The sequence below is a fragment of the Lolium perenne genome, chromosome 5 (assembly GCF_019359855.2).
Source record: "Lolium perenne isolate Kyuss_39 chromosome 5, Kyuss_2.0, whole genome shotgun sequence".
Lineage (NCBI taxonomy): Eukaryota > Viridiplantae > Streptophyta > Magnoliopsida > Poales > Poaceae > Lolium > Lolium perenne.
In genome coordinates this window covers 159,675,565-159,747,653 of record NC_067248.2, presented here as the reverse complement: position 1 = coordinate 159,747,653, position 72,089 = coordinate 159,675,565, and the positions used below count along the sequence as shown (strand labels likewise).

At 42.3% G+C, this 72,089-nt stretch overlaps 3 protein-coding genes across 3 annotated transcripts in view; all 3 read left to right on the top strand.

Moving 5' to 3' along the window:
• The first annotated feature begins 29,392 nt into the window (after nucleotides 1-29,392).
• LOC127300373 (auxin transport protein BIG) lies at nucleotides 29,393-49,797 on the top strand. Its single transcript, XM_051330481.2, has 14 exons — nucleotides 29,393-29,756; nucleotides 31,639-31,745; nucleotides 31,894-32,059; nucleotides 32,165-38,169; nucleotides 38,301-38,909; nucleotides 39,014-39,194; nucleotides 40,519-40,753; nucleotides 40,861-45,408; nucleotides 45,510-45,732; nucleotides 45,828-46,226; nucleotides 46,648-46,791; nucleotides 46,923-47,948; nucleotides 48,182-48,685; nucleotides 48,838-49,797. Exons 1-14 carry the CDS (start codon nucleotides 29,555-29,557, stop codon nucleotides 49,642-49,644), a joined length of 15,156 nt encoding a protein of 5,051 aa, XP_051186441.1. The 5' UTR covers nucleotides 29,393-29,554; the 3' UTR covers nucleotides 49,645-49,797.
• Nucleotides 49,798-57,928: 8,131 nt separating this feature from the next.
• On the top strand, nucleotides 57,929-61,011 carry LOC139831638 (uncharacterized). Its single transcript, XM_071820951.1, has 2 exons — nucleotides 57,929-58,967; nucleotides 60,209-61,011. Exons 1-2 carry the CDS (start codon nucleotides 57,929-57,931, stop codon nucleotides 61,009-61,011), a joined length of 1,842 nt encoding a protein of 613 aa, XP_071677052.1.
• A 9,802-nt stretch (nucleotides 61,012-70,813) lies between these two features.
• The window catches only part of LOC127304887 (GDSL esterase/lipase At2g42990-like), a 1,669-nt gene continuing 393 nt past the window's right edge, over nucleotides 70,814-72,089 (top strand). The window contains exons 1-2 of the mRNA XM_051335449.1: nucleotides 70,814-71,231; nucleotides 71,516-72,008. Coding sequence (XP_051191409.1) covers nucleotides 70,824-71,231; nucleotides 71,516-72,008 — 901 coding nt within the window. The 5' untranslated portion in view covers nucleotides 70,814-70,823. The remainder of the gene's footprint in view (nucleotides 71,232-71,515; nucleotides 72,009-72,089) is intronic.

The window sequence follows — 72,089 nt, the reverse complement described above, 5'->3', positions numbered from 1 at the left end:
CATACTATGCATTATAGCATCTTTGCCAGTTCTTTAAACATTGTCCTTACCGGACGATGATGGTATTTCAGAATTTGGAGTTATCACGTATCAAAGCTTTTGCCTGCATAATCTTGCAGTCAAGAAAGGCAAGTTCATCGCTTGCTCATGTCATTTGATTATTTGTATCAAATTATATGCAAAGTACTATACTTATCACTCATGCATTGAAAAGCAAAGTATTATTTTACAATTATGAATATGACTATGTGGTGGGCAATGGAACCATGGTATGTGTTGATATGGTGGAGGTTCCATTGCAATGGGTTATATCACCCTAGGATTAATTACCAATGCCATCCAGTGATTCTAGCGCCGTACATATCGCGTTATCCATAAGATCTATAATGGCTCTGGGGAAGTCAGCTGTATCTTTTCCCTTCTGCACGCCAACGGATCGGAGAGCCGGTGGGGTGTTGGAGGCACTGCCGCAATAGGTTGGGAAATCCTTTTAAATCCCCATCCATTAGTGATGATAAGCTCTACGATCTATGATGGATTGTCCGGAGTACACCATAAGTAAAGCCGTATTATCGGGGGAAGTCTACTGGAGGTGTACGGTTGGACAAAAGGGTGGGTTTGCAGGGTCGCGGAGAAGGCAATGATTGGCTTGGATCTTATACTGGGCCTCACACCAAAGGATGTGTGGACGAGCCGAGGACATACTCTCGGCCGGCAACATGGTTAAGATCTCTTGTGGGGTAAAGTAACGCACCTCTGCAGAGGGTATCAAGAATTGTGACTGTCACTCCCTGTTCCGGGAAGGGAACTGCGAACGCGGCAGGAAAGGAACTCCACGAAGTTCTAGTCAACCTGTGAAGACTGACGGGCATAGTTTTCAGAATAAAATAAACCTTTTGAAGAAATGATTACAAAAACTTGCATTGGCCTATGACTTTCTGGTCTATGGCTGTAGTTAGTGCATGATACACCTATTTCCTAATATGAACTTGCTGAGTACGCTCGTACTCATTCTATCTCGTTTGAACCCCCTTCTTAGATCAAGGCACCGAAGGAGAAACTATCGTGGGACTCAAAGACAAAGAGGTCAACTGCAACAAGATGAAGAATCCAATCAAAAAAGTCCATGGAGTCAACTTCTACATCGGCTATTATGGAAACCTAGACTAGTAATAGAAGGGAACCTTTCCCTAATCCTAGCACCTAAATAGCTAGATTTCTATAGCAAGCCAATTAGCTCTTAAGCTTGAGTTTGCAACAGGTTAGACTACGAGTCATTCTTCTGGAGCTTTATTTGAAGTTTTACCTCACTGTAAAGTAGGAGGTTGTGTTGATCTTATGTAAACAGCTCTTGTGTACTTATATAGACATACCTTGGACTCGCATATGTTTCTGTTGTACCACTCTGAGAGATGTAATATGAGTGGAACGGTGTTTCACTTGTGTTATGTCAACGACTTGTGTACTACACCATGCAGTGGTACGCTGGGTCAACGCAGCTGGTATCAGAGCAAATGCTTTGACCCTAGGATTAAAACCCTTTAAAGGAGACCTATAGGTTTGGTAGTGTCTATAGGAAGGGATTTAGCTAAGCCAACTATGCTAAACCAACTATTCTTTTGACTTGAGATGGGTATTCACTTGAGAATAATCCTGACACACTTGAGTCAATCTTTCTTATCTATCTTTCTTAAGTAAAGTTAGTTAGTTATCTGGCTTCATTCCAAATAATTAGAACACCATTGGAGCTTAAGATAATTGGTGGTAGTAGACCACAGTTGGTATACAACACATGGTAGTCCAAAGAGAGGATACAACCATAAGGAAGATATCCTATTGGAAGAAGTATACCAATATAAGTATAGTTAAGTAAGAGTCATTAAAAAAATGTCAAATGACTGATGTTAAGTAAGGGAGATAAGTTATATAAGGTAGTATATGTCTATGATGAGTCAATCATAGAAGGTAAGGAAGAGTGATAGGAGTTACAGGAGTCTACTTTCAATAATAAACTAGGTACTCATATATGATTCACTTGAGAATCATGGTATGATGGAGTAGAACATCATAAGTACGACAACAAAAGGATGATAAGGAGTAGGATTTAGGGAATAGTTCGAAAGCTTAGGCCTTAAAATCCTGGAAACTGTGTCAAGAATGTTAGAACCATAGTCCTCAATTCAAAGAAGGCTTATTTAGAGCATATCACACAGAGAAATCCTAGAGTTATAGGTGGTATATTCTAAACAATCATGTGTTTAGAGTAGACATGTTAGAACTAATTGTATTATAGAAAGTAGTCCTCAATAGCACATATATATGGTATACTATTTTGTTAGTACTTCCAAAGAAAACTAGGTTAACTTCAACTATCCCAGGCCATTTTGTTTCAAGTTTGTCTCATTGCAAATGTGCAATTAAGATAAATGTTGAGACCACTAGTAGAAATTCACGTATTGTGCTAAGTATCACAACCTAAACCTATCTTATGTGGTGTTATATACTACACATCTGATCCTGATGTTTAGGGATGTCTTACCCAATTATTATATTCAGGCATATAAGGATGTGTATTATAAGCACAAAGCTGGATCTTCTTGGATTTTCTTGAATCTTTATTGATTGACTAGATCCACACATGAAGTTTAACTTTGATATGCAAATGCATGTTGCAATATCAAGCTCTTACTTGATGTTATAGATCTAGAGGGTAAAGGTATTCGTGTGAGGAAGTGACGAATCCTGAAGATTTTGAAGATAAGATGAAGGTTCACTTAAAGAAGGAAGTAAAATGGTGGGAAGCAACCACAATACTCCGAAGGAAGGACCAATCAAAACTCACTTTTATCCTTAATTAAGGAGTACTTCAACATGGAAGTATCATGGAAGTGGGAAAAATAGTAAATATGGCGCAGTAGAAGTAGAGCCATATTCATTCTGGAAGAAGGGAATGCAAGTGAAGTCACTTATAATACTATTTTCATAGTGTCAACAAGTGGTCATCTTGCAAAACAAACCCTAGAAGAAGGAAAAAAAAAAGACAAGTGAAGTCGTAGCTGGTATAATAAGACCGCAGCTGATATAGGATAATCATGAAGAGAAAGTATGTAAAGTGAGGTATATCTTAACTAAAACTATGTAAGTAGCCATAGCTGGTAGGTAGATACTGACTAGAACCATAACATAGCCACAGCTTGTATCCAATAAGCCACATCTGGTACTAGGTAGTCTGCAGCTGGTACCAGATAGCCCGCAGCTTGAACATTTCTTTACCCTAAAAGAAAGGGGGATTCCGCAGCTAGTATTTCACAGCTGGTATCTCGTAGTTGGTAAATATTTAGTCGGAGGATTCATAATGGATACCCACAACTGTGTGGATACACCGCAAAGAATTCTTCGTGAGACTTTAGAAAGGTACAAAATATAAACCAGACTTAAACCAACTACCTCACCTTGGAGTTTAATGATTAGAAGAAAGGAAGTTTGAAGATCCTTAGTAAACTCCAAGGGGGAGAGGAAAACTGAAGGAGAAGTATTAATATATAGTATTTGGAGTATGATGGACCAAGAAGAAGGTCTGAACTGAGAAAAAGTACGATCTTATTTTTATAAGGTTGTTGGGAAACTACCCATCTAAAAGTACTCTCAAGAGATTGTCAGACCAGAAGCCGAGGTTCATATCTCGAGGAAGTAAGGGTTAGACCTTAACTTGAGTGGGTAACTGATAATTACTCAGAAGCAGAAGAGCTCAAGTAAGTCTAAGTTAATGAAGTTGGATGAAGAAGATGTCGGAGGACAATCAAAGCCTAAGAAGCTCAAAGACCGAAGGGTTTGACCATACCAAAACTAATAGTTATTAAAAAGATTCCTTTCATGGAACCTAAAGAAACCAAAATGAAGATAACTAGTATTAACTAGAAGCCATGATTGGATGGACTAAATGAGTCTAATCCATTCGTAGGACTAAACTACCAGGACCATGCCTATTGTAAATATCTTACCAAGTACCATTACTTTCGTTATGGTAGTAAGGGAAAACAATACCCTACCTTAAATGAATCTTTTAGAATTAAGGTTTGAATATCGCAGCTGGTACACCATAGTGCCATATTTCATCGCAGCTGGATTATCGCAGCTGGTAGAACCAAGTTTTGAGTACCCAAATAGGAAGATGTCACCACAACCATTAGCAAAGTTATTAACATCATAAGATGTCCTAATCCAAGAATCTTTGGAGAGTAAGCCTATAAGCTTAGAGTGTTCGAAGAAATCGTAGAAAAATAAAATATCAGTACCAGACCTCAAGAGACTCTAGGAAGGATCTGGACAAGGGATATATCCAACTATATCTAGTGTGATCACCATGGAGTTGAAGGATGGTGATCTGTTCAAGACATTTCAACATTCTGAAACATGAGAGCGTTCGAACTTCGGGACGAAGTTCAGTTTAAGGGGGGAGAGGCTGTAATATCCCAGGTTTAGAAGTTACAAAATGAGAGAACACCAAAGTGTGCATTGCATCCATGCATAGAAAATCCGGGGAATTTTTCGCGCTTTCAAATAAAACTTACCACAGTAACTGAAGTTTCACTTGACTTGCTGGAACTGAAGTAGATCATCAAGTCAAGCGCTATAAACTTCACTGTGATCTTTGTTAAAACCTTGTTTTGGGTAGAGATGATTTGATCTATGGATTAGATCAAATGGAATTATATTTACAACAACACATTCTTTAAGAATCAAACCCTAACTTATTAACACTTAAAAGTTAGCAACTACCTTTGTGTGTAAATTAATTCACTTCTAAACTTATTACCAAATAAGGTAAACCATAGGGTCTAAAGTGCATAAAATCCACACATTCTTATTTAAATCATAACTTATTAAATATAAGGAATATTGATGACCCACAAGTATAGGGGGTGTATCGTAGTATTTTCGATAAGTAAGAATGTCGATCCCAACGAGGAGCAGAAGGTGTTGACAAGCAGTTTCGATGAAGGATTCCCTGTAAATGCTCACAGACAAGTATTCAGGGGGTTTTGATGTAACAGTTGAATAAAGTACGAGTAAGTAAAGTGCGAGAGTAACAATTGCAGCGAGTGGCCCAATCCTTTTTAGCACAAAGGACAAGCCGGGTTGTTTACTTATAATTACCAAACGTTCTCGAGGACACACGGGATTTTAGTCTAGTGCTTTCGCTACATACGGCTAAATAATCTTCATTGTTATGATAAGTGTTGTGTGGGTGAACCTATGCTAATGTACCGCCCTTCCTAGGACTAATACATACTTGTGATTATACCCCTTGCAAGCATCCGCAACTACAAGAAAGTAATTAAGAATAAATCTAACCACAGCCTTAAACTCTGAGATCCTGCTATCCCTCCTGCATCGATATACCAACGGGGGTTTAGGTTTCTGTCACTCCGGCAACCCCGCAATCGGCAAACGAGTACAAGATGCATTCCCCTAGGCCCATAAAGGTGAAGTGTCGTGTAGTCGACGTTCACACGACACCACTAGAAGAATAACACCACAACTTAAATATCATACCATTGATTATTACTCAACCATAGTTCACTACTAATGCTAGACTTCACCCATGTCCTCAAGAACTAAACGAACTACTCACAAGACATCATATGGAACATGATCAGAGGTGATATGATGATGAATAACAATCTGAACATAAACTTGGTTCAATGGTTTCACTCAATAGCATCAACAACAAGTAGAAATCGATACCGGGAGAGTTTCCCCTATCAAACAATCAAGATCAAACCCAAATTTCTACGGCGGTGACGGTGTCCAACGGTGGAGACGGCGGTGATGATGGTGGAGATGATGATGATGGTAATGGAGATGATGTCCAGCTCGATGACGGTGACGATGGCGTCGATTTCCCCCTCCGGGAGGGAATTTCCCCGGCGGATTCCTGCCCGCCGGAGAGCTCTTTTCTCTCTGGTGTTCTCCGCCCCGCAGAGGCGGTTGTGGCTCTTCGCGAGGTACCCTCTGTGGCTTAGGTCTTCGGGACGAAGGGTTTCGCGAAGAAAAGGAGGCGAAAGGGGCTGTGGGGCCCCCACACCACAAGGTGGCGCGGCCAGGCCATGGGCCACGCCGCCGTGGTCCGGCCCCACCTTGGGCCTTCTCAGCTCCTCCTTCTGGCTTCCTTCGTCATCTTGAAAAATAGGATTTTTGGTATAATTTCCTTCCACAGTTGATCTTCCAAAATATTGCGTTCTGACGGTGCTTTTTCCAGCAGAATCCTGGCTCCGGTGCTTGATCCTCCAATAATGATGAAACATGCAAAATAGATGAAATAACATAAGTATTGAACCCAAATATGAAATATATCAATGAATAACAGCAAATTATGATATAAAATAGTGATGCAAATTGGACGTATCAACTCCCCCCAAGCTTAGACTTCGCTTGTCCCCAAGCGAAACTGAACTCAGTAAACAGGACCACATGTTTATGGAGTGAAGAGTCGATAAATAAAATACGGACAAGAAGCATCATATTCATTCACACAAGGCATTCTAGTAAACAACTTCCTCATATAACTCAACTTGAAACCAGTATAAGGTAATCACAAATAAAGGTGCATAAGAAATCATAGTTGGTGATGGCAAACTTCGTTCTTGGTCAGAGAACAATTAACAGGTTATATTTATCTATTGAGCAGCGCTCTCATGTTAAAGTTTATATGGCACAACTTGCATACTCAATCATAATAGTCTCCTCGTAATCATTGATAACTTGCAAAGTTATATTCATTCAGATAAAACTTGTACTAAACAAAGAAGAATAAAAGACATGATGAAGCAAATCACAATATAATGGTTTGATCACAACTACTCAAATGCTTGCTTGAGATGGAGGGAAATAGGTTTACTGACTCAACATAAAGTAAAAGACAGGCCCTTCGCAGAGGGAAGCAGGGATTAAATCATGTGCTAGAGCTTTTTCAGTTTTGAAATCATATAGAGATAATAAAAGTAACATTTTGAGAGGTGTTTGTTGTTGTCAACGACTGGTAGTGGGTACTCTAACCCCCTTGCCAGACAACCTCCAAAGAGCGGCTCCCATATTATTTTCATTTTATGTGGCACTCCTTCCAATCTTTCTTTCACAAACCATGGCTAACTGAATCCTCGGGTGCCTGCCAACAATCTCATACCATGAAGGAGTGCCTTTTTATTTTAGTTTTATTATGATGATGACACTCCCCCCAACCTTTGCTTACACAAGCCATGGCTAACCGAATCCTTCGGGTGCCGTCCATCAATCACATACCATGGAGGAGTGTCTATTTAGTTTAATTAATTTGGGACTGGGAATCCCATTGCCAGCTCTTTTTGCAAAATTATTGGATAAGCGGATGAAGCCACTAGTCCATTGGTGAAAGTTGCCCAACAAGATTGAAAGATAAAACACCACATACTTCCTCATGAGCTATAAAACATTGACACAAATAAGAGATAATAAGTTTTGAATTGTTTAAAGGTAGCACACGAAGTATTTACTTGGAATGGCAGAAAATACCATGTAGTAGGTAGGTATGGTGGACACAAATGACATAGGTTTGGGCTAAGATTTGGATGCACGAGAAGTATTCCCTCTCAGTACAGGTTTTTGGCTAGCAAGGTTAATTAGCAAGCATAAGAGTTGAAGGAAACAAACAAATATACATGTGATAGAAACAATCATGCATCTTCCTTGTAAGCACAAACAATTTTAACTTCAGAATAATAAGCTATGAGCTAACAAGAAAGAAAGACAATGAAACAACTACATGTATTTCTCTTTTCTACTTAAACCTCAAAGTGTTGTTGCTATTGACCAATGCTAAGTTTGCCAAAACCAAATAGATTTATTCAATGCTCCCAAAGTGATACCAATACTAACAACAAGGTAAATCATATAATAGAGATTGCAAACTAAAACAAGACGTGCAATATGTAAATGATAAGACTTCTCATTAATATTCCATAATGATAACTCACACCAAGGGATACATAGATAACCAACTAAAGGAGAGATACTTCCAAACTGCAACCCATCTTATATGATAACTTCCCTACTCATGATATGACACTACTTGACAATAAAAAGTAAAAGGTAGTGATAATGTGATACCGCGGCACTCCCCCAAGCTTGGAACAAACCAAGGGGATGCCAATACCGATGATGAGTTACTCCTGCGGCGATGGTGGTGATGAACTCCCGTCATCAAACTTCCAAGGAAGAGGCTCTCCATCAAGAAACGACATCTTGGTCTCGGGAATCCTGAAACTAGCAGCACGGCTTATGTATTTAAACTTGTTTTCATACTCACGATTCGATTACGAACGTCATAGAGTTGTGCTTGGAGCTTGTTGGTAGTGTCGTGAAGTGAGAGGATGTCGCCCCAAAGCTTTGCAGTTTCCTTCTCATGTTCAGCAATGAGTTCAGACACAATCCCGTGGAAGATATCCACCTCACGCTCAGCCATCTTCTTGTATTTGAAAACCTCTTGTTCTAGCTTCTCCATCCTGTCTTCCAAGCTTCCTTCTCCTTTAGGACCCTGAACATCCTTGATCTGCAGTTCTCCTTCAACGAGCAGCAACTCCTTGGGGTGCATCCTCAGCTCCTCCATGTACAAGTTGCCAACATCCTTTCCGACGAAGACATGATGACTCTAGATTCGAAGCAAATCCTGGCAGAAACAGCTCGAAACAAAACACGTCGAGAAAACGATATACGGGCCTCCAGGGGTCCGGGGGATTATATAGCAAAAAAAATCACGACAAAAGGAAAGTACCAGATCGAACCAGAGTCGGAAAGGGGCGACGAGGCGGCCAGACCATAGGTCGGCGCGGGCCCCAGTCGAGCCGCGCCGGCCTGTGGTGGCACGCCTCGTGTGTCTTTTCCACTCCGTTTCGATCTCGTAATTTTTCATATTTTCCAAAAACAGCAAAAATATTGTTCGGAAAGTAAATTGCGTACTTTTCATTACCGATCTTGTTACCTATTCAAAGTCGAGTTCTGGCGGACTGTCAATTTGCCCTTTGATGAAAGCCTCCGGTGTTTCCACTTGAATAATATCAACATCAACATTATAGGAATCACCCGAGATATAATGCTTGAGGCTTTGTCCATTCACCACTTGCGTAGCATTGCCTTGGAGAGAGCTAATTTTGATTGCTCCTGAACGATACACCTCCTCGACAACATATGGTCCTTCCCATTTCGAGAGTAATTTCCCTGCAAAGAATCTGAGACGAGACCGATACAATAGGACTTTATCCCCAATATTAAATTCTCTTTTGATAATCCTTCTATCATGCCATTTTTTAAGTTTCTCTTTAAAGAGTTTAGCATTTTCATAAGCTTCACTTCTCCATTCATCTAGAGAACTCAATTGCAACAACCTCTTATTACCGGCAAGTTTAGGATCTTTATTTAATTCTCTAACAGCCCAATAAGCTTTGTGCTCTAGTTCTAAAGGTAAATGACAAGCTTTCCCATAAACCATTTTATAAGGTGACATTCCCATGGGATTTTTATAAGCAGTTCTATAAGCCCATAGTGCATCCTTCAATTTACTAGTCCAATTCTTTCTAGTTTTATTAACAGTCTTTTGCAAGATAGATTTAATCTCTCTATTTGATAATTCTACTTGCCCACTAGTTTGAGGATGATAAGCGGAAGCAATTCTATGATTAATACCATACCTAGCAAGAGTTTTTCTAAAACCTCCATGAATAAAATGAGAACCTCCATCAGTCATAATATATCTAGGCACTCCAAATCTAGGAAAAATAATGTCTAAAAGCATTCTTAAAGAGGTCTCACCATCAGCACTTTTTGTAGTTATGGCTTCCACCCATTTAGTAACATAATCAACAGCAACAAGTATATGAGTGTTACCTTCTGAAGACGGAAAAGGTCCCATGAAGTCAAATCCCCAACAATCAAATGGTTCAATAACAAGAGTATAATTCATAGGCATTTCGTTACGTCTGGAGATATTACCAACCCTTTGGCATTCATCACAAGATAAAATAAACTTTCTCGCATCCTTGAAGAGAGTTGGCCAATAAAAACCTGATTGTAGAACCTTTTGCGCGGTTCTTTCTCCGGCGTGATGTCCTCCATAAGCACTACCAAGGCATTTACTCAATATCTCCTGTTGTTCATATTCGGGAACACATCTTCGCATAATACCATCCACTCCTTCTTTATATAAGTGTGGGTCATCCCAGAAATAATGCCTCAAGTCATAAAAGAATTTCCTCCTTTGCTGAGCTGAAAAGGTTGGAGGCAAGTACTTGGAAACAATAAAGTTAGCATAATCAGCATACCAAGGACAGTCTCGCGAGCTCACCTTTATTACAGCCAATTGTTCATTTGGAAAACTATCATTAACAGGAACAGGATCATAAGCAATATTTTCCAATCTAGACAAATTATCAGCAACAGGATTATCAGCACCTTTCCTATCTACAATATGTAAATCAAATTCTTGCAAAAGAAGTACCCATCTAATAAGCCTCGGCTTAGCATCTTTCTTTGTCATAAGGTATCTAATTGCAAGATGATCAGTATGAATCGTAACTTTTGAATCAACAATATAAAATCTAAATTTATCACAAGCAAAGACTACAGCTAATAATTCTTTTTCAGTTGTAGCATAATTTCTTTGAGCAGCATCAAGAGTTTTACTAGCATAATGAATAACATTCAGTTTTTTATCTACTCGCTGTCCAAGAACAGCGCCTACAGCAAAATCACTAGCATCACACATAATTTCAAAAGGCAAATTCCAATCAGGAGGTTCAACTACAGGAGCAGTTGTTAAGACTTTCTTTAGAGTTTCAAAAGCTTCCTTACAATCATCATCAAAAACAAAAGGTACGTCTTTTTGAAGAAGATTAGTAAGAGGCTTTGAAATCTTGGAGAAATCTTTAATAAATCTCCTATAAAACCCAGCATGACCAAGAACACTACAAATACCTTTAACATCCCTCGGATAGGGCATCTTCTCAATTGCTTCAACTTTAGCTCTATCAACTTCAATACCTCTCTCGGAAATTTTATGTCCCAATACAATTCCTTCATTAACCATAAAGTGGCATTTCTCCCAATTAAGAACAAGGTTAGTTTCTTCACATCTCTGCAAAACTTTATCAAGGTTTCGCAAGCAACTATCAAAAGAATTCCCATAGACGGAAAAATCATCCATGAATACCTCTACAATACTCTCGCAAAAACCATGAAAAATAGCAGACATGCATCTTTGAAAAGTAGCAGGAGCATTACATAAACCAAAAGGCATACGTCTATAAGCATAAGTTCCATAGGGACAAGTAAAAGTGGTTTTCTCTTGATCTTTAGTTTTAACAGCAATTTGTGAAAACCCAGAATAACCATCAAGAAAGCAAAAATGAGTATTTTTAGACAATCTTTCTAGCATTTGATCAATAAATGGTAAAGGGTAATGATCTTTCTTAGTAACTTTATTAACTTTTCGAAAATCAATGCACATTCTATACCCTACAACTACTCTTTGAGGGATGAGCTCATCATTATCATTAGGCACAACAGTCATTCCTCCTTTCTTGGGAACACAATGCATAGGACTAACCCGTCTACTATCAGCAATAGGATATATAATACCAGCTTCAAGAAGTTTTAATACCTCATTCCTTACCACCTCCTTCATCTTCGGAATTAGACGACGCTGATGTTCAACAACAGGCTTTGCATCATCTTCCATATTAATAGCATGTTGGCAAATAGAAGGAGAAATCCCCTTCAAATCATCAAGAGTGTAGCCAATAGCGCCTCGGTGTTTCTTCAATATTTCCAATAGCCTTTCTTCTTCAAACTCTGTAAGCTTAGAACTAATAATAACAGGATATATTTTCTTATCATCAATATGAGCATATTTAAGATTATCAGGCAATGGTTTTAAATCAAAGACAGGATCTTCCTTTGGTGGCGGTGTTGTACCCAGATCTTCCACCGGTAAATCATGCTTAAGAATAGGTTGGCGAAGAAAAATTTCCTCAAGCTCATCTCTTTCTTTCCTAAAAACTTCACTCTCGCTATCCTCCAAATGTTGCTGCGAAGGATTATTAGGAACAAGAACAATAGATGCACACTGCTCCATTCTAAAATCATTACTAGGCAAATCAGCTTTATAAGGATTTTTGGTAAATTTAGAGAAGTTAAACTCATAAGATTCACCAGCAAATTTAGTCAAAATTTTCTCTTTATTGCAATCTATAATAGCTCCACAAGTATTTAGAAAAGGTCTACCAAAAATGATAGGACAATAATCACTAGCAGCAGAACCAAGTACCAAAAAGTCAGCAGGATATTTAATCTTACCACATAGAACTTCCACATCTCGAACAATACCAATTGGAGAAATAGTTTCTCTATTAGCTAGCTGAATAACCACATCAATATCTTCAAGTTCACAAGAATCAATTTCGTGCATAATCTCCGTGTAAAGCTCATAAGGAATAGCACTAACACTTGCACCAATATCACATAATCCATAATAGCAATGATCACCAATTCTAACAGATAGCATAGGAACACTAACTTGTTTGGGTTTATTAGGATGTGAAACAATATTAGAAGCATCTTCACAGAAAATAATATGACCTTCCTCCAAATTTTCAGTCACAAGATCTTTAACTATTGCAACAGCAGGTTCAACTTTTATTTGTTCTCCAGGTTCTATAGGTTTCTTTTCACTTTTATGAACCGCACTATTTATAACAGAGTACTCCTTCATTTTAGCAGGGAAAGGGGTTTTTTCAATATAAGCTTCAGGAATAACATGATCAGCAGTTTCAACTGCAACGCATTTATTAATAGATGAATCAATTTTATCTTTATACGGTTCATGATACTTATCAAAATTCTTCTTAGGCAATTCATAATGAGAGGCAAAAGCTTTATAAAGATTTGCAGCAACTTGAGAATCAAGACCATATGTAGCACTCATATTACGAAATTTATCAGTATCCATAAAAGCTTCAATGCATTTATAATCATAAATTATACCTGATTCTCTATCCTTGTCGTTCTCCCAACCTTCAGTATTTTCTTGGATCCGATCAAGAAGGTCCCTTTTAAACTCTTGTTTGTTGCGTGTAAATGATCCAGAACAAGAAGTATCTAGCAAGGTCTTGTCTTGAAAAGAAAGTCTTGCGTAGAAATTATCAATAATAACATTACCAGGAAGCTCATGAATGGGGCATTTGAGCATTAAAGACTTCAATCTCCCCCAAGCTTGGGCAATACTCTCTCCATCATGAGGCCAAAAATTATATATGCGATTCCGATCCTTGTGAATTTCACTTGGAGGATAGAACTTAGAATAAAACCGGGGCACAATATCATTCCATTCAAGAGAATCCCCATTATCCAGTAATTTATACCAATGCGCCGCCTTACCAGACAGCGATATAGAGAATAGTTTCTTCCTCACTTCATCCATGGCAATACCTGCACATTTGAATAACCCGCATAATTCATGCAAGAACAATAAATGATCTCCAGGGTGGACAGTTCCATCCCCTTCATAGCGGTTATCCATAACACGTTCAATAATTTTCATAGGTATTTTATATGGTATCACTTCCTCACCTGGCGCCTCATCCACTACCGTTGCAGTAGTAGTAGATTTCCCAAATGGAAATGGAAGAGAAGATCTCTCCATAATGACTTATAGCAGCAGGCAGAAATAAAATCAGCACAAACAGTAAAGGTTTTCCTTACCAATTCCACTTACCAATAGCGCTTCACTCCCCGGCAACGGCGCCAGAAAATAGTCTTGATGACCCACAAGTATACGGGGTGTATCGTAGTATTTTCGATAAGTAAGAATGTCGATCCCAACGAGGAGCAGAAGGTGTTGACAAGCAGTTTTGATGAAGGATTCCCTGTAAATGCTCACAGACAAGTATTCAGGGGGTTTTGATGTAACAGTTGAATAAAGTACGAGTAAGTAAAGTGCGAGAGTAACAATTGCAGCGAGTGGCCCAATCCTTTTTAGCACAAAGGACAAGCCGGGTTGTTTACTTATAATTACCAAACGTTCTCGAGGACACACGGGATTTTAGTCTAGTGCTTTCGCTACATACGGCTAAATAATCTTCATTGTTATGATAAGTGTTGTGTGGGTGAACCTATGCTAATGTACCGCCCTTCCTAGGACTAATACATACTTGTGATTATACCCCTTGCAAGCATCCGCAACTACAAGAAAGTAATTAAGAATAAATCTAACCACAGCCTTAAACTCTGAGATCCTGCTATCCCTCCTGCATCGATATACCAACGGGGGTTTAGGTTTCTGTCACTCCGGCAACCCCGCAATCGGCAAACGAGTACAAGATGCATTCCCCTAGGCCCATAAAGGTGAAGTGTCGTGTAGTCGACGTTCACACGACACCACTAGAAGAATAACACCACAACTTAAATATCATACCATTGAATATTACTCAACCATAGTTCACTACTAACAGTTAGACTTCACCCATGTCCTCAAGAACTAAACGAACTACTCACAAGACATCATATGGAACATGATCAGAGGTGATATGATGATGAATAACAATCTGAACATAAACTTGGTTCAATGGTTTCACTCAATAGCATCAACAACAAGTAGAAATCGATACCGGGAGAGTTTCCCCTATCAAACAATCAAGATCAAACCCAAATTGCTACGGCGGTGACGGTGTCCAGCGGTGGAGACGGCGGTGATGATGGTGGAGATGATGATGATGGTAATGGAGATGATGTCCAGCTTGATGACGGTGACGATGGCGTCGATTTCCCCCTCCGGGAGGGAATTTCCCCGGCGGATTCCTGCCCGCCGGAGAGCTCTTTTCTCTCTGGTGTTCTCCGCCCCGCAGAGGCGGCTGTGACTCTTCGCGAGGTACCCTCTGTGGCTTAGGTCTTCGGGACGAAGGGTTTCGCGAAGAAAAGGAGGCGAAAGGGGCTGTGGGGCCCCCACACCACAAGGTGGCGCGGCCAGGCCATGGGCCGCGCCGGCCTGTGGTCTGGCCCCACCTTGGGCCTTCTCAGCTCCTCCTTCTGGCTTCCTTCGTCATCTTGAAAAATAGGATTTTTGGTATAATTTCCTTCCACAGTTGATCTTCCGAAATATTGCGTTCTGACGGTGCTTTTTCCAGCAGAATCCTGGCTCCGGTACTTGATCCTCCAATAATGATGAAACATGCAAAATAGATGAAATAACATAAGTATTGAACCCAAATATGAAATATATCAATGAATAATAGCAAATTATGATATAAAATAGTGATGCAAATTGGACGTATCAAATATCATAAAACTAAATCCATTTACATTACAAATTATAGTCCACACTATTTGAATAAAACTAACTATGAGTATTTTGAAACTCATATGATCATGCCTTGGTGAAATCAAACCCAACTATCCAAATTTGAGGAATAACTTTCAACCTTGAACTTTTGATCAATATTATAATATAAATCCAATCCAATATGATATAGTGACTCATCCACAATAATAAAACCATCCACAAGATATTTAGTAACAAATGCCACTTGGCTATCCAAAAATAAATCATACGAGAGGATAATCTCTATGCCACATGGGATGAAAATATCTATATGACTTGCTTTCCAAGCTATGCCACCTCATGCTCAAAGGATTGCTATGGATAAGGGCATGACAACCAAGCACCTTAGTCATCTAAACCAAAACAAGAGTCACCATCTATGTGTCATGATACTAGAGCTTGCCCAAGCCTATAAATAGAGCCACACCCTTCATCCATTTGATCATCAAGTACCATGATACATGGGAACAAACACATAGAGCCACTCCATGTGATTTAGTTAGGATCAAGATGAAGAAGCTAGGAGGTGGAGGCATACCACAAGATGCAGGTTTATCAGATTTCATGAAGAACAAGCTACAGAAGATACCAAGGTAGAATTCCTAGGAAAACCATATATTTATAGGATCATATCATCATATCCTAAGTAGGACCTTAGGATATTACAAGACATTTAGAAGTGAGAGAGAATTCTAACCATAGCCATGTCTATCCTAGAGAATACTTGGGTAGTATTACATCTTACTTGTTTAAACCAACCTTAAATCTTGTAGATGAGAGCCATGTTCTATTAGTAAAACATAACCAAAGCTTATGCTCATATTCTAATCCTAGTTGTGTATCACATTGGTGATCACTACTTAAACCCTAAACTACATTTGAATTCCAACCCATGGATTAATTTGGATTATAACTAGAACCCTACCATACCTCATGCCTATTTATACTTCAATTTAGTGAAGCTTATGCAAAACCCTAAACCTTTCAAGTAGAATTCACACCACATAGAATATTATGTCCTAACTTGTGTATCATGGATCACAAGTATAAACCAATCCATATACACTTATAGACTAAATGCCATTTGGTGAGTAGAGTGAAACAAACATTCAATTCTATTTGGCTTTCCAAGTACTTGCTTTGGGAACCAAATGAAATAGTATTTTTATAAAACAGAATCACCACAAGAGCAATTGAATAACTATGAGGATTATAGGATTCATCCTAAATAATTTAAGTCAAAGCTTGATTGATGATTATAGAGGTTATATCACCACTCTTCTTAAACTCTAAGAACCATCATTCACATAAAATCATGAACCAATCCCATTTCCTTTACCATTTGTTAAACCCTAGCCATAATTAAATAATATGTGAGTAATCACTATGGTTAAGCACTAGAAAAATAGAATATGTTCATCATGCACATGTTCTAAATTTCAAATCAATTAAAACATGTTTAATTCCTTAATTAACAAAGCAATTGAGATAAACCCTAAAATCATATCTATTAGAAAATTTGAATTGTGTCTCATAAGAACCCCAAATCAATTATAAAGTGGTTGTTTATAAACAAAACAATACAGTAGGTAGCATTATCAAATTGTTTTGATATTCAAATATTTTATAACCTGTAAAACAAAACAGAATTCAAATTTGAATTCAAACAACAAAATAGAAAACAGAAAAGAAAACAGAAATTTGAAAAAGAAAAAGAGAGGGAAACCTACCTGGCTTACCTGGACCGCAGCAGCCCAAAGCCAACCCAGCAGCAGCCCATGTCAAAGCCCAGGAGCAGTCCAGCCCACGTCCAAATACCGTTTCGCTTGCTTTAAGAATCGTGCGTGGAGAAATAACGTCACCGTCGTCGTCTCCGAGCTCGACAGCGCGGCGGAGCCAGTAGGCCACGACCTCGTCGTCGATAAGCATGCCCCGGACGTCGCCAGACACTCAGAACCACGCCCAACCTCTCTCGCGTCCGAGCTTATCCGCGGACGAGGAGATCCTTGCCAGCTAGAAGTTTCCAGAGACCGCCACCTCTCCAACCATGGCCGTCGCCGTGTCGAGGCCACAGGGCTTCCCTTGGCCTATAAATAGGTGGAGGGCATCGCCGTGCACACCTTGTTCGCCTCCGCCACTCCATTTCTTCTCAGACAGCCTCTATGTCACACATTCATCCTCATCTGTTCACCGGAGTCGAAGACGAAGCCGATGAAGGAGGCCACCCCAGCCTCCGGCGCGTGGTCCAGGAGGAGCGCCTGGACTCAAGGAGCATCTTGGAGGAGCCCAGCATCCAGGGGAGCCGTGTGGAGGATCAATTTCCTTGTTCCCTTCTGCAGCACATCGTCGGGAGATCTCCAATCGCCGCCGTCTCCGTCAACCATCGCCGGAGCCGACCACACCTTGAGCTTCAGGGTGAGCATACGCGTCTATAGCACATACTCTCGCTTCCTGGCATCGCCTGTAGCCCTAGTTCGCATGTTGGCCGGAGTAGCACCGCCGCAGCACCCATCGCCGGCGATGCTCCGGTGATCCCCTCGCTAAACAATCATCACCATTCGATTCGCCTCGTTGTACTCGTTCAGTAGAGCCTAGTCGCGCATCTCGGGAGGCCGTAAATCGGCGGCGCCACTAGCTACTGACCGCCGGCGTTTAACCGCCGGTGAGGTCAAGGGTCCTGGTCAACTTTGACCGGTCCTCGCTTGCGTGGCAGCCGACGTGGAGACAAGCCCCACCAGTCAGTGTCTAGGGCTAGATCTGTCCCGGTACATTTAGTGTTTGTTGTTTAATTAAAAAACCAGTAAATTGCTGAAACTTTGTAAAACCATATAAAATCCATTTCAACTCAGAAAAATATGAATAATATATCAAAATGCTCACAAAAATAAACTCTATTCAAATAAAATATAAAACAAAAATGTGTGTCAAAATAAAAATCCATTTATTTTTAACTTCTTTAATTATGCCTTTTCATTTATTTAAAATGCAAATTGAATTCAATAAATAATTAAATTCCAAAAATTAAATTTTAACTATTCAGTAACTAAATAAAATGATAAGATTAATTTTCTTTATCATAGTTGCATTAACTTAATTATTAGTGGTAATTCATAAACCCTAATTTGAAAATTCTAAGTTACTATTTTCTTAAATAATAATAAATCAAGAAAATATTAAAACCAATCTTAATTTAGTAACTTAAATATTGTGAACTTAAATAATTTTAATTTGCAAGTTATTATTTTTAAAACCTAGTAATAATTGTTAAACCCTTATCTCTGAATTAAACCTAATTAGGAGTTACCCTAATTATTAATTCTTGTGGAAGTTAATAAAATGCCAAACCATTAATAATTATGCTTCAAAGTAATTAGTTACCACACCTATATTTCCAATCATCATTTTAGGAGATGTACCATAATTTAGAAACCCTAGTTTTAATTTAAGTAAGACATTGATCTCATTATTTCATGTATTCATCCATAGTAGTTGCAAACCTAAAACCCTAGGGATTTAATCCATGTGATCATTACACTTTAGTAGTAACTCTAAAACCCTAGTTGCTTATCACATGTGATCATGTGAATATCACCTTACCTAGAGAACCTTATTATATGACCAACAAATACAAGTCATGATCCACCAACATAGAACCAATTCACATGAGATTATCATTTCATGTTCCTATTCTTAATTAAAACCTATATGATTCACTAGTATCACCTAAGTATAAACCCTAACTAGTTAATTGAATTAGTACCACTAACCAGTAACCACTATCCTATATACCATACCATTAAGGTCAACCTCAATCATCAAACCCTAGTAGCTAATTTATAGAACCATCTGGATAACCATCCTTTGATATGATATCATAATCAACCATAGTAATAAACCTGCCCATACTTGTTGTATATAGAACCAATTCAACTTAAGCACCCAACTAGTTCCTATTAGTGGAACTAAATGAATTCAATAGTAAACCCTAGAAAGCCATAGCTCCTATGTATAGTAGTTCATATTCTTATTTAACCTGTTCTTCAAAAGTTATTCTTTTGAAGTACAAATGTCAATCAAACCTTAGAAGCCTAATCCTTCTTTGAAATACTAAATATTTCTTAAACAACATGTTCTTCAAAAGTTATTCTTTTGAAGTATAGTATAAGTAATCATCAACCATGATCTATAGAACTTAAAATTGACAATTGTTCTTTACATATTATTCCATCACTATTCTTTATGTGTATGATTGTTATGATGTCTTATATCACTTGGTTATACTACTAATATAACCAAACGCTAATAAGAACCTTGTTTGAGAACCATTGTAAAAGTGCAACCAACCCTAAAGAAATCTTTACAACTCATACATCCTAAGTCATCGAGGTTAGGTTACGCTCGGGACGATTGCATCTCATACTATGCATTATAGCATCTTTGCCAGTTCTTTAAACATTGTCCTTACCGGACGATGATGATATTTCAGAATTTGGAGTTATCACGTATCGAAGCTTTTGCGTGCATAATCTTGCAGTCAAGAAAGGCAAGTTCATCGCTTGCTCATGTCATTTGATTATTTGTATCAAATTATATGCAAAGTACTATACTTATCACTCATGCATTGAAAAGCAAAGTATTATTTTACAATTATGAATATGACTATGTGGTGGGCAATGGAACCATGGTATGTGTTGATATGGTGGAGGTTCCATTGCAATGGGTTATATCACCCTAGGATTAATTACCAATGCCGTCCAGTGATTCTAGCGCCGTACATATCGCGTTATCCATAAGATCTATAATGGCTCTGGGGAAGTCAGCTGTATCTTTTCCCTTCTGCACGCCAACGGATCGGAGAGCTGGTGGGGTGTTGGAGGCACTGCCGCAATAGGTTGGGAAATCCTTTTAAATCCCCATCCATTAGTGATGATAAGCTCTACGATCTATGATGGATTGTCCGGAGTACACCATGAGTAAAGCCGTATTATCGGGGGAAGTCTACTGGAGGTGTACGGTTGGACAAAAGGGTGTGTTTGCAGGGTCGCGGAGAAGGCAGTGATTGGCTTGGATCTTATACTGGGCCTCACACCAAAGGAAGTGTGGACGAGCCGAGGACATACTCTCGGCCGGCAACATGGTTAAGATCTCTTGTGGGGTAAAGTAACGCACCTCTGTAGAGGGTATCAAGAATTGTGGATCGTCACTCCTGTTCGGGAAGGGAACTGCGAACGCGGCAGGAAAGGAACTCCACGAAGTTCTAGTCAACCTGTGAAGACTGACGGGCATAGTTTTCAGAATAAAATAAACCTTTTGAAGAAATGATTACAAAAACTTGCATTGGCCTATGACTTTCTGGTCTATGGCTGTAGTTAGTGCATGATACACCTATTTCCTAATATGAACTTGCTGAGTACGCTCGTACTCATTCTATCTCGTTTGAACCCCCTTCTTAGATCAAGGCACCGAAGGAGAAACTATCGTGGGACTCAAAGACAAAGAGGTCAACTGCAACAAGATGAAGAATCCAATCAAAGAAGTCAATGGAGTCAACTTCTACATCGGCTATTATGGAAACCTAGACTAGTAATAGAAGGGATCCTTTCTCTAATCCTAGCACCTAAATAGCTAGATTTCTATAGCAAGCCAATTAGCTCTTAAGCTTGAGTTTGCAACAGGTTAGACTACGAGTCGTTCTTCTGGAGCTTTATTTGAAGTTTTACCTCACTGTAAAGTAGGAGGTTGTGTTGATCTTATGTAAACAGCTCTTGTGTACTTCTATAGACATACCTTGGACTCGCATATGTTTCTGTTGTACCACTCTGAGAGATGTAATATGAGTGGAACGGTGTTTCACTTGTGTTATGTCAACGACTTGTGTACTACACCATGCAGTGGTACGCTGGGTCACCGCATCTCAAATCATTCAACTCATGGTAAATCGCCCTTACTTCAGACAAGACAAACATGCATAGCAACTCACATGATATTCAACAAAGAGTAGTTGATGGCGTCCCCAGGAACATGGTTATCGCTCAACAAGCAACTTAATAAGAGATAAAATGCATAAGTACACATTCAATACCACAATAGTTTTTAGGCTATTTGTCCCATGAGCTATATATTGCAAAGATAGAGAATGGAAATTTTAAAGGTAGCACGCAATTTACTTTGGAATGGCGGAGAAATACCATGTAGTAGGTAGGTATGGTGGACACAAGTGGCATAGTGTTTGGCTCAAGGATTTTGGATGCATGAGAAGTATTCCCTCTCGATACAAGGCTTAGGCTAGCAAGGCTATTTGAAACAAACACAAGTATGAAGTGGTACAGAAAAACTCACATAAAAGACATATTGTAAGCATTATAAGACTTTACACCGTCTTCCTTGTTGTTCGACCCTTACTAGAAAATATCTAGACTTTAGAGAGACCAATCATGCAAACCAAATTTTAGCAAGCTTCATGTATTTCTTCAATAATAGGTGCAAAGTATATGATGCAAGAGCTTAAACATGAGCACAACAATTGCCAAGTATCACATTATTCAAGACATTCTACCAATTACTACATGTAGCATTTCCCGTTTCCAACCATATAACAATTTAACGAAGTAGATTCAACCTTCGCCATGAACATTATGAGTAAAGCCTAAGGACATATTTGTCCATATGCAACAGCGGAGCGTGTCTCTCTCCCACACAATGAATGCTAGGATCTATTTTATTGAAACAAAACAAAACAAAAACAAACAGACGCTCCAAGCAAAGTACATAAGATGTGATGGAATAAAAATATAGTTTCACTAGAGGAACCTGATAATGTTGTTGATGAAGAAGGGGATGCCTTGGGCATCCACAAGCTTAGACGCTTGAGTCTTCTTGAAATATGCAGGGGTGAACCACCGGGGCATCCCCAAGCTTAGAGCTTTCACTCTCCTTGATCATATTGTATCATCCTCCTCTCTTGATCCTTGAAAACTTTCTCCACACCAAACTTAAAACAACTCATTAGAGGGTTAGTGCACAATCAAAATTCACATGTTCAGAGGTGACATAATCATTCTTAACACTTCTGGACATTGCACAAAGCTACTAAAAGTTAATGGAACAAAGAAATCCATCAAGCATAGCAAAACAGGCAATACGAAATAAAAGGCAGAATCTGTCAAAACAGAACAGTCCGTAAAGACGAATTTCTAAGAGGCACCAGACTTGCTCAAATGAAAATGCTCAAATTGAATTAAAGTTGCGTACATATATGAGGATCACTCACGTAAATTGGCAGAATTTTCTGAGTTACCTACAGAGAATTAGGCCCAGATTCGTGGCAGCAAGAAATCTGTTTCTGCGCAGTAATCCAAATCTAGTATGAACCTTACTATCAAAGACTTTACTTGGCACAATAATGCAACAAAATTAAGATAAGGAGAGGTTGCTACAGTAGTAACAACTTCCAAGACTCAAATATAAAACAAAGGTACAGTAGTAAAATCATGGGTTGTCTCCCATAAGCGCTTTTCTTTAACGCCTTTCAGCTAGGCGCAGAAAGTGTGTATCAAGTGTTATCAAGAGATGATGCATCTACAGCGGGGTTTGGAGTTTTCTCAACCATGCATTGTATTTTATTTATGTAAGTTTCAGAGGCTCCCTTTTCATTAGTCTTAGGCTTGCTACTCTCATCAAACAAATTTTCAGGGACAAGCCAAGCATAATTATCATCTAGAGCTTCATGTATTCCTAGGAGCTTGCAAGGTATTGGTGCTTTAATCTCCTCACCATCATTAACATTATTAGTATACCTTATTCTATCCATGTCCATATTTTCAAGTGTTCTTTTAAAATCGGTGAACATACCAAGCCTCTTATGCTTAATGAAAACTTTTCTAACTTCTTTAGCTATATCTTTAAATTCTCTATCAAGGACTTTTAAGACAAAATCCCTCTTTTCTCCCCTCTCCATATCAGAAAGTGTAAGAAACATGTGTTGTATCATGGGATTGAGACTAATAAATCTAGTTTCCAACATGTGTACTAAACAGGCAGAGGCACTTTCATAGGTAGGGGCAGCTTTTAATAGTGGTATATCTTCAAAATCTTCATCCATGCTAACATGGGTGAAAAATTCTTCTATATTATCTCTTCCAATGATAGACCCTTCTCCCACATGTATATCTTTTAAAGTAAAATTAGGAGGAAACATGATGAAATAAGTAAAAGTAAATACAATAAATGCAAGTAACTAATTTTTTGTGTGTTTTTAATATGGAGAACAAGACAGTAAATAAAGTAAAACTAGCAACTAATTTTTGTGTGTTTTGTTTTAGTGCAGCAAACAAAGTACTAAATAAAAGTAAAGCAAGACAAAAACAAAGTAAAGAGATTGGAGGTGGAGACTCCCCTTGCAGCGTGTCTTGATCTCCCCGGCAACGGCGCCAGAAAGCGGTCTTGATACGCGTACAACACGCGTCCGTTGGGAACCCCAAGAGGAAGGTGTGATGCGTACATCAGCAAGTTTTCCCTCAGTAAGAAACCAAGGTTTATCGAACCAGTAGGAGCCAAGAAGCACGTTGAAGGTTGATGGCGGCGGAGTGTAGTGCGGCGCAACACCAGGGATTCCGGCGCCAACGTGGAACCTGCACAACACAACCAAGATACTTTGTCCCAACGTAACAGTGAGGTTGTTAATCTCACCGGCTTGCTGTAACAAAGGATTAGATGTATAGTGTGGATGATGATTGTTGTAGAAAACAGTAGAACGAGTATTGCAGTTGATTGTATTCGATGTAAAGAATGGACCGGGGTCCACAGTTCACTAGTGGTGTCTCTCCGATAAGAATAAGCATGTTGGGTGAACAAATTACAATTGGGAAATTGACAAATAAAGAGGGCATGACCATGCACATACATGTTATGATGAGTATTGTGAGATTTAATTGGGCATTACGACAAAGTACATAGACCGCTATCCAGCATGCATCTATGCCTAAAAAGTCCACCTTCAGGTTATCATCCGAACCCCCTCCAGTATTAAGTTGCAAACAACAGACAATTGCATTAAGTATGGTGCGTAATGTAATCAACGAATATATCCTTAGACATAGCATTGATGTTTTATCCCTAGTGGCAACAGCACATCCACAACCTTAGAGGTTTTTGTCACTCCCCCAGATTTAATGGAGACATGAACCCACTATCGAGCATAAATACTCCCTCTTGGAGTTACAAGCAAAAACTTGGCCAGAGCCTCTACTAGCAACGGAGAGCATGCAAGATCATAAACAACACATAGATGATATTGATAATCAACATAACATAGCATTCACTTATTCATCAGATCCGAACAAACACAACATGTAGCATTACAGATAGATGATCTTGATCATGTTAGGCAGCTCACAAGATCCAACAATGATAGCACAATTAGGAGAAGACAACCATCTAGGTACTGCTATGGACCCATAGTCCAGGGGTGAACTACTCACTCATCACTCCGGAGACGACCATGGCGGTGAAGAGTCCTCCGGGAGATGATTATCCTCTCCGGCAGGGTGCCGGAGGCGATCTCCTGAATCCCCCGAGATGGGATTGGCGGCGGCGGCGTCTCTGGAAGGTTTTCCGTATCGTGGCTCTCGGTACTGGAGTTATTCTCGACGAAGGCTTAAGTAGGCGGAAGGGTAGGTCAGGGGGCGCCACGAGGGGCCCACACCACAGGCCGGCGCGGCCAGGGCTTGGGCCGCGCCGCCCTGGTGTGGCGTCGCCTCATCGCCCCACTTCGTTTCCTCTCCGGACTTCTGGAAGCTTCGTGGAAAAATAAGATCCTGGGCGTTGATTTCTTCCAATTCCGAGAATATTTCCTTACTAGGATTTCTGAAACCAAAAACAGCAGAAAACAGCAACTGGCTCTTCGGCATCTTGTTAATAGGTTAGTGCCGGAAAATGCATAAATATGACATAAAGTATGTATAAAACATGTAGATATCATCAATAAAGTAGCATGGAACATAAGAAATTATCGTTACGTTGGAGACGTATCAGCGGCTCTGGAAGGTTTCTCGTATCGTGGCTTATTCGTATCGAAGATTTAGGTCAGGAAGGCTTAAATAGGCGAAGAGTCGGAGTCGGAAGGGCCACGGTGGAGCCACACACCAGGGGGCGCGCCCCCCCCTTGGCCGCGTCGCCACCATGTGTGGGGCCTCCAGGGCTCCCCTCTGATCCCTCTCTGGTGCTCTGGAAGTTTCTTTGAAATATAAGATCGTGGGCGTTGATTTCGTCCATTCCGAGAATATTTCCTTACTAGGATTTCTGAAACAAAAAACAACAGAAAACAGGAACTGGCACTTCGGCATCTCGTCAATAGGTTAGTTCCGGAAAATGCATAATAATGACATAAAGTGTGTATAAAACATGTAGGTATTGTCATAAAACAAGCATGGAACATAAGAAATTATAGATACGTTGGAGACGTATCAATGCTCATGTTGTTGATATTTCTACAAATAAACCTTTGGAAGAGTTAATAATTTTCTTATTATGGTTAATAATAACTTTGTCCCCGTTGAATTTGTTGTTTTGTATATTGAATGCAATGCTTCTTGGGAAGATAATTTCTTAGAACTGTTGGTGCTGCTATTGATATGATAGATGAAATTATTAAATATCAATTCGCACTCAAGAAAGATATGTAGCACTTCCTACGGAAAAGAAAGAAGGCACCTTTTGATTTTATTATTAGAACAAGTTATAATCTCGATGCTTCTTCACTTGATAATACTTGATGCTAGCTCTTTTTCTGCGCCTAGCTGAAAGACGTTTAAGAAAAGCACTCTTGGGAGATAATCCATGTTTATTTCTGTAATTTTTCTTTTATTGAGTTTTGGAAGTTATTACCTCTGTAATAACCTCTCCTTATCATTTTTGTTTCATTTTTGTACCAAGAATAGCCTCTAATAGGAAGAAAGTAAGATTTGAGGAAGTTGATGTCCTACTGTCACCATACAAGTTTGTATTTCCAGCCAGAGCGAAATTTTGAGCTGCAAATTTTTGTGCATATGCCCCCGGTTATTATCTAACTTTCGTTAGTGTAACACTTTTCAATTTGAGTAACAGAAGATTTTTTAAAAAATCGATATTTACCCACTGTTCTATATTGACAGATTTCTGCCACTATTTGCATTTGCCTCTTAATCTATTTATTTTTTAGTTTTTTTTTGAGCAAAGAGTTTTTTGAAGAAGTTGCTACAGTAGATAATGCTTTAATATATGTTTGATATGTTAGAACTGAACCCAAGTGGATTTGTTATTCTGATTGCACTAATGCTGCTAATAAGAATTGTGTGAAATTTTGTATGAAGGAAGTTTTCAAGTGTAGGGAGAGAAGAATGATGTAATGAGATAAAGAATTGAAAAATCTCAAGCTTGTGGATGCCCATTTCACCCGAAGAAATATCCAAGAGGTACAAGCGTCAAAACTTGGGGATGCCCAAGGCATCCCTTCTTCATCAACAAAGCATCAGGTCATCTTTGTATGCGCTATATTTTTATTGATTTATGCACTATGTGTTGTTCTTGAAGCGTCTTTATTTTTATTTTTATTTTTCTTTAGTTTTATCCGCTGTAGCATATGGTTGGATCCCGGCATATTTGTTTTGGAGAATGACACACTACGTTTTAATTGCATAGAACGCTCTAGTTTTCGCTCTTATTGTTCTGTGAGTGTTCTAGTTTGGTAGTACTTTGTTTAGCTCTTGGTTTTCTATTTTTATTTTGTTCAGAGCTTATTGATACGTTGCAAACATATCTATAATTTTTGATGATCTATACTTGTTTTACACCGGTTGCTATATGCACTTTTATGCATTTTCCGGAACTGTGTAGACTTTGAAGAGTCGATCAGCGGAACCCAATGTTTTTGGTTCTAACTGAAACTACATGCATCATTTTTTCAACAGGGTACCACTGCCATGCTTTGCTTTTAAGTGAACTTTCAGTTAGCATGCACAAACATTGATTGTTGTTAATTTATGAGGATACTATTTGACAAATGAGAGAAGAAAGATTATGTGTGTGTCTATTGCCCAACATGAAGGGCATAGATTATGTGGTAAAACTTTAAGATATATGTTGTCTTCTTAGATTTTACAGGAATCATCTCAAGTCTTATTGGGGTAGCAAAATGATTGAAAATGCTTGCAACGCAGGTTAGGATGTGTCAACGAAATGTAGGCGGCGAGACAAAGCTCGCCTATTCGTCTAGTGAGTAACTCAACCTTTCCAATTTGACCTATGATTATGAAACAATCAACAAAAATCGCCGTTGCTTCATTTCACATTTGTTCGTTTCTTGAACAGCACTCAATTACTCCTATAGAATCTAATTCAGCCTCCATGCTAGTGCACCCCATTAAGTTTTCCAACTCCAAACCATCTCTCATAGCATATGATTCAGCCATTGTACTTGATAAAACACGGGGCAAATATCTTGAAGAAGCAGCAAAGAATACACCATGATCATCTCTTAGTATGGCCCCTGTCGCCCCCGTTTGGTCTTGAATATTGAAAGCAACATCCACATTCGGTTTGAATTTATGCCCACTAGGTTTTGCCTAGACCTTCTTAACTCCTGCATTCGAATTGTTTGCTACCTTTGAGTTTGCCGCAATTCCTTTAATAGACATCACACAGTGTTGCACTGAGGGAATTGATCAATTCACCCTAGGTAATCCTCCGACGAGTCCACCAAATATACCACACACCGATGGTTATGACTTCTTGTAGATTGATAGAAGTGTAGCCTTGGTTTTGATTTCAGCAGCTCCTCCAAAACAGTTGACCCAGACCGATCAATGTGCATGGCCGCTGCAATCGTGTTCTCCACGCCAAGAGCCCTCCAAATAGCAACTGCACCTTGGCATTGGAAAATCACATGTAGAACTGTCTCAGGATGTATGTGACATAAAGGGCACTCCTCACTATCAGCTAGAATAGATTTCAGAGGGAGAATACCATGCGTGGCTCTGCAGAAAAATATTTTACCTTTGCAAGGGCATTCAATTTTCACATAATTTTCCAAATAGGGTTATCTACCGATGTGCCTTGGATCAATGATCTCAAAGTTCGGCCATGGTGTTTCCACTCTATATGATAAGCTAATCGAACGGTGAACCTCCCATTTCTATTTGTATTCCATGAGATAAAGTCATCAAAGCTGTTGATGTTTAAAGGAATTTGCATAATCCGCTATGCATCCACTCGATTAAATATACTGGTAATTAACTCCTCATCCCACCTCCCCGTCGTGGGATCAATTAAATCACCGACATTGGAAATAATACATTGCCCACGGGGTGTAATAACCTTTCGATTTGCACTCCGTGGAAGGTGTCTGGCCAAATATTCAACAAGTTTCTTGTGCCTATTCTCCAGACATAACCCCTCTTAAAAGTTTGGATGCCAGCAACAATGCTCTACCACGTGAATGAACAACCCGATTTAGGCCCAACTGATAGAATATTTTTCAATCTACTTGGCCCGCAGAACTTGAGCACAAAGAGATTCTGGGTTCTGAGATCAATCTCCACACTTGCTTTTGAAAGCATCGCATGATTGAAAGGATGCAAACCCCTAAACCCCATACCTCCATCATTTTTTTAGGGAAACAAAGTTTTCACCAAGCATACCAATGCATCTTCTTCCATTGATCATCATCTCCCCACCAAAACCGTGCAATAATAAGTAGCACGGTAGATAAGATAGTTGTTTTTCTTTCCATCCTTTTATTCTTTGTATATAGATTCTCTGAATAAAGTGGAAACCTGAACCGACTTAATCAGGAGCAATCACTAACCAACCACACAGCTAAGCAGTAGTCTAGTCTAGAAGGAATCCTCTTCCTGCTTACTCCCGAAGAAACCAAACAGCAAAACCCCAGCCAGCCCCACCTGCGGGCGTGTAAAATAAAAAGCCACTCGCACCATTGCATTGCATTGCATCGTCTTCTTCCTTTCCCCATGCCCATCTCCCCCACTCTCCCCTCCCCTCCCCTCTTTCTCTCTCCACACGCAGTGCCAAAACCCTCGCCGCCTCTAGCCGATCGATCCGCCCCCGCGCCGCGCCCGTCTCTCTAGGGCTCCGCCGCCGATCGGAGATCCCTCGGAGATGGCGGCGGAGATCTCGGCGCTCCTCGACCTCCTCCGCCCCGCCCCCGACCCGGCCCGCCGCCTCCGCGCCCCCGCCGCCCAGCCGGGCCTCCAGGCGCTCGCGGCCGCCCTCGCCGCCGTCCCGCCGCCCGAGCCCGCCCGAGCCGGCGCCGTCCTCGCCGCCGCCCGCGCCGTCGTCTCCGCCGTCCTCGCCTCCTCCGGTGAGCGACCTCCCCCGATCCCATCCGTTCTGGCTTGCTTCGCTCCTGTCCAGGGTTTTGGATTCGCTTACTGCTCCACTAGTAGGTTCGGTTCGCGTGATCTCGCACGCACTGGTGAAGCTCCGCGGGCGCGAGATGCGCTGCGGCTGCAGCTGCTTCCTGCCACTGCGTTAGTTCGCGAATTGCGGTCCGTAATCTGCCCATCTAGGATTCACCTCGTTAGAGGAACGGTTGGATGGCTTAGCAGCCCTGTTTTGGATCGGTCTAGTAGTAAAACCATCGCGAGCGCCTTACCTGATCCGATCGGGTCTAGAGCGTCCATCATTCATTGCTCCGCGCAGCGCAGCTAGAGAACTACTATTCCGCTTTAGTTTGCTGTTTTACCTTCTCCTTTTGGCATGATCGTAGGGCGCGAGTCTGGATTTTCTGCCTAGTGGTTTGGTCCCTGTTGCTGTTTCCTTCCAGCTACAGCTTCTATTTATGTTGCCTTGTATTGTGTTGTGAAAGTATATGTTCTTATACTTTTAGCTTGGGTACTATTTGTGCTGCGAGGCCATGAATGCTTACAACTGTGGGCGCTTCACTAATCAATTGCTACCATGAACTGATTCCCGTGAGCTAATTGCAGCCGCTTTATAGGCATGCATGTGCCTTGTTCGTATAACGAATCTATAGCCTAGGCCCTAGTGCGTTAGTATAAAACCCGCTCTTCGTTATTTGCAATCGTTCTGGCCGCCAATGTTGGTTCTCAGAGCAAACTGGTTCTGATCCTGACCGAACGATAGGATGATTGCCATTTGGCAGTCAGCACAAATAAAGCTAGATGTTGACTGTTTCACTGATTTGGTAGACATAGATGCTGTTATTTGCCCCCTGCCCCTTCCTTTTCAAACAAGGTATTTGTGGATAACAAGAAAATTCGCAAGCTTATGTAAGAATCATCTATATCCTCCTGCAGTTGCCTGTGGTATAAATCCTGAATGTCTACTTCCTAAACTAGCAGGTTATTATGTAACCTTAGGTTAACAGTTGTAATTTCCTTTGTTAGGTCTGTCAACACTACTTCTGGTACCAGATTACCATATTTATAATTTTATATGTTGTTGCTTCCATGAATGTGCAAATTTTTGCTGGTGATTTCAGAGTCACACTGGACTACCCATTCATCCATCTCATCTGATTAGAACTTTTGAAATGTGAAGTAATCCCTGTAGTGTTGATCTCTTAATTTTGTCATCCCTGCAGTGTTGAACTCTTATTTTACCTGCTTTTTGATGCACCTTTTTAGTTTCTGCTTTGTGATAGTCTCTTGTTTACTATGTATCTTTTTCTTCTCCTTCCTTTGTTCAGTTTACTATTATTCAGTTAAAGAGTTGGGTGCATATTATATATCTGTTCCTCTCATATGCATGAAAGTGCATTGATACATTTCATCAACTTGTTTTGAGCATCTAGTGCCAGCCCTACTGATCCGATGTTCTGCAGTGAGTAGTAGTATGCTGTTGCTTCTGATGTTACTCTGTGGCTATCCTTTCTTCTCCTATATTCTATGTAGCATTGACTTGTTCTCAGACTAGGCTCTAGGCTGATGCATGATGAGAGTCAGTTCAGCAGATCCCAGTGTGGCAGTGACATCATGGCTGCCTACTGGAAGTACTTTAGCTTCAACCCATTTTTGATGCCCGTAGGGAATAAATAAGATCAAAAAAATTCTTGCAGTTTATGCACTATTGGAATTGAGTGTTGCTTTTAAAGTAATAGATTTGACTGTTTCCTGTGATTTTTCCTAATTAGCAACATGACTAGCGCATGTCTTTGAGAAAGGTACATGTATAGCAATTTGATATGTTTCTCACTTTTTTTTTTGTGATTTGGTTATCAGTGGAGCAAGTGGAGTCGATGGTTGTGGAGATTGTTGAGAGGTCTTTGGAATTCTGTCTCCTGTATCTCGAAAAATCATCATATGAATGCGATGACTTTGGCTTACTGGTAAGTTCTTTTGGCCACAGTGTTCACCTTTCTGTGACCCTATAAATTTGAGATGTTACCAGTATGCTGTTTCCATCACCTTAGTTGAGTCAGTGTTTCGACAAATGTGGGTTTCATTCTTTGTTAATTATGTTCTGCATCTTTTCAGAATGAAGTTGCCTTTTTCATGGAATCTGTGCTGCTTAGCGGGACTGCCAGCAAGGCTTACTCGTTAGAGCCCGGCATTATAAATGACATTATTGAGCAGTGGTCATGTGTCCCAATCGAACCTGAGCGCTTGAGCCCGCAGGAGAAATATTTCTGTTATTTAAAAGGTAAGCTCTTTCAGGCTGCGTCCGTTCAAATGAGATTCAAGGTTTTATGCACTGTTGGTGCTTTATTTGCTGATGTTTGTTTATTCTTTGATGATTACTGACCAGGTTTCAACTGCTCGAATAGTGGAGATGATCTGCAACGGTTTCGTTGGACCTTATCACCAGAGTGTTTGCAGCAAAATTATGTTATTCCAGAGAACACTGAATTATTACATGCAGCATCTCCAAGTGCTATGGTGTCAATAGCACGTCATTTTGCAGTTGTCCATCTACATTGCATACCTCGCCTTCTTACATTGGTTCAGAAACTCTGTCAATCTCCGGCTTTGGAAGTTTTAGAAGACATCAATTTTAACATGAGGTTGTCTTTTACTCAAAGAATTTTGAAGTTAGCCCATGGTCTCGCCGTGGAATTTCCTTGTGACGTTTCTGATACGATGGTGTTATGCTCAGTAGCAAGGTGTGCTGATAGTCTGCCAGTCTTGTTTGGACTGAAGTTCAAGTTCTCTAACCATGACAGAGTGTTTTCTGGGGATGGAGTTGGAATTATGTTGCTGCAAATACTTGAAGAATTCCTACAACTGATTCAAACTGTCTTCTGCAATAGTGATATTTGTTGTACTGTACAAGTATGCATACTTGCTTCCCTTTTGGACATATTTAGCACAAAGACGTGGAGCTATGAAAAGTCAGCTGTGTGCTTAATGCCCCCATTAGCTTACTCTCCTCAGATTGTGCAATATGTGCTAAAGCTTCTTAAAAGCACCAAACGATGGACTAGTCGTGTTGACAGGGACATACCTGGCAATGTTGCTCTTGATTATTCATGCAGTCCTGGTATAGATGGGTTGTCTTGTCGAGCTCGTTCTGCGGTAGTGCCATTGCTGAAGAAATACACATGTGAGGAGTATCTACAGTATATCTTCCCTTCAGAAGAGCAATGGTTGGATGATTTGGTGCATCTCATATTTTTCCTTCATGAAGAAGGAGTAAAGTCAATGGCTGCACTTGAGAAGCCACAGTTGACTTGCACAAAACAAGCTGTTGTTTCAGAGTTGGAGTCTGTGGCTAGTCACGAGGAAGAAGCACTATTCGGGAATCTCTTTGCTGAAGCCCGTTCTACCGGAATAGCTGATAGTGTCGAACAGCCAACTTCTCTAGGGAGTGTTTCTTCAAGCAGCCAGCATGGGCCTATTCAGTTAGCTGCTGATTTAATATGCTTCATGAAAACGTGCATCTTCTCTCCTGAATGGTGTAGTGCTACATATATGGATGCCTGCAGGAAGTTTCACACAAATCATTTGGAACAATTTATGTCAATACTTAACTGCCAGGCTTGTGTCTCTGATGAAAACGGTGCTGAAAACACATCATCTTACCATATGGAGACTAACCTACTGCACATCAACATGGCCTGTTTTGAACTTCTGCAAACGTTTCTTGTTTCTGAGGAGTGTCCTGCTTCTCTAAGAGAAGACCTCGTGGAGAAAGTGCTTAATGCTGAGAATGGTAAATACACTTACAACCATTATACACTTGCTCTGGTTGCCCGTGCCATTATTTCTGGGACAAACTCAGCTTATAATCTGGGAAGAAAAGTTTTTGTTCAGTACTTTGATTATCTTTTGGAGAAGGCAAATGACAAGTCATCCAGCCCACTGAATTTCAACGATTTCTGTGAAGCTCTTCCCTGTGCTTTTCATCTGGAAATTCTTTTGGTGGCATTCCATTCAACCAGCGGGTCAGAGAAATCTGATTTGACCAAGATTGTGCTTTCTTCCCTAGAAAAAATGAGACATTCTCCACCCAGAAAAACTGCACCCGAACTCACAAGATGGGCTTTAGTCTTTTCAAGACTTCTGCTTGTCCTGCGACATATTTTGTTGTATCCACTGACACGTCCATCATGGTTGTTTACGAGGTTAAGATCCAGGATGCGGGATATCCAAGTGAAGGAAGAGCAGCTACGTTCCATGAATGATTGCTTGCCATCCTTTGCAACTGTTATTGTGGAGGGCATGCTTGCTGATACTGTCAAGGAATATGCTACAACTAGTAGCTTGCTCTTGCAATTGCTTGATGTGACTCCAGCTCATGCCGAGTTCTACTCTGATAAGTCTGCTCTTGGAACTTTAGGCTTGAACGTGGCAGATTTGAGCGTAACAATTTCAGAAATACTTGGTTGTTGGAGGGATATGAAACCCGAAGTGGCTGAGGATCTCATTGTTGAAAGATATGTATTTCTGATTTGCTGGAGCACTTTTGCTGGTATAGGCTATCATGGCAGTGATGCTCTTCTCCGGAATGATGGTCTGTCCAACCCCGACTTTGCAAATGTCGACTTATTCCTCTCATTTGCTTTGAGTGCAAGAGATGATGCTTCACCTCTTGTGGGTGCCAAGCTGCCTGCTGTAGCTTTTGGATTCCTGAAGTCATTGCATTCTGAGATTCTTCTTGCTTCAAACAAGCTGGAAACTTGGGATTTTTCCAGGAAAGGAGCATGGCTTTCTCTTATTCTCTCTCTCATCAATACTGGTGAAAAAACTGATGTGGACTCACATGAGCAATCTCTTCTTGGGAAGAGTTTTGCTAAATACATAAGTGAAAACAGTGGACATTGTTTAAGTGTTTTATCATCTCTCTTGGAGACCTATCTTCTTACTTTTAGGGAAGCATATCTCTCACTTGTCGATAGAGGAAGGCATTCCAAGGATCATTGCCATCCTTCCTTGCTGCTTAAGCATTCTGCATTCGACAAATCCAAGCATCATATCCTTCTTGAGAAAGTTGGTTCAAACATGGAAATGCTGGACCGTTTATGTGATCTTCCGGCAAGGATAGATGGAGTTGCTATAAAACTAGGTGAAGTGCAGAAAAATTGTTTCCCCTTGAAGTGCTTGTTACATGGATTTCCATCGGAGTACGCTTCTAGCAACAGTGCTCTTCTTTCTTGTATTCTCGTGATACACGAGATCATACACACCTTTGATGGATACATAAAGATCATGCAACCAGGAGATAGAGATCAAGTTGATGTGGATGTTATTTCAAAACTACTTAGCATGGTGATGGCTGTAAGATCGGATCGAATATTCAGATCCATTTATGGACAGTGTGATGCTATATTTATGAGTCTAATCAACCACAGGGATGATCTTGCTGGATACACTGACCTGTTCACCCTGAAGCAGTTAGAAGGGTTCCTGGCTGACGTCAATTCAAAAGAAAGCATTGACCATGAGACGGAAGAAATTCTTGTTTCTACAATTGTTGATCTAGTGGAGGACATTCGAGCTAAATCAGATGTATTCAAATTCTTCCTTGGTGATGCAGAGGGTGCACCTGAAGGAGCAAGCAGTCTTTTTGCTCCCGAGCATGCTGAAATGTCTGTCTTTATTGATATGTTGGACAGATTCCAGTCTGAGCAGGTTAATTTGAAGATCATTCGCTTGTTCACTGATATTTTACGTGCTGGTCTTTGTCCCACTCTCAAGGTGAAGTTGCAAAATAGATTTGTTGGAATGGAGGTGTCCTGCTTTTCTTCCTGGTTAGATTTCAGAATATTGGGCCATTCTTTGAAAACTGAAAGCACCAATGGTATTGTAGTAGGCTCGACAGCCCTAAGAGAATCAGCTGTGGATTTTCTTATGTGCCTTATCTGCCCTTCATCTGAAACATTAGCCAAAGAACTTCAGCATCACCTCTTTGGCGCAATGCTACTTTTACTTGATAGAGCATTTTTGTCATGTGATCTCCAGACTGCCAAAGCATATTTCCATTTTCTTGTTCAGCTGTCGAGTGAGGAATCACATTTCAAGCAGCTGTTTGAAAAGACTCTGGTGCTGATGGAGACAATGGTCGGTAATGAAGGTTTGCTTCATGCTTTGAAGTTTCTTTTTATGTTTGTGGAGTCGGTGTTTGGCGATGCTGGACTAAACAGGACTGCCCTTAAGAGGCTTTCATCTAAAAATTCTGTCAACAGTTGTGGCTCGGGGTCTCTCATACCAAAACAATTGAAGAATTCAGATGACCCTTTTCTTCACACCAATCAAGAAAATAATTCTGCTATTGATTGTGATGCTAGTTCTGGTGAGGAAGATGAAGATGATGGAACATCTGATGGGGAATTGGGGAGCATGGATAGAGATGATGAAGAGGATGGAAACAGTGAAAGGGCACTAGCATCCAAAGTGTGCACATTTACATCCAGTGGTAGCAATTTTATGGAACAACATTGGTACTTCTGCTATACTTGTGATTTGACTGTTTCCAAGGGTTGCTGTTCTGTATGTGCCAAGGTGTGCCATCGGGGGCATCGCGTTGTTTATTCTCGCTCAAGCCGTTTCTTCTGTGACTGCGGAGCTGGCGGTGTGAGAGGAAGCAATTGCCAGTGCTTGAAACCTCGGAAATTTACTGGAACATCCAGTGTACCACCACCTGCTGCTTGCAGCTTCCAACCCATGTTGCCTTATCACGATGATCTGGAACAGGTTGCAGATAGTGGCTCTGATTTTGAAGATGACATCTCAACTGATGCTGATAATTCGCTGAAGTTATCTGTGCCAAAAGGCTTCAGTGATGGGCTCCCTGTATTTCTGAATAATCTTGATATTGAAGTTCGAATGCTTGAACTCTGCAAGAAGTTGCTTCCAACGATACTTAGCCAAAGAGAGTTAAATCTTCTGAAAGATAGGAAAGTTGTGTTAGGAGGTGATATGCTGGTGTCACATGCTTCGGATGTTTTCCAACTAAAGAAAGTTTTCAAAAGTGGATCACTGGACCTGAAGATAAAGGCGGATTATCCGAATTCAAGGGAGCTTAAGTCACATCTTGCCAGTGGTTCTCTCACTAAATCGTTGCTGACTGTCAGCATTCGAGGCAAGGTTGCTGTTGGAGAAGGGGATAAAGTTGCTATATTTGATGTGGGACAAATTATTGGACAGCCAACTGCAGCCCTTGTTACAGCAGACAAAACAAATGTGAAGCCACTCTCCAGAAACATAGTTCGGTTTGAAATTGTTCATCTGATTTTCAATCCATCACTGGACCATTACCTCGCTGTTGCTGGATATGGCGATTGCCAAGTACTGACATTAAATAGCCGTGGTGAAGTAACAGATCGCCTAGCCATAGAACTTGCTCTGCAAGGAGCTTACATTCGCCGTGTGGAATGGGTTCCAGGTTCTCAGGTACAACTCATGGTAGTAACGAACATGTTTGTGAAAATCTATGATCTCTCACAGGACAATATAAGCCCATTGCATTATTTTACTGTGGCTGATGATATTATTGTTGATGCCACCCTCGTCCCCTCCTCAATGGGCAAATTGGTGCTTCTTGTTCTTTCTGAAGGGGGCCTACTGTATAGGCTCAATGTTTTATTGGCGGGTGATGTTGGTGCCAAAACATTGACTGACACAATCTTGGTTAAAGATGCAGTATCTATGCATAAGGGACTATCGTTGTACTTCTCATCAACCTACAGGCTTATATTTGTGTCTCATCAAGACGGCACTACTTTCATGGGTCGCTTAGATACTGATTCTTCATCAGTTACTGAGTTATCATATATATGCGAGGAAGATCAAGATGGTAAATCCAAGCCGGCTGGACTTTACCGCTGGAGAGAGCTAATAACTGGCAGTGGGACTCTTACCTGTCTATCAAAATTTAAATCAAATGCTCCTCTCGCTGTGTCTTTGGGTCCTCATAAGCTGTTTGCACAGAACATGAAATATGGTACTGGTTCAAATACTCCAATGGTGGGTGTAGCGGCATATAAGCCTTTGTCCAAAGATAAAACACATTGTCTTCTTCTATATGATGATGGAAGCCTCCATATTTACTCACGTGCACCTAGTGGAGGTGATAGTTCAACGAACCTTACTGCAGAACAAACGAAGAAGCTGGGCAGCAGTATCCTCAGCAGTAGGGCTTACGCTGGCACCAAACCAGAATTTTCTCTTGATTTTTTTGAGAAGACAACTTGCATCACGTCTGATATGAAATTTAGTAGTGATACAACAAAAAGTAGTGATTCTGAAAGCATCAAGCAGAGACTGACCTCAGATGATGGGTATCTAGAGAGTGTGACATCCGCTGGCTTCAAGGTAGGAAGTGCTGACCTGTTGATCATATTGTTGACTAATGTGAATTATTTTACCTATGAGGGTGATATTGTTTATATTGTTCTGCTCCCCTTTGATAGACGTAGTTACTTATCTGCACTCTTTGGCTGTAGGTGTCTATTTCAAATCCAAATCCTGATATTGTCATGGTTGGTTGTCGAATCCATGTGGGTAACACATCTGCTAGCAATATCCCTTCGGAAATCACGATGTTCCACAGAGTTATCAAGCTAGATGAAGGCATGAGATCATGGTATGATGTTCCATTTACTACCGCTGAATCACTTCTGGCTGATGAAGAATTCACAATTACAGTTGGCCGAACATTCGATGGTTCATCTATGCCTAGGGTAGACTCTATCGAAGTTTATGGTCGTGCCAAAGATGAGTTTGGGTGGAAAGAGAAAATGGATGCTGTACTTGATATGGAAGCACATGTCATGGGTGGTACTGCTGGTGGAAAAATAGGGAAGAGACCCCAAACGTTGCAAACTGCTCCTATCCAGGAGCAGATTTTGGCAGATGCTCTCAGGATCCTCTCACGGATATATCTGCTCTGCCAACCGAGCTGTTGTACTGACACAATTGATGCAGACCTTAATAATCTAAAATGCAGAGCTTTGTTGGAAACCATCTTTCAAAGTGACAGGGAGCCTCTTCTACATTCTGCTGCATGTCGTGTCCTTCAGGCTGTTTTTCCAAAGAAGGAAATATACTATCATGTAAGTTTCAAGTATCTTTGTGCAATATACTTCTAATATTTATGGCCTGGTGTTCCCTTTTGCTCTACTGTTACTGTTCTAATTTATTCTTAATCGTTGCACAGGTTAAGGACACTATGCGCCTTCTAGGAGTAATAAAGTCACTTCCAGCAATTACATCAAGAATAGGAGTCGGAGGTTCTGCATCTAGCTGGGTGATGAAAGAATTTATTGCCCAGATCCATACTGTGTCTAAAGTTGCTTTGCACAGGAAACTAAACTTGGCCTCTTTTCTTGAGAATCATGGTAGGAATTCTACCTCAGCAATAATTTTATCGAGGACTCCCTTATCTGATAGTTCTGATTTCTTATTATTCCAACTAGTACACAATACACAAAAATCACATTTTGTTTTTATCTGTTCCAGTCAACCTTTTGGCTGCATAACCATTTTATGACCCATAATGATCATATAACACATGAAATATTGTTGTTGGTATATTTGCCATAAAAAGATACTTCTGTCATATTATACTTAATTTTGCTACTATATAGCAATAAAGTTACCAAAGTTGCATATTGAAAATTGCACCAAATAAGGAAATGCATTCTTACTGTAAGGATTAGATTATTGTGTAAGACGATGAATATGGTGGAGTTCAGCGGTTGTTCTATTAAGCCTTGTGGGCGGCTTCATGGCTTGGAGGGCAAGAGGCCTCTTGTAGAGATAAGTCTATCGATTACTACTGAACTACCAAATGTAGAGTTCTGCCAATATATCACATAGCCAATTTTAGCTTATTGAGGAATTATATCAAGTCCATTTTTCTATTATGGCTCGGAATGCTTATTGCATTGAGGCCCAAATGAGCAATTTGTAGAGTACAAGAACACAAATCCTAGACTGAAGTGCATTGCCAATTTTTTCCTTCACCTATTGTAGATTCAGAAATTACATCTGCAAAAGACCAGTTTGTCTTTTGTTTGTGAAATCAATTGGGTAGTGCTGATTCCGAAACTATGTATGCAAAGCACCAGTTTTCTTTTTGTTGTGCTATTGTTGTGGAATCAAGTTGGGGAAACAGTTCTTACACTTATGAAATATTGTTTTTATTGGCTACATATATCCAAAATTATATAATACTTAAACAGAAAATGCAATGGCAAATACTTCCATGGGAAGTTCACTGCTAGGAGTAAGAAAAGGTGGAGTAACATTTGTTCTTTAGCTAACTGGCCTATATGTTCATGTGGGTGGGTAATGCATGCACATAAATATGTTGGCAAGGCATTGATTTTTCAATGTGGCAACACATCTTTCTTTGTCTTGACTCTTCTGTTGTCTTCACTTCTGTTCTGGGAATAAGATGTGCTGTGCTAAACGCCATTAAGGACTGTTTTTTGTTGACTAATATGAATAGGCATGCAGTTGAATCATGTGTAGTTGCAATGATATTTCAGCAGTTACTGTTGCTGCCGCTGTCTTCAATTGGAACTTAAAACGATAGCATGGTATTAGGAACGTGAATCGTATACTAAATTAAACTATTTCCTTCCTGCAAAAAGACTATGACCTGTAAATTGGCATGTTTCCTTGTGGAGAATAATAGCATATCTTTGTATTTTACAGGTACAGAATTAGTGGATGGACTTATGCAAGTTTTTTGGGACATTTTGGATTTGGAGAGGCCAGATACTCAAATGATAAATAATCTTGTCATACCTTGTGTGGAATTTATTTATAGCTACGCTGAGTGCTTGGCATTGTGTGCAAATGAAAAATCTGGTGCTTCAGTGGCGCCTGCAGTTGCTCTATTGAAGAAGCTACTATTTGCACCATATGAAGCTGTTCAGACTTCTAGCAGGTGATCTTTCTGTATTTGCTGTACATTGATATTCCCCATTTTTTTTGGTGGCTATCAGCTCTCGCTGTTCTTTCTATGCTTAGTTTAAATTTTGTTACTTGTTTCAGTTTGGCTATTTCATCACGATTTCTGCAAGTCCCTTTCCCAAAGCAGACAATGATAGCTAATGATGATGGCTCTGATAATAATGCAAAAACAAGTGCTTCAACAATGAATCCCACTAGTGGAAATGCTCAGGTTATGATTGAGGAAGATCCTGCCACATCGTCAGTGCAGTACTGTTGTGATGGTTGTTCCACTGTTCCAATACTTAGGCAAAGGTGGCACTGCAACATTTGTCCAGACTTTGACCTGTGTGAAACCTGCTATGAGATACTTGATGCAGATCGTCTACCTGCACCACATTCAAAAGATCATCCCATGTCAGCAATAACAATTGAACTTGATACATTTGGAGGTGAGGGCAATGACATCCATTTTCCTATCGATGAGCCAGCAGATACCAGTGTTCTTCATCCTCCTCCTGACGATAGAAGTGTCAAAACCTCACAGTCACCGATTCATGTACTGGATGCAAGTGGATCTGCAGATTTCCCTGGGTCCATGGCAGACCAAAGAACAGTTTCAATTTCTGCATCCAAACGTGCTATTAACTCCCTGCTCCTGAGTTGTCTAATTGAAGAGCTCAGAGGCTGGATTGGGACAACTGCTGGCACTCGAGCTATACCTATAATGCAGTTGTTCTACAGACTTTCATCTGCAGTTGGTGGACCTTTCATGGATAGCTCAAAGCCAGAACATTTTGATTTGGAAAAATTTGTTAAGTGGCTATTGGATGAAATCAATACAAGTAAACCATTTCCCGCGAAAGCACGTTGTTCTTTTGGAGAAGTCTCGATCCTTATTTTCATGTTTTTCACACTTATGTTCCGTAACTGGCATCAACCTGGGAGTGATAGCTCACATGCGAAGTCAGGTGGAACTTCTGATTTGACTGAGAAAGGTCCTGTTCAGGTTCCAGTATCAACGACAAGTCTTCCATCTCCCAGTGATGACCAGGATAAAAATGAGTTTGCTTCTCAGTTGATTCGTGCTTGTTCCGCCCTCAGGCAACAGTCGTTTCTGAATTATTTAATGGATATACTGCAGCAGCTTGTTCATATTTTCAAGTCATCTTCCACAAATGGAGAAGGTGGTTCTTCTGGTTCAGGTTGTGGATCCCTATTGACAGTGCGGAGAGAGCTACCAGCTGGAAATTTCTCTCCCTTTTTTTCTGATTCATATGCCAAATCTCACCCGACCGATCTGTTTGTGGACTACAACAAATTGTTGTTGGAGAATACTTTCCGGCTAGTATATAGCATGGTTAGACCGGAAAAGGATAAGTCAGCTGAAAAGGATAGAAGTTACAAGGTTCCCAACACTAAGGATCTTAAGTTGGATGGATTTCAGGATGTTCTTTGCAGCTATATTAGCAATCCTCATACTACATTTGTTCGTAGATATGCAAGGAGGCTATTCCTTCATTTGTGTGGCAGCAAGACTCACTATTACAGTGTTCGGGATTCGTGGCAGTATTCCCATGAAGTTAAGAAACTTCATAAAATCGTAAACAAGTCTGGAGGTTTCCGAAATCCTGTGCCTTATGAGAGAAGTGTTAAGCTCATAAAATGTTTATCTACTCTTTGTGATGTGGCTGCAGCAAGGCCCAGAAATTGGCAGAAGTTCTGTTTGAAGCGCATGGATCTTCTTCCTTTTCTGATGGATAATTTTTACTATTTCAGTGAAGAGTGCATTATCCAGACTCTCAAGCTTCTGAATTTAGCCTTTTATTCAGGAAAAGATGTCAATCATAACGTGCAAAAAACAGAGAGTGGGGATCTTGGAGTTCCTACAAGAACAGGTTCACAATCTTCAGATTCAAAAAAGAAGCGGAAAGGTGATGATGGTTCGGAAGGCGCTTCGGAAAAATCCTGCATGGACATGGAGCAGGCTGTGGAAGGGTTCAATGGTAAGGAAGGGGATGTGTTGAAGCGCTTTGTTGATACATTCTTGCTAGAGTGGAACTCAGGAAGTGTCCGCCAGGAGGCTAAATGTGTTCTGTTTGGACTGTGGTACCATGCAAAGAATCCGTTCAGGGAAACAATGTTAAAGGTTCTACTGCAGAAGGTGCAATATCTTCCCATGTATGGCCAGAACATCATTGAGTACACTGACCTCATGACCTGTTTACTGGGAAAAGCAAATGATTCTACTGCAAAGCAGAACGACACTGAACTTCTGAATAAGTGTTTAACATCTGATGTAATAAGCTGTATTTTTGACACACTCCATTCGCAGAATGAGCTACTAGCAAATCATCCAAATTCCCGTATATACAATACGCTGAGTTGCTTAGTGGAGTTTGATGGCTATTATTTGGAGAGTGAGCCTTGTGTAACCTGTAGCTGTCCAGATGTTCCATATTCAAGAATGAAGCTTGAAAGCCTCAAGTCCGAGACCAAATTTACTGACAACAGGATAATAGTAAAATGTACTGGAAGCTTTACTATACAGTCAGTTACAATGAATGTTTATGATGCTCGAAAGTCAAAGTCAGTGAAAGTACTGAACCTGTATTACAACAACAGGCCTGTAACAGATTTGTCTGAACTGAAGAACAATTGGTCTTTGTGGAAGCGTGCCAAAAGCTGCCATCTTACTTTTAATCAGACGGAATTGAAGGTTGAATTCCCCATCCCAATTACAGCATGCAATTTTATGATTGAGCTTGATTCATTTTATGAAAATCTTCAAGCTTCCTCCCTGGAGTCACTGCAGTGCCCACGGTGTAGCAGGTCTGTCACTGATAAGCATGGAATCTGTAGCAACTGCCATGAAAATGCATATCAGTGTAGACAATGCAGAAATATTAACTACGAAAACCTTGACTCTTTTCTTTGCAATGAGTGTGGATACAGCAAATATGGCCGTTTTGAATTCCATTTCATGGCAAAGCCAAGTTTCTCGTTTGATAACATGGAAAACGATGATGATATGAGAAAAGGATTGGCAGCAATTGAGTCAGAGTCAGAAAATGCTCATAGGCGATATCAGCAACTAATGGGATTTAAGAAGCCTCTCATCAAACTTGTATCCAGTATAGGTGAACAGGAGATAGATTCACAACAGAAAGATGCTGTCCAGCAGATGATGGTGTCCTTGCCTGGGCCCACTTGCAAGGTAAATCGCAAGATTGCACTTCTTGGTGTTCTGTATGGTGAAAAATGCAAAGCGGCTTTTGACTCAGTCAGCAAAAGTGTTCAGACACTACAAGGACTGCGCCGTGTTCTAATGGCATATCTGCACCAGAAAAATTCTAATGATGCTAATGCATTGCCAGCCTTTTCAATACCAAGGTCTCCGAGTAGCTGCTATGGGTGTAGTACTACATTTGTTACACAATGCCTAGAGCTATTACAAGTGCTATCCAAACACACAAACTGCAGGAAGCAACTTGTCGGTGCTGGCATTTTATCAGAGTTATTTGAGAACAACATTCATCAGGGCCCTAGAACTTCACGCACTCTTGCGAGGGCTGTGCTATCTTTATTCTCTGAAGGTGATGCAGATGCAGTCCAGGAACTGGACAAGTTAATTCACAAGAAGGTGATGTATTGTCTTGAGCACCATCGCTCCATGGATATTGCACAATCAACGCGAGAAGAGTTACAGCTCCTTTCGGAGACATGTGCCCTTGTAGATGAGTTTTGGGAGGCAAGGCTACGTGTCGCATTTCAGCTGTTGTTCTCTTCTATTAAAGTTGGAGCAAAGCATCCTGCCATTTCAGAGCATATTATTCTTCCTTGTCTAAGGATAATTTCTCAGGCTTGCACACCTCCAAAATCTGAAGCTGGCGACAAGGAGCTAGTTGCGGGTAAATCCAACTTGATGTTGCAATCAAAGAATGATGATACAATAGGTCACTCGCCAAGTAATGTAACCACTTCCAAGGTTCAGTCTGATGCATCCGTAAAAAGTTCTGATGGAAGTCGAAGAGGTCAGGATTTGCCACTTCTGAGCTATTCAGAATGGGAGAGTGGTGCGTCATATCTGGATTTCGTGAGGAGGCAATACAAGGTATCACAGGCTGCTAAAGGAGTACAGAAAACACGTCATGATCCGCAGAAACCTGATTACCTTGTTCTAAAATATGGACTCAGATGGAAGCGTCGTGCATGTCGGAAATCATCTAAAAGTGACTTCTCAAAATTTGCCTTGGGCTCCTGGGTTTCTGACTTGATTTTAAGTTCCTGTTCTCAATCAATAAGATCTGAAATATGCACTCTTATAAGCCTGCTATGCCCATCGAACTCTTCCAGACAGTTCCAGTTATTGAACTTGCTCATGTCATTACTTCCACGGACACTGTCAGCTGGTGAGAGTGCAGCGGAGTACTTCGAGTTACTGGGGACGATGATTGATTCAGAGACTTCACGTCTTTTCTTAACTGTTCGTGGTTGTTTAACCACGTTGTGTTCTTTGATAACAAAAGAAGTGTACAATGTTGAATCACAGGAGAGAAGCCTTAGTATTGACATATCACAAGGATTCATTCTTCATAAGCTTGTTGAGCTCCTAAATAAATTTCTTGAAATTCCTAATATTAGAGCAAGGTAAATCTCATCAAATCCCAAATCCACCACCTTCTCTGTTAGCTTACATGTGACCCATGCAATTGTTTCTAATATGTCTTCACATTTTCTCCATGTTCCAGATTTATGACTGATAAGTTACTATCGGAGGTGCTGGAGGCATTTTTGGTTATCCGTGGGCTAGTTGTGCAAAAGACAAAGTTAATCAATGACTGCAATCGGCTTTTGAAAGACCTTCTTGATAGTTTGCTCATAGAGAGTACTGCAAACAAACGCCAATTTATTCGTGCTTGCATCACTGGATTGCAGAAGCATGTGAAGGAGAAAAAGAGACGGACATCTCTGGTACAAGCACAAACTTATTTTGGTATGGATATTGTGCTTACATCTTATCAACACTAACAACAAAATGCATCTTTCTGTGATTTACTCTCTTACAGTTTATTCTGGAGCAACTCTGCGATTTGATTTGCCCAGTGAAACCGGAGCCTGTTTACCTTTTGATTCTGAACAAGGCACATACTCAAGAAGAGTTTATCAGGGGTTCTATGACAAAAAATCCATACTCCAGTGTGGAGATTGGTCCACTTATGAGAGATGTGAAGAACAAAATATGTCAGCAACTTGATATGATTGGACTTATAGAAGATGACTATGGTATGGAGTTACTGGTTTCTGGGAATATAATCTCACTTGACCTTAGCATCTCCCAAGTCTATGAGCAAGTGTGGAAAAAACACCATGGCCAAACTCAGCATTCTTTGTCCAATACCAGTACACTCTCTGCTGCTTCATCTGTCAGAGATTGCCCACCAATGACAGTAACCTACAGACTGCAGGTATGTGTGAGGGTTTGGCTTCCCTTTTCTTGCCTTAATTTTTTATTCACATGTAGAACCTTGCTAGCTGTAGCGGTTTCTTTTGTATCTTAATGCTTGTTTCTACTCGTTGTTCCTTGGCCACAAAGAAGTTAGTATGGACCTTTAACCTCACATTGTTTAATCATGTCCTCTGTAAAGCACTAAGTATTCAAAACTTTTAACTATTTTTTCTGACAATTACATAGTATTCCTAGTATATCCCATAATAGCTATTGTTGGAAGGACACTGCTGTACATGAAGGAGTCTGAGTATAGTCTAATTTGATTCGAAGCTTGTCAAGCATTGTGCTTGATTTTCTGCCTCCTGCTGTGTTTATGTATGTCCAGATTTATTCACATAGTTCATTGTTGTGTTAATAGATTTTTTTTTTCTGATCAGGGTTTAGATGGTGAAGCTACTGAGCCTATGATTAAAGAGCTAGAAGAGGAAAGGGAGGAATCACAAGATCCCGAAATTGAGTTTGCCATAGCAGGTGCTGTCAGGGAATGTGGAGGACTTGAAATTATACTAAGCATGATCCAGGTATGTTTTGTCAACACATCGTGTTGGTTTTCTTGTCCCTTAATCAGTGGAGTGTCCAAATTCATATGTTTATTTGACTGTTGTGCTCCAATCCGATTCTTGGTATTGAATCTCAGTTTCCTTTTTATCAGAGTCTACGTGATGACGAGTTAAGATCTAACCAGGAAGAGTTGGCTTCAGTTCTTAACCTTCTCAAGTATTGTTGCAAAATCCGTGAAAACAGATGTGCTTTACTACGTCTGGGTGCCCTTGGTTTGCTACTTGATACAGCCAGGCGTGCATTCTCAGTAGATGCAATGGAACCAGCTGAGGGCATTCTGTTAATTGTAGAAAGTCTTACACTGGAAGCTAATGAGAGTGATATAAGTATTTCGCAAAGTGTATTTACAACTAGTATTGAGGAGACTGGTGCTTGTGAGCAGGCCAAGAAAATTGTTGTCATGTTTTTGGAGAGGCTATGCCATCCCTTAGGTACCAAAAAGTCCAACAAGCAACAAAGGAATGAGGAGATGGTGGCCAGAATCTTGCCTTACTTGACCTACGGGGAGCCAGCAGCTATGGAAGTTCTTGTTGAACATTTTGAACCCTACCTTAGAGATTGGGGTGAGTTTGACCGGTTGCAAAAGCAACACGAGGAGAATCGAAAAGATGATGATTTAAGCCAAAAGGCATCAATGCAGAGGTCTGCTGTTGAAAACTTTGTTAGAGTCTCAGAGTCACTCAAGACAAGTTCCTGCGGTGAGAGGCTGAAGGAGATTATTCTAGAGAAGGGCATAACAAAAGCTGCTCTAGGGCATCTGAGGGAAAAGTTTGCTTCTGCAGGGCAGACTGGCTCTAGAACTAGTGCAGAATGGACAGCTGGATTAAAGCTACCATCTATTCCATTCATCCTGTCAATGTTGAAAGGGCTTGCGAAGGGACATTTACCTACACAGAAGTGTGTCGATGAAGAAGGCATTTTACCACTTCTCCATGCTTTAGAAGGGGTGCCTGGTGAAAACGAGATTGGCGCAAGAGCGGAAAATCTTTTGGACACCCTAGCCAACAAAGAAAATAATGGTGATGGCTACCTTGGAGAGAAGATTCAAGAACTGCGGCATGCTACAAGGGATGAGATGCGCCGCCTTGCTCTTAAGAGAAGAGAAATGCTACTTCAGGTAACTGCCACAGATATAGTTTCATCAGCTGTTATGTTTCTACTGATAGTTTTGATCCTGCTTTAAAAACCAATAATTTCTTCTGCAAAACTGACATCAGAACTTTCATGTGCAAAATCGTGTTGAATCCTCAACTCATTTTTTCAGGATATTGTTTATAGCTTTGTATTTTGACCTTGGGATATACATGTGTGCCATAAATTAACTAACATTTTGCTGCCTTCTTTCTCTAGGGGCTAGGAATGCGACAAGAGTTCGGTTCAGATGGTGGTAGACGCATAGTTGTCTCTCAGCCTATTATTGAAGGTTTTGATGATGTGGAAGAAGAGGAGGAAGGGCTAGCATGTATGGTTTGTAGAGAAGGGTATACTTTAAGGCCAACAGACATGCTAGGAGTCTATGCTTTCAGTAAACGGGTGAACCTGGGTGCAACAAGTTCTGGCAGTGGCCGTGGGGACTGTGTCTTCACTACTGTTAGCCACTTCAACATCATACACTACCAATGTCATCAGGAAGCCAAACGAGCTGATGCTGCACTGAAGACTCCTAAAAAGGAATGGGACGGGGCTACCCTGAGAAATAATGAGACATTGTGTAATTGTATATTTCCACTGAGAGGCCCATCTGTTCCACTTGGGCAGTACAACCGGAGCGTTGATCAATACTGGGACCAATTGAATTCTCAAGGACGAGCAGATGGAAGTCGTCTACGGTTGTTGACATACGACATTGTTCTGGTATGTGACTCTTGTCGTTTTGATCTCCTTGTTGTACAAATAGGAAATGCATTTTAGAGTTTGCACTATGACCGTGTTATGTATGAATGAATGTATTATTTTACATCTGACACATGACTAATCGTACTAAATGGTTCTGTTATTTTTGCTAGATGTTGGCCAGGTTTGCCACAGGCGCTTCTTTCAGCACTGACTGCAAAGGTGGGGGGAAGGAGAGCAATTCACGGTTTCTTCCTTTCATGATCCAGATGGCTTCTCATCTTGTAGATGGAAGCGCTAATCAGCAGCGTCATGCGATGGCCAAGGCTGTCTCTACTTACCTGTCCAGTTCTCCATCAGCTCCAGAGTCTCCCAGTCGGGTTTCAGCTCCTCTCTCTGGAGCTCGTGGTAGTACAGGGTCGTCAGAAGAGACGGTACAGTTTATGATGGTTAATTCTCTGCTCTCCGAGTCATATGAGAGCTGGACGCAGCACCGCCCTGCTTTCCTGCAGAGGGGAATCTACCATGCTTACCTGCAACACAAGCACGGGCGATCCACCCTCAAGCTGCCGGCTGACTCATCTTCCTCCGCAGTCCGGTCAGATGAAGGTTCATCCGCTGATCCAGACGATGGCAAGAAGCTCTTTGCCATTGTCCAGTCAATGCTGGTATACACTGGCTTGATTGAGCAGCTGCAGCAGTTCTTCAAGAAGGGCAAAAAATTATCTGGGACTAGCAAGTCGAGCGAGAAAGATGAATCTAGCAGTAAGTGGGAGGCCACAATGAAAGAAAGGATGAGCAACATGAAGGAGATGGTGGGGCTGTCGAAGGATCTGCTATCGTGGCTAGAAGACATGACCTCATCTGAAGATTTGCAGGAGGCCTTTGATGTCATGGGGGCGCTGCAGGATGTATTCTCCGGTGGTTACACGAAATGCGACGATTTTGTCCGGGCAGCCATACAGTCTGGAAGGAGCTGAGAGGGGTTTGTGTTCATATAGAGCCACGATCCTTGTTTGTTTTGTACGAGTAGGCTCTACTTTTGTGTAGCAGCTGTTAACAGTATGGCACTTGTAGATCAACTTGTTAATGTTGTATAATATTACGGCCTGCATTGACGGCGTATGTCCTCATTGCGCTTTGCTGCTGCTGTCATCTTTCCCGATTGCAGCATTTCGAACCCCTACGGATGGTGTTCGTTTGGTCTAGAGCACGAGTGTGTGGGTCTCCGTCGTCAAGCGCTTTTTGAAGTGTCTCAGAGTAAGAATTGCGTGAGCGCATATTATAACCACCACCGAAGAAGGTTAATGTTGTAAGCCACGATCCTATTTTGTCTTGTACGAATAGGCTGTACTTTTGTGTAGCAGATGTAGATGGACCTAGCATGCTTTTCTGCGCTATCTTTTTTGCCGTTGTCGTTTTGTTTTTTCGTGCGACCTGTACGTCTCTGTCTTTATGCGAGCTCTTTGTTGAGCAGTTGAATGGGATTTTCTTTTGTTGAGTGGTGCGGATGGTCGATGTGTCTGCTGCGGCGATATCATGTAAAGAACCATCTTAGTTCAATAAAAATAAGGATAAAAGCAAATGACGAAAATTTTGACCTCTCTACAAAAGACAAACCAGCAAAACCTCCAACAGCCTTGGAGGAGCCAGGCGAGGTCGATGCATTCCGAGTGCATTTTCCATCGATCGGAGGCATCCGATGTTCCTGCATTAGCATCGGAAGACACAAACTGCACATCACCATAAATGGCCGATCTTGCAATGTGGGCGAGCTGCAACGTTGTTGTGGCCCTGTTAGATTCTTGTCGTGGCCATCGCCACAATCACGACCTCCACATCCTTGCTCATCATAGCAACCTTGGCCGCCTTGGTAGCCCTTGCCGCCTTGATTTCCGCGTTCGTGTTGCTGCTTGCTAAAGTAGTTGGTTGAGGAATTGGTGACCAGACCGGCATAGCTGTCCAACCTAGATCTGATTCGAATATCGGTAGAGTACGTGCTGCCGATGCTCATAACCCAGGAGTAGAGCGTAGATGCATTAGGTCCGTCTTGACATTATGGGCCTCGACCACACCTCGTAGTCCTACCCAAGACCAACACGATATAGGACATCACTTCCTTGCACTTCAAAGGCTAGCCAATTGCAGGAATGGTATCAACAGAGGTCTTTATCATCTTGAAGTATTTAGCGTTGGTCATCAACCTCCTCTCCGGCGACACCATCTGCCATCAAATTTGATTAACACACGCGCAAGTGGGACGCGAACAGGCGCTTGAGAGTTCTCCATGCTTCAGCCGCCGAGATGCCAATGCTGATGTGAGGAAGGATGCTCACCCTCTCGATGGCAGGATGCCACCGAGTATTGTCTGGTCTTTGTGGTACCCAATGGGCTACTCTGGGGTGGTCATCTCGGTTGTGGTCCGATTGCCGACAACACCGGTGTTGCATGGAACCTTTTACGACAGCGTTGCTTCATCTCCAGAGGAGATGGTTAGGATAGAGTGGATGCGCAGGTACGCGAGAACTTGGGACTTCCACAACACGTGGTTTTCGCGATAGAGGATGTAATATCCTAGGATTGGGGTTACAAAAATAGAGGAAACATATGTGTGCATTGCATTCATGCATAGAAAATCCGGGAAATTTTCGCGCTTTCAAGTAAAACATGTCACAGTAACTAAAGTTTCACTTGACCTTGATGGAATTGAAGTAGATCATCAAGCCAAGTGCTATAAACCTCAATGTGACCTTTGCTAAAACATTTTTTTTGGTAGAGATGATTTGATCTAAGGGGTTAGATCAAATGGAACTAAAAACAACACAATAACACTTTAAACAAGGATCATTTGCTTGATCTTATTAAAAGACCATAAAATGGTATTCCTTGCCATAAAATATGAACATCTATTCAATTGGAGATCATGTAACAATAAAATGGAGAAACTATTCTTAACTTATATTTTTCATGCATTATACAAATAAATATTCCTACCATGAACCTCATGGTATTTCTTGAACCAAACTTTTGAATTTAACACCAACACAAGCTTATCATTAAACCCTATAGAAGGGAGAGGTTTATACCCATCAAAGAGATAAGAAACAAACTCTAAATTATTAACAATTAAAAGTTGAGCAACTACCTTGAGGTATAATTGAATTCACTTTAAAACTTATTACCAAATATGGTAAAACACAAGGACTAAGTGCATAAAAGCCACACATTCTGAAATCATAACTTATTAAATATGTGGAATATCACAAAACTAAATTCGTTTACATCACAAATTATAGTTCAAACTATTTGAATAAAATAAAATATGAGTATTTTGAAGTTCATATGATCATGCCTTGGTGAAATCAAACATCATCATTCAAAATTGGGGTATAATTCTTATTCTTGACATTTTGATCCCAATTATAATATAAATACAATCACATATGATATAGTGACTCACCCATAAGCATAAAATCATTCACAAGACATTTAGTAACAAAAGCCACTTGGCTATCCAAAAATAAATCACATGAGAGGATAATACCCATGCCACATAGGATGAAAATATCTACATAGCTTGCATCCTAAGCTATGCCACCTCATGTTTAAAGGATTGCTATGGATGAGAGCATGACAACCAAGCACCTTACTCACCAAATCAAAACAAGAGTCACCCACCTATGTGTCATGATACTAGAGCTTGCTCAAGCCTATAAAAGGGAGCCTCACACTTCATCCATTTCATCATATTGCACCATGATGCAAGAAAATCAACACATTGAGCCACTCCATAAAATAGTTAGGATCAAGATGAAGCAGCTAGGAGGTGGAGGCATGCCACAAGATGCAGGTTTATCAGAATTCCTGAAGAACAAGCTACAAAAGATAGCAAGGTAGAAATCTTAGGAAGACCACATATTTAGATAATCACATCATCATTCCTTGAGTAGAACCCTAGATTATAATCCAAGTCCTTGTGGAGTGAGAGGGGTAATTGGTATAACCATATCCAAATATTTCTAGTAATACCTTAGGAAGCTAAACCTTTGATCATTATAAATTGAGTAATGATCATAAACCCTAAGAACTTGAGGTAGAACTCATTAAGAACAAGTTGATCATGTCTAATCATGACTATGCTTTGGAGATATATATTTACCAATTGAACTTTAGTTGGTTAAGCAGATATAATCCAGTACATAAAATCATAGGGGAACTACTAGCAACCATAAAACCATTTCCAATATATTAATTGGAGAAAACACTGAATATTAACAAACCTTGTATAGTTCATCCCCTATATCAATTTAAATGATCCTTAATTAAACCATCCTATGAGTGGTGAGGAGAGCAACCCTAGACGAAGTAATATGGTGTTAAATCACATTTAAAACCTATACCCATATCTCAAACTAACTTGTGAATTACTTGATGATCACAAGTAAAACCCTAAACCATGTCTCAATTATTGTTTGTGTATCACTTGGGTGATCACAATTAAAACCTAGACCATAATTGAGATTCAAACCATGTGCCATTAGGTGAATAGAATTAGAACCCTAGAATTATTCACTAGCTAAATCTTATGCTTCAATTATTGAACATAAGAGGCACCTAGTGCAAAACCCTATAATAAAACCCATGTGTGGTGATCAACCACTAATCCTTATAAATAAGATCAAAGCATGATGAGAACAATATCTACTTTAGATATTTTCAAATATAATAAAAGTGCTAACCTTGAAATAGGGTTATAATCAAACCTACAAGATCTTAATAAATAAGTGTTCACATAAAATCATATGCAAGAGATTAAATTCTAAATTAAGAGATCAAGCCCTAATGCTAACTTCTAAAACACTTAGAGTAGAAATTATCTACTCTAATAATTCAAACCAGATTTGATTCCACAAGAAAAAAGGAAATTAAGATGAGTGCATCAAATCATGCTTAATGAAAATTTGCAATAAAGCTCACATATATTACATGTTTATTCAAGAATAATTCAGAAATACAATGATCTTTTATTTAGTCCTAATGAAATTCAAATTATCAAATACCTGCAAAATAGAAAAGAATTCAAATCTGAATTAATACCAAAATTCAAAATAGAGAAGAAAAACAGAAATAGAGAAATAGAAAAGGGACTTACCTGGACCTCACCTGGCCGAGCAGTAGCACCAGCCCAACACAACCCAGCCTGGCCCAAAGTACCCCTTCGTTGAAATATCAACGAGAGGAGGGTCTTCCTCATCCTCTCCAGCACGCATGGTGGACAGCATGACGATGTGCTCTCCTTCTCCTCAGTGCTGGCGGGTCCTCCTAGTCCGAAGGCGTGACGAGGTGCATTCTGGCACCGTAGAAAGCTCCGCAACGAACCCTGGCCCCAAGTTCTTTTCCCTCTGCTCGATTTCCCCAATTTCCGAAATGATAGCACGCTCAGACGTTGTCCATCACCGTCGATTGGGGAAGATCCAGACCTCGCCATGACCACCATTAGCACCGCATGGTCGACATGCTCACTGTGCGAGAGGAATAAACCCCGAGCGACCCATAGTGCCGCCATCGAGCTCGTCTTCTCCGACGATGGGAGCAGGCGATTCCAGCGAACCAGACCTCCCCTTGCCTCGCCATCACGCACGTCGTGATCCTGGTGAGCTTCTGAGTCCCATAGCATGCCTAGATCGCTCGATTGCGCCTCGTAGCATCGCCGCGTCGATGACCTTTGTCCGCCGCCGCAGCACCACGCCGCCGGCCATGCTTCGATGACCATTAGGGAGCGGCGCCAACACCACTAGTATCACCTCGTTGTCCTTGTTCCAATGAGCATACACACAACCTCGTGGGAACCCGGGAACGACGGCATCATCCACGATTGACCGCCGATGATGCACATGGTTGCCACGTCGGCACCACGTGGCAGCCAACGTGGCCACTGCCCCATCTGTCTGTGTCTGTGAGTAGCACAGGACCGGGTGTGTCTAGTAGTTTTCGTTTTAATTTAAATCCCACAATTGCTGAAACTTTGAATGAATTTAGAAAATTCATCTTAACTCAGAAAAATGAAAATAAGATATCAAAATTCTTATAAAAGTGAAATCTATTCAATAAAAATATAATATGAAATTTTGATCTTCAATAAAAATTTAAGTATTTAATACTTATTATTTAAGCATTTTATTTTTATTCTTAATTGAATTAAAACTTCAATAATTAGGAAAACTTTCCAAATTAAATAAAAAACCAATAAGTAAACAAAGAAAACATTAAAACTAATTTTATTTATTTGTTATTTTGTTAAATCCTTATTACAAGGATTTAAACCCTAATTAATAATTGTCTTAATTATTAATTATTCAAAAATAATAAAATGCCAAATCCTATATTAATTTTTAATTCGAAATTATTCATAACTTCAACTCCATAATCAAATTGTTACCTTAAGAGTTGCATCACAAATACAAAACCCTAATTCCATGTTGAATGAAGATTATAACCTCATCATTCCATGTGAAATCCTAAAACCCTAATGCCATTAGGAACCCTAACTTCATTAATTCATATGAACCCTAACTTGATTATAACCTAAAACCTAGGTTATACCATGTGATCATCCTACTTTCTTTTAAATCATAAAACGATAATAGCAACTAAATACTTGCCACATCCACATAGAATATAAGAACCCTATCACTAATAATTTAGCATTCTATGTATGCATACCCATCAAACCTAGATGATCAAGTAGGATCAACTATGTCTAAACCCTAGTTACTATTACTAAAACCATCATCCTTAGTTATCCTTATCTAGCATCACATCATTGTGATGAACTCCAGTAGCAACTATACCAAACATTGTGCATTACCTAACCATATTCCACTAAATCCTACAAGTACTTCATAATGATGAACTATCCTATTTAGGAACCATCTATTCCTTACTCAGTGGATCCAATAGAAAACCCTAGACAAACTCAACTCTAATTGAGAAATCCTTACTCCAGAAGCTACTTAGAACCATAGTAAACCATAGAACCCCACAACCATAATTATCATACTTGTTCTTTATTAAAGGACATGTTCTTCAAAAGTTATTCTTTTGAAGTAGATGATAAATAATCATTAACCATGCCATATAGTACTAAAACCAACAACTGTTCATTACATGTTAGGATTATACCAAATGCTATTGTTGTGTGCTAGTAATATTATTGTTGTTATATATTACACTACTTATTTATGATACCAAGTAACCAAACCCTAATAAGAAACTTGTTTCTGGAATCACTCTAAAAGTGTAACACATCTTGAACCAATCACACCAACTCACTAATCCTAAATCATCGGGGTTAGGTCACGCTTAGAGCGATTGCATCTCATACTTATGCATTATTGCATCCTTGCCAATCTTTTAAACATCGTCCTTACCGGATGATGATGCTATTTCAGAATTTGGAGTTATTGCGTATCGAAGACCTTGCATGTATAATCTTGCAGTCAAGAAAGGCAAGTTCACCGCTTCCTCATGTCAATTTGAGTATTTTTACCAAATTACTTGCAAAGTACTATGCTTATCACTCTTGCATGAAAAGAAAATATATTAATTTCATAACTATGAATATGACTATGTGGTGGCCAATGGAACCATGGTATGAGTATGGTGGAGGTTCCATTGCAATGGGTTTGTGTCCATCTAGGATTAAACAACAAATGTCGTCCAATGATTCTTGTGCCGTAAGACTCGTGTTAACCATAAGATCTGGAGTGGGACGGAGTAGTCAATTGTGTTTCTTCCTCTCGTACATCAACAGATGCGCTTACCGTAGCAGTTGTGTCTTGCGAGAACAACCGGTGGGTGGGGATCCCATTATAATTCCCCACGGTAATGCGGTCTATGATGGGTTGCAACGGCCGACGAAGGTATCAAGGTTGTGACCTGATAGTTGTCGAGGTCAGAAGGTATCCAAGTGATACAGAGGGTGGGTGTGCGTGGTCGCGAAGGAATACAATTTGGCTAGGACCTTATACCGGGCCTCACACCAAGGAAGTGTGGACGAAAACTAGACTCGGTTGGCAACAAGGTTAAGATCTCTTATGGGTAAAGTAACACACCTCTGCAGAGTGTATCAAATCGTGACCTGTCACTCCCTGTTCCGGGTTATGGAACTGCGAACACGGCCGGAAAGGAACTCCATGAAGTTCTAGTAAACCGGTGAAGGCTGACAGACATAGTTCTTTAGAATAAAAGCAACATTTTGAAGAAATGATTACAAAAACCTGCATTGCCTTGGACTTTCTGGTCCATGGTTGTAGCTAGTGCATTAAACACCTCTTTCCTATAATGAACTTGTTGAGTACGCTCGTACTCATCCCACCTTAAATTCCCTGCTTAGATATGGTGGCATCGAAGGAGGATCGACAGTGCAACTCGAAGGACAAGAAGTCAACAAATACTTCAAGGGACAGGACCCTGTCAGAAGAGTCAATTATCACATACAACAAGGAGAAAACCAATATTAGCAACAGAAGGGAACTATCTCCCTAATCCTAACTCCTATTTAGCTAGAACCCAGTCATAGCCTCTATAGCTAGTGAAATCCTCTATAAATAGAGTTCGTGATAAGATTAGACTACGAGTAGTTCTTCTGGAGTTAATTTGCAGTTTGACCTCGTTGTAAAGTAAGAGGTTATGTTGATCTTCTGTAAAGAGTCAGAGTTGTAATTCTATAGATATACCTTGGACCCGCATATGTTTCTGGTGTACCACTCTGAGCGATGTAACACTAGTGGAACCGGTGTTTCATTGGTGTTATGTCAGACTTGCATACTACACCATGCAGTGGTATGCTGGGTCACGGTGACGACGATAGCGGTCGGCGGCAGTGCAGAGAGGGATGAAGAAAATGCCATGGTGGGCAAGGGGCAAGGTCCAGGATTGGATATAGATCGAGAAGTGAGTCACACGTGTTACATGTAAAAACAGGAGAGATAGGGTCACGTTATGATTCCTCTTTGTTAGCGTATATGGTTGTTAGGCTAGATTAGATAGCCGACAATTTAGATCCTACTTGAATGTATCTATATGTACTTCCATCTGTACTTATCTGTACCTTGGTTGTACATATCTGAACTTGTACCGCAAGGCTACTAGCCTATATAATGAGAACGATGATGAGCCAGGAGGCCATCTCGGCTTTCCTATCTTCTTCTTCCCTTTTACATGGTATCAGAGCCATTACGGCAAATGTCTTCTTCCTCCGCCATGGCGCCGCCATCCATCGCTGCGTCCGTGACCGTCAAGCTGAGCGCCACCAACTTCGTGATGTGGCAGGCGCAGATCCTCACCCACCTGCGCGGGCACTGCCTGCTCGGCCACATCGATGGCTCCCTCGACTCGCCATCGGAGACCATCTTCACCAACACTGATGTTGGGCGATCTGAGGTCGTAAACCCAGATTACGCCACCTGGTACGTTCGCGATCAGGTTGTGCTTGGCGGCTTCTTCTCCACGGTGATGGAGGAGGTCCCCGCACACATCATGAACGTGCCCACGGTGCGCGCTGCTTGGGTGATCCTGGAGCGCATGTTTGCCTCCAGGTCACGCGCACAGGTCATCCAGATCCGTTCGCAGCTGACTGCGGTGAAGCCCCTGGCGGACACGCTTGCTGCGATCGGGCAGCCACTTCGTGAGGAGGAGATCATCTCCTACATCCTCGCCGGCCTCGGGCTGAACTACGACTCCCTCGTCACTTCGCTGAGCGTCAAGGACGATCTCACCCTCGACGAGGTATACTCCCACCTGCTTGCTTATGAGCATCGTCATGATATCCAGGACTCGGACTACGGGATCGGCAGCGGCTCGTCGGTGAACTTCACCCACCGCAACAATCCGGGCCGCGGTGGCGGCCAAGGTGGTGGACGGGGTGGCCAATCTGGTCACCCAGCTGGAGGCCGCGGCAACGGAGATGGAGGCCGTGGCCATGGACAAGGACGCGGCGGTGGTGGTCGAGGCCGGACAAACCAAGGGCGTGGCAACGGGAACTGTGCACCTCGCCCCGTCTGTCAGATCTGCAACAAGATCAGCCACATCGCTCTGCGCTGCTACAACCGCTTCGACCACACTTACGGCGGAGATGAGGAGCACCACTCCGCCAACCATGTTGCGTCAACCTCGTACCAAGTCGATCCAAACTGGTACACCGACTCCGGGGCTACCGACCACATCACTGGCGATCTCGACCGCCTCCACATGAGGGAGGCCTACCACGGCAACGATCGCGTGCAAGTCGGCAACGGAGCAGGTTTGCGCATCTCCCATACTGGTTATAGTACAATTAACACTGCTGCTAAGAGTCATGTCCTTAAAAATGTCCTCCACGTTCCCAACATCTCTAAAAATCTTCTTTCTGTTCATAAGCTTGCTAGAGATAATGGTGTTTTCCTTGAGTTTCATCCGTATTATTTTCTTATCAAGGATCTGGTGTCGAGGAAAACGCTGCTCCACGGCAGGTGTAGAGGAGGTCTCTATTCCATCGAGTCATCAACAATAAACGCCCTCAAGTGTGTCATGTTCACCTCACGGATCAGCAAGGAGCAATGGCATCGGCGTCTAGGACATCCGTCTTCCCAAGTAGTTTCATCGATTTTGAGATTAAACAAACTCCCGTTTTGTAATAATTTTGAGCATGCAAATGTTTGAATGTGTGTCAACTTGGCAAAAGTCATCAGCTGCCATATTCAATTTCTCGGCATACTTCTATTGCTCCACTTGAACTCATTTACACTGATGTTTGGGGTCCTGCCATATCTTCTGTTGGTGGTTTTAAATACTATGTGAGTTTTATCGATGATTTCACTAAATTCACTTGGATCTATCTCCTTCATGCCAAATCCGAGGTTGAGGATATATTTCTCAAATTTCAGAAACATGTTGAGCTCCTCCTTAACCATAAAATCAAAGGGGTTCAATCTGACCGGGGAGGAGAATATCATCGGCTCCATAAGTACTTTGATTCCACAGGAATTACACACACAATCTCTTGTCCTCACACACACCAACAAAATGGATCCGCCTAGAGAAAACATAGGCACATAGTCGAAACTGGGCTTGCCCTCTTGGCCCAAGCTTCAATGCCCGTGAAATTTTGGGATGAGGCGTTTTGTACTGCTACCTACCTCATCAATCGCCTACCAACACATGTGCAAAACCCAACTACTCCATGCTCAAATCCTTTCGTTGTGCAAGTTGGCCCCTTCTTCATCCATATAATACCCGCAAGCTATCTTTTAGATCCAAAGAATGCGTTTTCATCGGCTATAGCAACCATCACAAAGGCTACAAGTGTCTTGATGTTGATACCGGACGTGTTTATATTTCACATGACATGGTTTTCGACGAAAGTGTTTTCCCTTTCTCTCGGCTTGCCTCAACACAGCATACACCTCAGTACACCTATGAGTCTCTTCTTGATCTTGGCAGCACTGTTTTTTTGTACTAATGATCAGCGCGATGCGCAACCTTCTGGTGTCTTTCCTCCTGCAGGTTCTTGTCAAGCGGCTGATCGACGTGATCACAATGATCACGACAGCATGGCCCATGCTAGGCCTCACTGCACGGATGGGCCACCTGAATCAGAATCCGCCCATACTGATCATGGCACCTCCGATGATGTGCCTGGCAGCTCCTCGCCTGGCAGCCCCTCTGATTCGCCTCCTGCATCGCCGTCATCCACCGCCAGCGTGTCTCCTCCGGTTTCCTCGCGGATTGTTCAGGTTCCTCCTGCACCGGATCATGCACATCACATGCACACAAGGTTGCGTGCTGGAAAGACGGTGCCCAAGCAGCGCACTGATGGTACAGTCTCGTATACTGTCGTTCGTTTTGTCGAAACTGAACCTAGGTCGCTCTCAGAAGCGCTGCAGCAGCCTCGCTGGAAAGAAGCCATGGACAGAGAATTTGCTGCACTCAAGCAAAACCAGACATGGCGCCTGGTTCCTCCTCGACGTGGCCTCAATGTGATTGATAGCCGGTGGGTCTACAAGATCAAACGTAAACCTGATGGATCTGTTGATCGGTTCAAAGCTCGTCTCGTCGCCAAAGGTTTTAAACAGCGTCACGGCATCGACTACGATGACACTTACAGTCCGGTGATTAAACCAACTACAATCCGTGTCATCTTGTCCCTTACCATGATGCAGGGGTGGCATATGAGGCAGCTGGATGTGGACAATGCATTTTTGCATGGCTATCTTGAAGAGGAGGTGTATATGGTGCAGCCCCTGGCTATGTTGATAAGAGCTTTCCCACACATCTCTGCAAGTTGGAGAAGTCCCTATATGGATTAAAGCAAGCTCCAAGAGCCTGGTTTGCTCGGTTGAGTAGTAAGTTGCAAGAACTTGGTTTTGTTCCCTCCAAAGCAGTTGTTTCTCTGTTTGTCTACAAAAAGGAAGCTGTTACCATCTATATACTGGTGTATGTGGATGATATCATCGTTGTCTCCTCTATAGCTCAAGCAACTGATCAGCTCATTGTGCAACTCCGATAGTCCTTCCCAGTTAAGGATTTTGGTCGACTTGGTTTCTTCCTAGGAATTGAAGTGAAGCATCAGCATGATGGACTCCATTTATCTCAGCAGAAGTACATCACAGATTTATTAGCTAAAACAAATATGACTCAAGCAAAAACAGCCAGTACACCTATGTCAACTACTGACAAACTGTCAATACATCTTGGAGTACCTCTTTCAGCAGAAGATGCAACTCGTTATAGGAGTACAGTTGGTGCTCTCCAGTACTTAACCCTGACCAGGCCAGACATTTCTTTCAGTGTCAATAAAGTGTGTCAGTTTCTGCAAACTCCAACTGACATGCACTGGTCTGCGGTGAAACGGATATTGCGCTATCTCAAGCACACACTGTCTCACGGCTTGCTTATTCAGAGGTCCTCTTCTACATTGCTGAGTGGATTTGCTGATGCCGATTGGGTTGGGTGCCCGGATGATCGTCGTTCCACTAGTGGACATGCAGTATTCCTTGGCGACAATCTTGTTGCTTGGAGTTCTAGGAAACAGCCCACCGTCTCACGATCGAGCACAGAGGCTGAGTACAAATCGGTTGCAAACGCAACGGCGGAGATCATATGGATACAAGGATTGTTGCAAGAATTGGGAATATTCCTCAGACGTGCGCCTACACTATGGTGTGATAACCTTGGCAACTTACTTGGCAGTCAATCCAATCTTCCATGCCCGTACAAAGCACATCGAGGTAGATTACCACTTTGTTCGGGAGAGAGTTGCACACAAGGCTCCCGACATCCGATTTATATCGACACATGATCAGCTGGCTGATATACTGACAAAACCCTTAGCAACACCTCTATTCATGCAGTTCAGAAACAATCTCAACATGGGACTCCCACGTTCAGATTGAGGGAGGGTGTTAACGTATATGGTTGTTAGGCTAGATTAGATAGCCGACAGTTTAGATCCTAACTGAATGTATCTATCTGTACTTCCATCTGTACTTATCTGTACCTCCGGTTGTACATATCTGAACTTGTACCGCAAGGCTAGCCTATATAATGAGAACGATGATGAGCCAGGAGGCCATCTCGCCTTTCCTATCTTCTTCTTCCCTTTTACACTCTTAGGTCATCGGGCGCGTTATATTGGCACATTGCCGTGTCCTACAAGGTTTACAACCTACGGTATAAATACATCCTAGCAACAGTGACGGCTCTCATCACCAAAAAGGATTGTTTTTGAAAAAAAGTTAAATAAATGTTGCCAGAATTTTTTAACAGGTCAGTTTGATCAGGCGTATGTTACAATTTATTTCATACGATGAGGAAGTTATGGGGTAACAAATGTTACAGGGTAAACAGTAGGTAACTAAACGGCATGCCTGTTTATGATCAGATGTGACAAAGGAGAGTATATATCCTGCCAGTTCTTTGGGCGCGTTTTGATAATAAGTTCCATATTGGTACTGCTGTCCCGGTCCCACATCATGCACACGATTAGCAAGAGAGAGATAATAGAAGGCGTCCAGTATGGATTGATGCAACTATGCAAGCACAGAATATGGCAAGAAACGCGGCTGAAAAATACAAAAAAGAACGCTTTCACTCTTCGAAACAAAATAATCCTGCATTTCCTTCCATTTGTAAATGCCCGCTATCTGGAATTGATCGATCGCCCACTGTGTGCAGTGTGCTTTGCTATAAAAAACCACCCCATCATCATAGACGAATACCTACAAACACATCTCCAAAGCATCCAGATCGGACCAGCCAATTCCTCTCTCGATCCTACTCTCCAAATGGTGTCTTCCTGCTCCTCCTCCGGCTCCACTGCGTCCGCCTACCCCGCTAACATGTCCCAGTCGCTTGCCATTCCTACGTCCACTCGCGTCCCGCCATCGTCTTCCAAGAACAAGGCGCAGGAGGTGGGCGTCCAGGGAGCGTTCAAGTGCAAGTTATGTCCTCGCGCTTTCAAGTCCGCTCGGGCGCGGGGCAGTCACCAGAAGGCGCACAGGCAGCAGCCCACGTCCCAGAAGAAGAAGAAGAAGACGACGGCGGCGAGCAAGGGCCGTCGTCCTGTTTGCGTTTGGTCCCCGTCAGGCATCTGGCCGTGCTCCTACGCCACTGCTCTCCGCAGCGCCTGTCTACGGGCGTGGCCCTTCGAAGACTGGAGTAGCCACTACGATCTCTCTGTCCGCCCCGTGCCACCCTCGTTCCCTTGGCAAAGGGGCACCAGCACCGGCAGTCTTGCTGCGGTGCCGGCGGCCGGCGAGACTGGAGCTAAAGTTCGTCTTCGACGCTTGCAAGACGTGCGTGAAGTGGGTCAGGAAGAGCCTGCCGACGGGATAGACCTAACTCTGAAGCTCTAGAATTAGGTCTTGGATTTGTTTTGTCAACTCCAAGTTTGAATTGTTTCGTTGAGTTTGATTGTTCGAATTTTCTGTTTTTCTCATGTCGTCTTAGAGTCTAGGTATGCCCGCATTAGTTTGTCATGAGTCCACTTATGCGCGCGGACCTAAATCAAATCCTGATCAATCAATGTACCCTGTGATATTTTTTGAAAGTGTAATTGGTTTTTTATTAATGCTATATTACATATTTATCTTGTCTTATTCTCTTATTCATCGTGATGAGCTCAGTTGTTTGAAGTGAGGAGATCAAATTAAACTAGCTAGTTCGTCAAGTGACATTAGATATTCTGCTTAATCTCCGACATTTTTTGCGACTGTTTTTCAAGCACAAATATTTTCTTGGGCCACTCGAAGATGTTTTGTTTCAGTTTCAGTTGTCATTCCATGGGCCATCTCACCAAACAAAACAAAATTTGGGCATAGTAATTGGTTGTGCTTTTAAAATCAGACCCGAGGGCTAAAGCCAAGAGCGAATAATTGCTCCTATCTGAAACCTAATCAATCACAATGTTCTCATGTAGCCTTTTTTTTATGAGGGGGGTCATTCAATTAGATGGAAGCAAGTTTATTTAGAGGGGGGCAAGAAAGATCAGCAAAACAACCCTATCCGGCTCAGTCTCTGGGGTTAAGTTGGATTGAGTAATGCCAGAAAACAACACAACTAGACAGGGTTAAGTTGGATTGAGTTGGGCAGATTGTCAACGTACGGTTTATGATGGTTAATTCTCTGCTCTCCGAGTCATATGAGAGCTGGACGCAGCACCTGCTTTCCTGCAGAGGGGAATCTACCATGCTTACATATGCAGCACAAGCACGGGCGATCCGCCCTCAAGCTGTCGGCAGACTCGTCTTCCACCACAGTCCGGTCAGATGAAGGTTCATCCGCTGATCCAGACGAAGGCAAGAGGCTCTTCGCCATTGTTCGGTCGATGCTGGTATATACCGGCTTGATTGAGCAGCTGCAACAGTTCTTCAAGAAGGGCAAAAAATCATCTGGGAGTAGCAACTCGAGCGAGAAAGACGAAGGGAGCAGTCAGTGGGAGGCCACGATGAAAGAAAGAATGAGCAACGTACCTCAAATAAATTTTAATTTGAATTTGGAGCATATTCTATGTCTTTCATACATGCTGATCATGTAAATGATGCATTTACAAACATAGCTAATATGAATCTGCAAAATAAAAGAGACTACATGCTCAAAAACAAGTACACACCTGTTTTCTTGTATATATAAACTCTTCTATTATACCGATCTCAATCAGACTAATGGAAGGACGTTGTATTGTGTAATACTTATCTAATTAGCCTTGAGGCCACAAATAACTTTTACTCTTCATCCTGCCACTTTATTGTGTTCTCATTTTGTTAGCATAGGTGTGTGGGATTGTATGGTATCGACTTAGCATCAATTCCATGATTATGTAGTTAAACAATGTAAAGTGTTTTAGGGTTTTGCGTGGGGCAATGCCTCTCCACGTATCTCTTTATATAGATCAGCCGTGTACATACAACGTACAATAATACATGATAGTTATAATACATCTAGACCTACTTTAACATCCCCCTTAATCTGAACTTTTACTCTGTACAAGATTCAGATTGGTACTAAAACGGTATAGCATCTGTCGAGTAGCTGGTTTGGTGAACACATCAGCTAGCTGATCACTGGAAGAGATAAACCTGACCCACCTGACCCGAAGAGCTCCAGACGCCACATGCTCATGCACAAAATGGAAATCGATCTCAATGTGCTTTGTTCTTGCATGGAAAACTGGATTAGCGGTCAGGTAAGTTGGCCCTAAATTATCACACCACAATATGGGGATGCGCTGCCGAGATACTCCTAATTCCTTGAAGAGAGACTCTATCCAAATAGCTTCTGCAGCGTCATTTGCCAATGCTTTGTATTCCACCTCAGTACTTGATCTTGAGACAGTAGGTTGTTTCTTCGAACTCCCAGAGATGAGATTCAGACCAACAAAGATGGCATAGCCTCCTGTGGATCGACGATCATCCACACATCCTGCCCAATCCGCGTTAGTGAAGATACTAATACTAGTCGAGGTCGACTTGCGAAACAGCAAACCTGTATTCAGCGTACCCTTAACATAACGCAGGATACGCTTGACTGATTCCCAATGAACATCAGTCGGCTGTGACAAGAACTGGCAGACTTTGTTTACCGCAAATGATATATCAGGTCGGGTGAGGGTCAAATACTGAAGGCCTCCAACAACAATGCGGTATCGGTAAGAATCCTCAATACCTAAAGGAGTGCCAGACTCACGTGAAAGATGTTCCGTCACATTCAGCGGCGTAGAAGTGGATCTACAATTCTCCATACTCACACGGTGCAAAAGATCCAATGCATACTTCCGTTGAGTGACAGTCATCTCCCCTAAATTGAAGGACGCTTCAACACCCAGAAAATATTCCAGTGCACCAAGATCTTTAATGGGAAAACTGGCAGAAAGGGCACGCACAAGACCATCAACCGCCCCTGGAGTAGAACCAGCAATGACAATATCATCGACGTATACCAACATGTATACCTGGACACCGTCCCGAGAGAAAGTGAACAACGAAGTGTCAGCTTTCGAAGGAACAAAACCCAAATTAGCCAAGAGGGCACTCAGGCGAGCATACCAAGCACGCGGAGACTGCTTCAGGCCATAGAGAGCGCGCTGTAACTTGCACACATGGGAGGGATATCGCTCATCCTCAAAACCAGGCGGCTGTTGCATATACACATCCTCTGACAGAAAGCCATGAAGGAAAGAATTGCTGACATCAATCTGACGGAGACTCCATCCACGAGACACTGCAAGGGAGAGAACCAGCCGCACTGTGGCTGGCTTGACGACTGGACTAAACGTATCACCATAGTCAATGCCATGCCGCTGAGTGAAGCCCCCAGCGACAAGTCGAGCCTTATGTTTATCAATAGAACCATCAGGCCGATGTTTGGTCTTAAATATCCACTTGCAGCCGACAATGTTAGCGTCGGGCGGTCGAGGAACCAAGACCCATGTCCTGGTATGATGAAGTGCAGCCACCTCATCAGCGATGGCAGCCCGCCACGCAGTCTCGCGAAGTGTATCGCGGTGGGACACGGGCGCGGCAAAGAAAGCACGCCGGCCAGGGTCATAACGGACAGTACCATCAGTGTATGTCTTCTCGCGAAGAGTGTTGTTGCGGGCGCGGAAGACCATGGCATGACCTGGAGCAGCCGCAGGCGTCGCGATCGAGGGGTCAGAGGGACCCTCGACAAGAGGCGACGCGGGCTGATCGACGCTGGGTGTCGCCCCAAGCGGAGAGGGGGCCGCAGGCGAGGAACATGCCGGCCCATCGCATGGCGCAGCGGACGCCGACGGACCGGTCGTGGACGTGGGCGCTGCATGCGGCATCGGATCGCGCGCCTCCGCATGCACGTCGATCACCGGCCCATGCACGTCGGTCACGGAGGAGGAGGAGCGCTCCGAGATGATTGCCTGCACACAAGGACTACCAGGCACATTAATCGGCATATGAGATAAGTCATATTTGCGCATACAGTCACTCGTAACCGGTTCATCGGAGGGAAACGAAATTGCTTGTTTCAAAGTGGAGACATCGACGGTAACACCGGGAGTGGAGTACGGAAAAATGGACTCATCGAAAACGACATCACGGGAAATATAAATACGACCCGTGGAACGATCTAGACATTTGTACCCTTTGTGCATCGGGCTATACCCCAAAAAGATGCACATCGTGGATCGAAAAGACAACTTGCGAGTATTGTACTTTCGCAAGCTAGGCCAGCAAGCGCATCTGAAGAGACAGAGGTATAGTTGGGTTGGATGTTAAGGAGTCGAAAGAGAGGTGTATCTTGCTACAGCACAGGTGACAGGCGGTGAGAAAAGCTTCATCCCAATACCGAAGTGGAAGAGAGGAGTGCGCAAGCAACGCAAGGCCGATTTCCACCAGATGACGATGCTTGCGTTCAGCAATCCCATTTTGCTGCGATGTGTGAGGACACGAGACGCGATGGGAGATGCCAATACGCTGGAAGTAGCGGTGCAACTTATGATACTCGCCACTCCAATCCGACTGAACGGCTTTGATTTTGGTGTTTAACAGACGCTCCACATGCGCCTGGAAGGTGTAAAAGACATGCTCAACATCAGACTTGTGCTTGAGAAGATAAATCCAACAGAAACGGAAATAATCATCGACAAAGCTAACATAATATTTATACCCTCGTGAGGATGCAATAGCTGGACCCCATACATCCGAATGAATTAACTCAAGAGGTGCAGTAGAAATACGATGAGAATTATTATAAGACAATTGTCGACTTTTGGCACACTGACAAGCATCACAAACTAAAGTCTGATTATTGGAAGAACACACTAAATCATTTTGCCTAACAATGGTTTGAACAACATTATTGGTGGGATAACCGAGGCAACGATGCCAATGAGGCGAAGAGGTCTTCACGCCGGAGAGCGCCCGGCGCGACGATGGAGGAAGAACTCGACCAAACGGGACGGGGTACAGTCCGTCTTTGCTTCTACCGTGGAGCAGAATTTTCTTCGTGACCTTGTCCTTTACAAGGAAAAAGAACTTATGAAACTCAACAAACATTATTGTCGGAGACAAGGCGATAAACTGAAAGGAGGTGATTATGAATATGTGGAACATGAAGGATATTTTTCAGTTTCAAAGATGAACCAGCTAAAGACGAATGACCAATATGCGAAATAGACAAACCTGCACCGTTGGCCACCTGAACTTGGTCCTTCCCATGGTAGCGGTCATGAACGTGGAGACGCTCGAGATCACTTGTCAGGTGATCGGAGGCACCGGAGTCGAGGTGCCAGTACTGTTCGTTGGAGGATGTCGATGTAGAGTTGCCGATGCGCTGCTTTGGATCACAGCGCTGGCGGCAGTCACTCGCGTCATGCCCCCAGATATCACAAATCTGACACTGGGGGCGCCACCTGCGACGTCCTCCTCCATTGCGGCCATTGGTGCCGCCATTGCCGTCATTGCGTCGATGGTCTTGGCCACCTCCACCGTGACTGCCAGACCCTTGTTCGTGGCCTCCTTGGACAGGGCCATGCTGTCCCTGTGAGCCACCACCCGCGGGACGACCACCGCTAGGGCGAGAAGAGTCGCCCGCACGCCCTGAGTTGTTGAAGTAGGGGCGAGAAGCGGCGTTAGCCGAGGAGGTCCAGTCCTCGAGATATTCCTGCTGCTGCTTCTGAAGGCCCTCATAGTTAAGGATGGTCTTGTAGAACATGGCCAGCGTGACAGGCGTGGTCGCGAAGTCCATAGACGCCGCGATCAGGTTGAACGAAGTTCCCAACCCGGTGAGCATGTAGTCGATGATCTCGTCATCGCGGAGAGGGGAACCAGCGGCAGCCATGGCGTCGACGAGGGCCTTCACCTTCTGCATGTACTCGCTAGCGGACTTGTCTCCCTTCTTCAGTCCTTGGATCTCGTGCTGAAGAGCACGGACGCCGACACGGTTTTCGGCGGAGAACATGGCGTGGACGGTGTTCCAGGCCACCGCAGCCGTTGCGCAGCCGATGAGCTGGGCTGAGACTTCCTCGTGCATCGACCCGAGGAGGTGGCCGAGGACGCGCTGGTCCAAGGTCCACCACTGCGCGTACGCTGGGTTGTCGACGTCACGCGCGGCGTCACCGGTGCCTTCCCAGATGGTGCGCGGCGGCACCGGAGCTGAGCCGTCGAGGAAGCCGTGGAGACGTGCACCGGCGAGGTTGGGAAGAGCGAGCGCCTTCCACAACATGAAGTTGCTGCCATTCAGACGAACGACGATGGCCGGGAGAACCGGGACTGCCGCCGTGTCGGACGGCGGCGCGATGACAGGGCCCGCCACGGTGGTGGACAGGCTAGCACTGGAGGCCGTCGTCAGCGCGAGGCTCAAGGAAACCTGCTGGGCCATCGCAGCGGCGGCGGCGATGGGGATCGCGGCGGCGGCGACGGACTAGGCGCGGCGGCTAGCTAGGGTTTTGCTAGCGGCGGCGGCGAAGGAGCCAGGTGGCTCTGATACCAAGTTCAACAATGTAAAGTGTTTTAGGGTTTTGCGTGGGGCAATGCCTCTCCACGTACCTCTTTATATAGATCAGCTGTACATACACGTACAATAATATATGACAAGTATAATACATCTAGACCTACTTTAACATATGTATCAGGGGTTACGAGTAAGATACTACAAGATTGTGATATCATCATGATATCCTATCCATTGACCTGGCCATAGTAGTATCATAAAATTGTAACTATGATCCCAATTACTTCTGTCCGTCTACTTTCTTTTTGTGGCTTTCATTTGATCTTTACTATATGGTGGCAAGGGGTGGGATGCCGGACAAGTTTTTTGGGTTGATCTTGCTCTAATCCTTCTATTATGTACCTCAAAAAAATCCTTCTATTATGTAACTCATTTCACTCTGCTTTTTTCTTTTGCGGGACAAACTGTGGGCCGTTGCCACCCTAGTCTTCAGGGAACCGGATCCTCTAACGTTGAGGAAAAAGAAGAAAGAGGATCGAGTTAGGTAATGTAGCCTAAGTACCATGTTATGTAGCCTAATTAATTAATTTAAGTAATTACTGTAGATATAAATATATATTTTAAATTTTATTACACAACAAATTTGCCTATATGTAATTACTCTAAATGCATAACATTAATTTGTATTATATAAATTAATTTAATCATTTGGATCTTGATCATACGGTTTGAAAGAAGCAAAGTTAGGCTACTGTAGCATAGCTAACTTTGCTTCTTAAAGTTAGACGATCTAGTTCTAGTCTTCAGAGTATGGTCAAGTTCAACCCTAGACTAGTTAACCTTTTTCTATTGTGTTTCGAGAGTAATTAATCTCAGTGCAACCTCAGAATTGGGTGGTACACATTGAAAGCACCACCGAAAATTAGTTAATTAACTACCAGTTGTTGGCCGGGTTGTACTATGTGTTAGATGATTGATCTACTCTACGTTGCATGTAAACTGCACCAAACAAATGCACCAAAGATCGGCGGCTGCAAGAAGCTGCCGCCTCATAGATGGATGAACAAGAAGCTCGGCTCATCGTTCGCCAGCCTAGCTAGCTGCTATGTGAGAGCTCGTACTGATCGATCACTATAAAATCTCACGCTCGGTGTCTACGCAAACCCGCGCGCATTCACAGTTCGCAAGCCTGAGAAACATGTCCCTTCTGCGACAAGTGCGACGTGCCATGCCCGCTCTCTTCGTGCTCGCGCAAGTGGTCTTGGCAACGGCACGCCGGGGAGCTGCCGCTGCTGGTCCAGGCAAGGTCCCGGCGCCGGCGGTGATCGTGTTCGGCGACTCCACCGCGGACACGGGCAACAACAACTTCATCCAGACCATGGCCAGGGGCAACCACCCACCGTACGGGCGCGACTACGTTGGCGGCGTCGCCACCGGTCGGTTCTCCAACGGCCGCCTCCCCGCCGACTTCGTCTCCGAGGCCCTGGGCCTGCCGCCCTCCGTGCCGGCGTACCTCGATCCTGGCCACACCATCCACCATCTCGCCAGAGGCGTCAGCTTCGCCTCCGCAGGCGCCGGGCTGGACAACATGACCGCGCAAATCCCGGTAACCAAGCACGCAGCTAATTACTGCTCCATCGTTGCAACAACGTTATATGTAGGCACGACTTTGAAAATTTAGACGCTTTGAATTTTTCAAAAAAATGCAAGACCCTAGAGCTAGCCGTTCGCCTTTGTACATTGTGGTATCTAGTGGACAATTTGAACGATGCTTTGCAAAAGCTGCTGCCTGCTGGACGAAGTTGTTGTATAAGTATCTCTTTTTGGCACCCGTTTTCACATGCTGCTAGAGATGCTAGAGATGCTCTAACAAAAGTCTAACCGATGCAGTCAGCGATGACACTGAGCGAGCAGATCGACCACTTCAGGCGGTACAGGGCGAGGCTCCGGCGCGCGAAAGGCCAAGCAGCTGCGCACCACATCATAAGCCATGCTATCTACATCTTCAGCATCGGCGCCAGCGACTTCCTGCAGAACTACCTCGTCTTCCCCGCCAGGGGCTACAGGTATACCCTGCCGGAGTACGAGGTGTACCTTGTCGGTGCGGCGGAGGCGGCGCTGCGGGCCGTGCATGGGCTCGGCGCGCGCGCGTTCAGGGTCGTCGGCCTGCCGCCGCTCGGGTGCCTGCCGCTGGAGAGGGCCATGAACCTGCCCAGGCCGACCGGGGAGTGCAACGAGGTGTACAACGTGGTGGCGAGGAGCTTCAACAGCCGGCTCAGGGGGCTCGTCGCCAGGCTCAACTGGGAGCTACCCGGTGCGCGGCTGGCGTACGTCGACCAGTACGGTCTCATGTCAGCCATGATTGCCAGGCCATGGGAGTATGGTCAGTGTGCTCGACCACTCATTGATCCCCTTAACTATGCAGCGTAAGTTAACATTTGGTTTCGGCGTCTGATGATCGATC

Coding starts and splice junctions, on each gene's coding strand:
- LOC127300373 (XM_051330481.2), top strand. CDS start 29,555: ATGGCGGCGGAGATCTCGGCGCTCCTCGACCTCCTCCGCCCCGCCCCC. Junction 31,746..31,893: donor GCGATGACTTTGGCTTACTG/GTAAGTTCTTTT, acceptor GCATCTTTTCAG/AATGAAGTTGCCTTTTTCAT. Junction 46,792..46,922: donor TTATACTAAGCATGATCCAG/GTATGTTTTGTC, acceptor CCTTTTTATCAG/AGTCTACGTGATGACGAGTT.
- LOC139831638 (XM_071820951.1), top strand. CDS start 57,929: ATGGCGCCGCCATCCATCGCTGCGTCCGTGACCGTCAAGCTGAGCGCC. Junction 58,968..60,208: donor GCAAGTCGGCAACGGAGCAG/GTTTGCGCATCT, acceptor TTCCTCCTGCAG/GTTCTTGTCAAGCGGCTGAT.